Source organism: Salvelinus alpinus, chromosome 25, assembly GCF_045679555.1.
Source record: "Salvelinus alpinus chromosome 25, SLU_Salpinus.1, whole genome shotgun sequence".
In the NCBI taxonomy this organism is placed as follows: Eukaryota; Metazoa; Chordata; class Actinopteri; order Salmoniformes; family Salmonidae; genus Salvelinus; species Salvelinus alpinus.
In genome coordinates, this window is record NC_092110.1 from 38,638,783 (window position 1) to 38,710,871 (window position 72,089).

At 43.3% G+C, this 72,089-nt stretch overlaps 1 protein-coding gene across 2 annotated transcripts; it reads right to left on the minus strand.

Annotated features, from left to right (window-relative positions):
- Positions 1-989: 989 nt before the first annotated feature.
- LOC139553952 (probable phospholipid-transporting ATPase IA) lies at positions 990-33,903 on the minus strand. 2 transcript variants are annotated; one of them, XM_071366758.1, is made up of 34 exons: positions 33,551-33,903; positions 31,730-31,844; positions 31,473-31,572; positions 31,150-31,248; positions 30,862-30,907; positions 30,458-30,498; positions 28,331-28,404; positions 27,599-27,668; positions 27,251-27,378; positions 26,657-26,934; positions 25,206-25,333; positions 24,366-24,532; positions 22,460-22,532; positions 22,243-22,348; positions 21,100-21,182; positions 20,891-20,940; positions 20,711-20,780; positions 15,297-15,381; positions 14,613-14,752; positions 14,117-14,255; positions 13,931-13,995; positions 13,510-13,682; positions 11,140-11,323; positions 10,799-10,909; positions 10,468-10,542; positions 10,104-10,226; positions 9,737-9,815; positions 9,585-9,646; positions 9,306-9,362; positions 9,103-9,210; positions 8,858-8,946; positions 8,652-8,744; positions 7,436-7,530; positions 990-2,420 (listed from the first exon to the last, which is right to left on the minus strand). In XM_071366758.1, the coding sequence occupies exons 1-34, from the start codon at positions 33,594-33,596 to the stop codon at positions 2,320-2,322; spliced, it is 3,453 nt and encodes a 1,150-aa protein (XP_071222859.1). In that variant the 5' UTR covers positions 33,597-33,903; the 3' UTR covers positions 990-2,319. The 2 variants fall into 2 exon arrangements, with proteins under 2 accessions (XP_071222859.1, XP_071222861.1); XM_071366760.1 differs by lacking the exon at positions 28,331-28,404 and adding an exon at positions 28,677-28,753.
- Positions 33,904-72,089: the final 38,186 nt, after the last annotated feature.

Consider the following 72,089-nt stretch of genomic DNA (forward strand, 5'->3'; position numbering starts at 1 on the left):
ACAAGATGTTGAAAATACAAACTTTGAAAAGGTCACACCCCTCTCCCCGTTTGACATTAAGTCATGAAATTCAGTACATAGGTCCCTCTCCTCACAAAGGAATACATTTTCCTCAGGGACCCATGATGGATTTTCCGGCATTTAGAATTTTGTTTAAAACACTTAAAATGCTACTCTTCTGGCACCGTATGGCCGATCTGCACAAAACTTGATATGTGGCATCTATAGGTCTTTCAATGCAATATTTTGCAGACTATTAACCAATAAACATTCACGTGGGTGTGATCTGGCACATAAATCAGTCAGATTTTGGTATTGTAACATAATTTGTTGCAAACACGGTCAAGCCTCAACATATGCAAGAACATTCATATCGACCAAATGGTGGCGCTATAACAGGCTCATGTTTATATCTCTTGATCTATTTGACTCAGAAAAGAAAATGGCACACTTGCTCAGGGATATGAGTCTAGCTAACCCACGTGATATATCAGACACTACTGGCCTGATTTTGATTCAACTTGGGTGAATGTGTCTTGCCGTAGAGACCCGCCATTTACAAAATTACACTGATTAGCCCAAGGGGGGCGCTGCATCATTCGTGGGGGGGCGACATGTTTGCCGTTGCCTTGCTTTAAAAATGCATTCACTGTTTTGCAAAAGGCCACAGAGTTCTGTGTCTTGTGAAAACATTTTGAAAATCGACATTGTTTCGTTCAATGCTTGTACGCAATTGAGAAAAACTAACAATGAATGTTCACACTTTTAGTTTCACTTTTGTACTCTACTCTGTACAGTTTCTGGGCTAAACATGTGGTTGGGCATTGCCACATCTTGTACAAGCACAGCATACCTCCAATTCTATAAGCACACACTGCGTATACAGATATGTGAGTGAGGTACACTTGTATACTCATCGTTATTGTTATAGTGTTTAAAATATCTGTGAAAAGTATGAAGAAAGAAATCTGAGTGCACAGACTAGAAGGTTGTATTTGAGTGTTACAGTGGTTTTATTTAGTCGTCCCTTTATGCATCTGAGAAGGAAATATTAAATAAGTTATAGAAAAAGTAAACTTGTTAAATTATGAATTCTTCTTTTTGACTCAAGGAACATAAGAACACATGAATATATTTTTTTTTTTCTCTGAACAAAAACCAAGGTATATCCAGCTTTTACGGGCATGAAGTTTGAGTGGTATTTCTGGGTAAGAGTTATTTCTGTTTCCCCAGAAATACTCATCCCTCACATTCATCCCTCACACTCACTCACACAACATGGATACAATTCAAACGAATAAATTAACGCATACTTCTTTTTCCCGGTCAGTGAGAGAACATTTGCATTGCGGTGAAAAGAGCCATGGACGGATTTTAAACCATGCAAAAGACAAAGAAACACATGCACACACACACTATAGCGTTACACTACTGCATGAGAGAAACTCTCTGAAAGGCACTGTTGGGATGGATTGACTAGAGAGAAACATGGAATGCAAGGAATCTTTCAGAGATATAATCTTAAAATGAGAAGCCCATCATCAAGTCTTAACCTGTAGTGCTTGCTCGCGATATCATTCTGGAGTGCAATGATTGAATGCAAATGGCATTCAATCATCATAGACTACATTCAAACCCCCATTGGTTACACACATTACTCTTTGGCAAGCAACATCACAGGGTTTCCCATTCTCTTACAAATTTCAGGTTTAGGGATGATTCGTGGATCGTTTTGGTCCAACACTGCTCTTTATGTGGCATGTACATCTTGTTCGAGTTTGGTCTTATGCCACACCAAAAATAAAATATGAGACGTTCCCTCTTCCAAGGCCACCCGTTGCTTAGAATGGAACTCTTCCACATACAAATATAAAAACAGGTCAAGTCTTCAGGACAAAGACACATTAAAAAGTCAGTGCTTGGGACAAACCAAAAGTGAAAACACTTTCTGTAAATGTCATCTTGCAATGTTATTTTTTTTTTCTCTCTTCGGGGCATTCCAGAAACAGCCCTTAGCTCCACCTCCTACCTCCTCTGCACTTCAGTAGATCTGAAAGATAGGTCAGGTATAACCAATATGATATACATACCACCTCCCCAGTGGGGAATTTGCCCCATATTGCTGACACCTATCCAGTCTTCTCAGATCAACAGAAGTTCCTCAGGAGGTTATGGGTTTTGGGGGGTTGTTTCTGGACGGGACCAGAAGTTGACCGGCCCCACTTTGTGAGGTGACTTCCTGTCAACCTCCTCCAATGGGGATGGCTGAGTGCAGCATGTGATAGGAGGGCATCGCTGAGGGGGAGGGGAGAGGCTTCACTACTGGGGCTGAGCGGGCCTCTGCTTGGTGGTGTCGTACGACCGGATCACGTCAGACTGTGACACCGCTCCGTTTTCCTCCTGAGAGAAGGCATAGCCGTCTAAGGGAAAACAAGCACATGATACTTATATATGAAAATCTCAGACGCCATTACAAAATCTCACACTGACCACCTGGTGAGATTTTCAAAATAAGGATGTATAACACCACCCCCACCTCTCAAAGGGCTTGTTCAGCCTACAGCCTACTGACTGGTCTACAAACCACCTTGCATAATAAATAACTACTCATTATTATTTGTAGATCAGTAAGTCTGTCACAATTTACCCACAATTCACCACAGGTGCAGTCAACTCGAACACACACAAAGCCTGTACCAAAGTTTGTTCCCTTCCCCTCGACAAAAAAACACCTGTGTTTATAATCCAGGCTACACGCGAAGCACTACTGCACACAGTACATTATCACACACTACATTATCAGAAAGCCAGGACAGTTAGAACAACAACCCACAGCTAAATTAGATATAGAGCTATATAGAGCTAATAACTCAATATTAGGTGAAGGTAAATGTCTAACACAGGATGTGATGGATGAGTCGGACTGGGGAGGGATCCAGCAGCTACCTACACAGTTCCTTCAGAAAGTATTCAGACACCGAAAAATTCTAAAATTGATTAAATGAAATTGTTTTCCTCATCAATCTACACACAATAGCCCATAATGAAAAAGCAAAAACAGTTTTTTAGAAATACCTTATTTACATAAGTATTCAGACCCTTTGCTATGAGACTTGAAATTGAGCTCCGGTTCATCCTGTTTCCATTGATCATCCTTGAGATGTTTCTACAACTTGATTGCACTCCACCTGTGGTAAATGTAATTGATATGACATGATTTGGAAAGGCACACACCTGTCTATATAAGGTCCCACAGTTGACAGTGCCTGTCAGACCATAAACCAAGCCATGAGGTTGAAGGAATTGTCAGTTGAGCTCCGAGACAAGATTGTGTCGAGGAACAGATCTGGGGAAGGGTACCAAAAAACATCTGCAGCATTGAAGGTCCCCAAGAACACAGTGGCCTCCATCCTTCTTAAATGGAAGAAGTTTGATGGAAGAAGTTAGAGCTGGCCGCCCAGCCAAACTGAGCAATCGGGGGAGAAGGGCCTTGGTCAGGGACTAAGAAGCCAATGGTCACTCTGACAGAGCTCCAGAGTTCCTCTGTGTAGATGGGAGAACCTTCCAGAAGGACAACCACCTGTGCAGCACTCCACCAATCAGGCCTTTACGGTAGACGGAAGCCACTCCTCAGTAAAAGGTATTTGACAGTTTGACAAAAGGCACCTAAAGGACTCTCTGACGAAACTAAGATTTAACTCTTTGGCCTGAACGCCAAGTGTCACATCTGGAGGAAACCTGGCACCATCCCTACAGTGAAGCATGGTGAATGCTGAATAATGATGCGGGGTGGTCTTTCAGCGGCAGGGACTGGGGGACTAGTCAGTATCGAGGGAAAGATGAACGGAGCAAAGTACAGAGAGAACCTTGATGAAAACCTGCTCTAGAGTGCTCAGGACCTCAGTCGGGGTCAAAGGTTCACCTTCCAACAGGACAACGCAGGAGTGGCTTTGGGACAAGTCTCTGAATGTCCTTGAATGGCCCAGCCAGAGCCCGGACTTGAGCCCAATCTAACATCTCTGGAGAGACCTCAAAATATCTAATCAAACCTGAAAGAGCTTGAGAGGATCTGCACAAAAGAATGGGAGAAACTCCCCAAATACAGGTGTGCCAAGCTTGTAGCGTCATACCCAAGAAGACTGGAGGCTGTAATCGCTGCCAAAGGTGCTTCAACAAAGTACTGAGTAAAGGGTCTGAAAACTGAAATATCACATTTATGTAAGTTTTTATTTTTAATAGATTAGCAAACATTTCTAAAAACATGTTTTTGATTTGTCAATATGGGGTAATGTGTGTAGATTGATGAGGGGGAAAAAAACTATTTAAATAAATTTTAGAATAAGGCTGTAACGTAACAAAATGTGGATAAAGTCAAGGGGCCTGAATACTTTCCGAATGCACTGTACACTACATGACCAAAGGTATGTGGACACCTGCTCGTCGAACATTCCAAAATAATGTGCATGAATATGGAGTTGGTCCCCCCTTTGCTGTTATAACAGCATCCACTCTTCTAGACTTTGGAACATTGCTGCAGGGACTTGCTTCCATTCAGCCACAAGAGCATTAGTGAGGTCGGGCGATTAGGCCTAGCTCGCAGTTGCCGTTTCAATTCATCCCAAAAGTGTTCAGATGAGGTTGAGGTCAGGGCTTTGTGCAGGCCAGTTCTTCCACACCGAGTTCAACAAACCGTTTCTGTTTGGACCTCGCTTTGTGCACGCGGGCATTGTCATACTGAAACAGGAAAGAGCCTTGCCCAAACTGTTGCCACAAAGTTGTAAGCACATAATCGTCTAGAATGTCATTATATGCTGTAGCGTTAAGATTTCCCTTCACTGGAACTAAGGGGCCTAGCCTGAACCATGAAAAACAGCCCCAGACCATTATTCCTCCTCCACCAAACTTTACAGTTGACACTACGCATTGGGGTAGGTAGCGTTCTCTTGGCATCCACCAAACCCAGATTTGTCCGTCAGACTACCAGATGGTAAATCGTGATTTATCACTCCAGAGAACTGCCCCAGAGTCCAATGGCGGAGAGCTTTACACCATTCTAGCCGACACTTGGCATTACGCATGGTGATCTCAGGCTTGTGTGTGGCTGCTTGGCCATGGAAACCCATTTCACGAAGCTCCCGACAAACAGTTCTTGTGCTGAAATTGCTTCCAGAGGCAGTTTGGAACTCGGTAGTGAACGTTGCAACCGAGGACAGACGATTTCTACACGCTACGCGCTTCAGCACTCGGTGGTCCTGTTCCGTGAGCTTGTGTGGCCTAACACTTCACGTCTGAGCCGTTTCTACTTCACAAAGACAGCAGGGCAGAAATTTGACAAACTGACTTGTTGGAAAGGTGGTATCCTATGACGGTGCCATGTTGAAAGTCACTGACCTCTTCAGTATGTCCATTCTACTGCCAATGTTTGTCTATGGAAATTGCATGGCTGTGTGCTCGATTTTATACACCTGACAGCAACGGGTGTGGCTGAAATAACCGAATCCACTAATTTGAAGGGGTGTCCACATACTTTTGTATATACAGAGCCTTGCAAAAGTATTCACCCGCCTTGGCATTTTTCCTATTTTGTTGCATTACAACCTGCAATTTAAATGTATTTTTATTTGGATTTCATGTAATGGACATACACAAAATAGTCCAAAGTGGTGAGGTGAAGAAAAAAAAATTTGTTTCAAAGAATTAAAAAAAATAAAAACAGAAAAGTGGTGCAGAAAAAAATAAGCAAAAATGTTTGGTGTTCACCAAAAGGCATGTGGGAGACTCCCCAAACATATGGAAGAAGGTACTCTGGTCAGATGAGACTAAAATTGAGATTTTTGGCCATCAAGTTAAACATTTACATTACATTTAAGTCATTTAGCAGACGCTCTTATCCAGAGCGACTTACAAATTGGAAAGTTCATACATATTCATCCTGGTCCCCCCGTGGGGAATGAACCCACAACCCTGGCGTTGCAAGCGCCATGCTCTACCAACTGAGCCACACGGGACCACAACGCTATGTCTGGTGCAAACCCAACACCTCTCATCACCCCGAGAACTCCCTCCCCACAGTGAAGCATGGTGAAAGCATCAACCTGTGAAGCATCAACCTGTGGGGATGTTTTCACATCGGCAGGGACTGGGAAACTGGTCAGATTTGAAGGAATGATGGATGGTGCTATATACAGGGAAATTCTTGAGAGAAACCTGTTTCAGTCTTCCAGAGAAATGAGTCTGGGACGGAGGTTCACCTTCCAGCAGGACAATGACCCTAAGCATACTGCTAAAGCAACACTTAAGTGGATTAAGGGGAAACATTTAAATGTCTTGGAATGGCCTAGTCAAAGCCCAGACCTCAATCCAATTGAGAATCTGTGGTATGACTTAAAGATTGCTGTACATCAGCAGAACCCATCCAACTTGAAGGAGCTGAAGCAGTTTTGCCTTGAAGAATGGGCAAAACTCCCAGTGGCTAGATGTGCCAAGCATATAGAGACATACCACAAGAGACTTGCAGCTGTAATTGCTGCAAAAGTTGGCTCTACAAAGTATTGACTTTGGAGGGGTGTATAGTTATGCACTCTCAAGTTTTGTTTGTTTCACAATAAAACATATTTTGCAACTTCAAGGTGGTAGGTATGTTGTGTAAATCAAATGATACAAACACCCCAAAAATCTATTTGAATTCCAGGTTGAAAGGCAACAAAATAGGAAAAATGCCAAGGGGGGTGAATACTTTCACAAGCCACTGTATAGTGTATATCCTAACACAATACATATCCTACTCAATAGTTTCTATTCTTCTAGCCCACAGACTACAGTAAGGTCCGTCTATTGAAACTACAGGGACGATTCTAACCTACCCCACTGTCAAAGCTCTATGAGTCCAGGGAAGTTTACCTACTTTACACAGATCCAACCTTGTGAGGGGCTCACTAACCTTCACACCTCGAGTGACCATGACAATCTCACCCCCTCCATGCCTGCATGTGTATGGAGGCAGTGAGGGAGGGACAAATGGCATTGTGGGAAATGTAGTCAAAGAGTGTTGTCAAAGACAGTACAGTATGAAGATAGACAAACTGATTCTCCAAATCCCCGATCACACTTGTAGGCCATGTCATGGCGACGTTGGCTAGCAAAGCTCATGCGTAGAAGCACGTCATCGGGTCTAACGGTCTTCTATGTTCAAATACTTAAAGACATTGGCTCCAATCTAGGTTGTGCCTTTAGGATGAATTTTACACTTCTCTCATTGACTTCTCAAACCCCGGCCTGGTCTGTTTGGTCTGTTTGGCAAGCGTTTCCGGACATCTTGTGATGTTGTGCCTTCTGGGTTTAGACACTGTTCTAGGTGGTGATGTTCTACTGTACTATAGAAGGAAGAGAGATGGACAAGTGTGAAGCACCACATTCTGTAAGGCGTGTGACTTACGAAGCATGTTCTGAGGGACGGACTCTGTGCTGTATGCCGACGATATGCTGTTCTTCTTAAACGTGTTCTTCAGGAGCTGAGCTCTCTCTGACAAGCTGCACACACACACACACACACACACACACACACACACACACACACACACACACACACACACACACACACACACACACACACACACACACACACACACACACACACACACACACACACACACACACACACACACACACACACACACACACACACACACACACACACACACACAGACAGAGAGAGAGAGAGAGAAGAGTACATCAGACAAACAAAAAGCATGCACACATTGACTCTGTAACGGTACCCCCTGTGTATAGCCCCGCTATTGTTATTTACTGCTGCTCTTTAATTATTTGTTATTCTTATCTCTTACTTTTTTTTTCTTCTTAAAACTGCATTGTTGGTTAAGAGCTTGTAAGTAAGCATTTCACTGTAAGGTCTACACTTGTTGTATTCAGCATTTCACTGTAAGGTCTACACTTGTTGTATTCAGCATTTCACTGTAAGGTTTACACTTGTTGTATTCAGCATTTCACTGTAAGGTTTACACTTGTTGTATTCAGCATTTCACTGTAAGGTTTACACTTGTTGTATTCAGCATTTCACTGTAAGGTCTACACTTGTTGTATTCAGCATTTCACTGTAAGGTCTACACTTGTTGTATTCAGCATTTCACTGTAAGGTCTATACTTATTGTATTCAGCATTTCACTGTAAGGTCTACACTTGTTGTATTCAGCATTTCACTGTAAGGTCTACACTTGTTGTATTCAGCATTTCACTGTAAGGTCTACACTTGTTGTATTCAGCATTTCACTGTAAGGTCTACACTTGTTGTATTCAGCATTTCACTGTAAGGTCTACACTTGTTGTATTCAGCATTTCACTGTAAGGTCTACACTTGTTGTATTCAGCATTTCACTGTAAGGTCTACACTTGTTGTATTCAGCATTTCACTGTAAGGTCTACACTTGTTGTATTCAGCATTTCACTGTAAGGTCTACACTTGTTGTATTCAGCATTTCACTGTAAGGTCTACACTTGTTGTATTCAGCATTTCACTGTAAGGTCTACACTTGTTGTATTCAGCATTTCACTGTAAGGTCTACACTTGTTGTATTCGGCGCATGTGACATTTTTATTTTTTATTTTCTCAATACAATTAGACGGTATAAAAACACCTTTTCCCATGAACCACTACTCCAGGGTCCTGAGCCTTAGCCTCCAGCTCCTGCACCTCATCAACCAGGTTCTTCCAGAAAGACCTCTTTACCCTGAGCGAGAGAGCGAGAGAGAGATGTACAATTATATCATAGAATGAAAGGGCTGTTTAAAGCGTAGTTGTTCCTCGGAAGCTAGTACTGTATGTATTAAGGTCTGGACTCACACTCTGAACGCCACGTCAAACAGCAGTGAGGTGGCAGGGATGAAGAGGAGACTCATCCAGAACACTCCTGAGGTGAACAGCATCTCTGCCTGCAACACACACACACACACACACAGACACACACACACACACACACTTAAAACTTTCAAACACGTGAATAGTAAGTTTGCTTCTGTGTTGCATATTGTGCAACACATTTGTCCAACAAATGCATATTGTTGGACATAGAGTGATCCGTACTTTACCTGACCAGACATGTCTGGTGCAATAGCTATAGCTGGCCACCAGGTGGAGTAGAGCCAGAAGAACAACACCCACAGGAACACACTGCCCCAGATGGCTATGTGACTGAACTACAGAGGGAGCAACAGAGCAGGTCAGGAAAAACACACTTTGCAATGGTTTCTCATATTCTGAATGACAGAAATGGGAAGCCTACTGAACCCACCAGTGTCCACGATGAAGTCTCCAGTCCAGCTTTGAGACAAACGGTTATCACCACAAACTGGGGGACGGAGAAGAGAGAAAACACCAAGTCACTTTACCAGGCAACATTTCATGAGGATATAGAAAATCAGAGGTGTCGTGTCTCTATCGAAGTCTTGCTACTGTGTGTATACTAAATTCAGAAACAATTTACCAAAGTGTTTTCAGATATTTCATTGAGAGCTGGGAAGGCTATCCAAAAACAAACCAGACCTTTCTTTTGGGCATGCAGTCAACCTACCGTGTAAACCATATTTCCTAAGAGAAGATAGTCTGGAGTCTTCCCGTTCCAAGACACAGTATCTGGAATAAAAGAAACCAAACATGCAGGACTGCTTAATACTAAAACGGACCGAGACAGCTAGACAGACAGGACAGACACACACAGCATACCGTGCTGGAACATCAGCAGGGGTAGCCAGAAGAGGATGACAGAGTGGAGGAGGCCGTTGAGACAGTGAGCCCAGAACACCTGCAGTGGGACAGGGGGAAACATATGAACAAAGAGGGCCTAGTTCCAACTTCCAAATGGACCTTAAGACCCTAATGCTATAAACATTTGATTGTGCAGGCATTGTTCGTTTATCTGTTTATCTTTGAAAACTTGGTAAAATGCCCAAATGTTGAAATGTGGGAAAAAAATTATTATGCAAATGTTACACGCCCAAATTCGTGCTGCTCACGATTGATAAATGAGAATGGCCTCTCGTCTCCTTTTCACAAGGCGATAATGTCCGGGGTTAATGGGTGGAGGGTGTACCTTGGTGTTGAAACCCAGTGCGTTCTGGGAGGTCTTGTAGAGTTCTGGGTATTTTAGCATGTTCTCTTTCTTGCAGCAGCGCTCAAATATACCCAGGGCCAGAGGAGGCATCGCTGTGAAGATCTGTCTCACACACACACACACACACACACACACACACACACACACACACACACACACACACACACACACACACACACACACACACACACACACACACACACACACACACACACACACACACACACACACACACACACACACACACAAAAAGACTAAAAAGTGATACATTCATATTTTACTAGGGGGTAAATCAGGGAGAACTCCATGTAAGGAGTGAATTAAGGAGTGTACACACACTTACCACATTGTAAAGACCAATGCACCAACGTTCAAATAGAATCTGACCAGAGAACCCGTTCACGATCGCAAACCAGATCTGAAAAACAAGATGAATGAGTGACTGCGGATCTCTGTTACACACTGGCATCCATGTTGACCTCAAAGGGTTGCAGAATTCTGGGAACTTTCACAAAATCCCAACGAGACATTAGAAGAAAAAGAAAAAAACCTGGTTGGATGATTTCCTGCTTATTCCTTCCTAATTCTGGGAATCTTCCAACTGGGACTTCTGGAAACTCTGGACCTTTTGTGAAAGTTACCAGAATTGTGCGGCCCTACTGAAGCAGCCCTACCTCTATGATGTACAACACTATGTTCTTGTAGAAACAGTACAGGATGCATTTGGACACTCGGTTGTAGTTCCACGCCCCATGGACTAGAAGAAGATTCCTCAGGTACTTAAACTGAAAAGACAGGGAACGAAACAGAGAGAGACAGAAAGAGAGACATAGACAGACGGAGCGAGACAGAGACAGAGACCAGATGCCACGTATTAGGGTTAGGTGATATCCACATGATCAAATCGGCGATTTGCCCTTGTTAAATAATGCCATAAATGATATTATTGCCCCCTAAAAACCAGTCTTCAAATACATTCAGAAGTATTGATGTGTTAAGGTGATAGAGGGGTTACCTGGGCGATAGAGTAGTCGGAGGAGTTGGCGGCCTGCAGGCCCTCGTTGCCAGAGATGCCCACGCCAACGTGAGCCGTCTGGATCATGCCCACGTCGTTGGCACCGTCACCGACTGCCAGGGTGATCACCTTCACCTGCCTCTTGACCAGGTCCACCACCTCCGACTTCTGCAGTGGAGACACCCTGGGGACACATGTGATATTGAACCATCACTGAATATGATTGTTTCTAGCAGGGCTCTTCAACCCTGTTCCTGGAGAGATACCGTCCTGTAGGTGTTCACTCCAACCCTGTTCCTGTAGAGATACCTTCCTGTAGGTTTTCACTCCAACCCTGTTCCTGGAGAGATACCGTCCTGTAGGTTTTCACTCCAACCCTGTTCCTGGAGAACTAACCTCCTGTAGGTTTTCACTCCAACCCTGTTCCTGGAGAGATACCGTCCTGTAGGTTTTCACTCCAACCCTGTTCCTGGAGAGATACCGTCCTGTAGGTTTTCACTCCAACCCTGTTCCTGGAGAGATACCGTCCTGTAGGTTTTCACTCCAACCCTGTTCCTGGAGAGATACCGTCCTGTAGGTTTTCACTCCAACCCTGTTCCTGGAGAGATACCGTCCTGTAGGTTTTCACTCCAACCCTGTTCCTGGAGAGATACCGTCCTGTAGGTTTTCACTCCAACCCTGTTCCTGGAGAGATACCGTCCTGTAGGTTTTCACTCCAACCCTGTTCCTGGAGAGATACCGTCCTGTAGGTTTTCACTCCAACCCTGTTCCTGGAGAGATACCGTCCTGTAGGTTTTCACTCCAACCCTGTTCCTGGAGAGATACCGTCCTGTAGGTTTTCACTCCAACCCTGTTCCTGGAGAGATACCGTCCTGTAGGTTTTCAATCCAACCCTAATCTAGTGCACCCGATTGTAATAATTAGCTGAATCAGGTTAGTTACAACTGGAGTTGAAGGAACAGGAGGGTATGTCTCCAGGAACAAGGTTGGAGTGAAAACCTACAGGAGGGTGGTTCTCCAGGAACAGGGTTGGAGAGGGCTGGTTTATAGTGTCTTACTCTGTCATCTGTCTGTCAAATGTTTTTATATTGAGGAGTAACAATGACATGAACTTTGCTACTATTGACTGTCTAGTCTACACACCAGTGTTACCTATTGACTGTCTAGTCTACACACCAGTGTTACCTGTTGACTGTCTTAGTCTACACACCAGTGTTACCTGTTGACTGTCTAGTCTACACACCAGTGTTACCTGTTGACTGTCTAGTCTACACACCAGTGTTACCTGTTGACTGTCTAGTCTACACACCAGTGTTACCTGTTGACTGTCTAGTCTACACACCAGTGTTACCTATTGACTGTCTAGTCTACACACCAGTGTTACCTGTTGACTGCATCTACACAGTGTACCTATTGACTGTCTAGTTACACACCAGTGTGACCTGTTGACTGTCAGTCTACACACCAGTGTTACCTGTTGACTGTCTAGTCTACACACCAGTGTTACCTGTTGACTGTCTAGTCTACACACCAGTGTTACCTGTTGACTGTCTAGTCTACACACCAGTGTTACCTATTGACTGTCTAGTCTACACACCAGTGTTACCTGTTGAGTGTCTAGTCTACACACCAGTGTTACCTATTGACTGTCTAGTCTACACACCAGTGTTACCTATTTACTGTCTAGTCTACACACCAGTGTTACCTATTGACTGTCTAGTCTACACACCAGTGTTACCTGTTGACTGTCTAGTCTACACACCAGTGTTACCTATTGACTGTCTAGTCTACACACCAGTGTTACCTATTGACTGTCTAGTCTACACACCAGTGTTACCTGTTGACTGTCTAGTCTACACACCAGTGTTACCTATTGACTGTCTAGTCTACACACCAGTGTTACCTATTGACTGTCTAGTCTACACACCAGTGTTACCTATTGACTGTCTAGTCTACACACCAGTGTTACCTATTGACTGTCTAGTCTACACACCAGTGTTACCTGTTGACTGTCTAGTCTACACACCAGTGTTACCTATTGACTGTCTAGTCTACACACCAGTGTTACCTGTTGACTGTCTAGTCTACACACCAGGTTGTAGTGTTTTATGGAGGGTTCTCATTGGTTGAATTTGCGTGATTGTCATTTTCAATCCTTGAAACCGTGAGATGATCACACCACTTGAAGAGATTGTTTGGCTGTTTATGACAAACTATTAATAATTCCTCTTTGAACCAATGACTTAGTCTATAAACTGCTTGTCCACTTTCTATGAACCCTTTATGAAGTAACATACCATGCTACTGTAACTTCAGTTGTAATTCATAGCAACAGCCTGAATGGAGGGCTCCTATGCTGTGATTGGCTACCTGCAGCAGATGACGGCCTTGCAGGATAGGGCCAGGTCCAGGAAGTACTGGCGCACCTCTAAGCTGAGGGCGTACTTCAGCGTCTCGCCGTCCATCACCAAGGCAACGTCGTTCTCCCTGTGGAGCGCCTCTCCCAGCATGCCACAGTGATGACCCAAGGCCGCTCGCGTCCCCTAAGATATAGTAAGTTATTGAATGTATGCCATTTAGCAGATGCCTTTATACAAAGCAACTTACAGTACATAGATGTTTTCGTACATACGGTTCCTCTGGGAATGGAATTCTCGGCCGTGGTGTTGTTAGCGTCATAATAATACATTTATGAATGACATGCTCAGAACAGAAAAGGCCTCATATCCAGTTGTTGTGTTTTGTTTTCTGTTGTTGACAACAGGAGGGCGAGATTGGGATTGACACTTACTTCCAGTGTCTCCTCGTTCACGACCAACAGCCCCATGTTCTTCCTCAGCAGCCTACACGAGTGACCTTGAGAGGCAGCGGGTAAGAAGGATGTAATTTGAAGGTACTGATCTATAGTGGACCTAAGTGGGTCTGAGCACTTTTAGTGTGTACTGGCAGGTGGAGTTGTGTGTGTGTGCCTCCTCACCTATATTGATGGCAGTCTCCTGCTTGTCTCCGGTGAGGATCCAGATCTTGATGCCAGCTCTGAGCAGAGTCTCTATGGTTTCGGGGACTTTGTCTTGTAGCTTGTCCTCTATGGCCGTGGCACCAAGCAACTGCAGGTTCTGGGGAAAAAATACAAGTAAAATACTTTTCAAATACTTGAGGTGCACTTGATATAGCTTACCTGGTCCAATGGAACCAGTGGAGCAGCGGCAAAAAGTACTAATTCTTCCCACCCTGCTTTCCGTCAAGCTTAAATCAAGCACATAAAGACATGGAGGCCGACTACACCAATGCCACATTGTAGCTACATCATAAACTCTTGTAAGAATCCATTTTGTATCGTCTTACGGGACAACGCTGTCGCTTTATGATAGTATTTTCTGACAGCCAGAAGGCACAGGGTCCTTTAGAAAAAAACACGGTGTCTACGGTGTGTCTTTAGTTTATTGTAAAGACAGGGTTCTTCTATTGGTTACCCTCTCGATGAGCTCATAACTCTCCTCCATTTTCAGAGCTCGGTTGGCAAGGGAGGTGGCGGCTCTCTGGTACAACTCAGCCCACTGCTCGTATGACTCATCTGAGATGTTGGTCACAGCGTAACACAACGTCCTTAGTCCTGACAAAACACACACAGAGCGAGACACAGAGCGAGACACACAGAGCGAGACACACAGAGCGAGACACAGAGCGAGACACAGAGCGAGACACAGAGCGAGACACAGAGAGAGACACAGAGAGACACACAGAGAGAGACACAGAGAGAGACACACAGAGAGACACACAGAGAGAGACACACAGAGAGAGACACACAGAGAGAGACACACAGAGAGAGACACACAGAGAGAGACACACAGAGAGAGACACACAGAGAGAGACACAGAGAGAGACACAGAGAGAGACAGATGACACAATGCTCCTGTACAGTACAGATCTGAGAGAATTGGATAAGTATAAGAAACATAGTGAAAATTCAGCCCAGCCAATCAGAGGGCAAGGTGGAGCTATGACCATATAGGTTAAACCTATCAGATCTAACCAGATCATTACGACAACATTAAATAACAACACTATACTTGCATGTGAAGGGGTTCATTGGCTAGCTAGTCCTACTCTATAACAATGCCATTTGAATGCGTGAGAACAGTGAAACTCTGGCTCACCCTCTGTGGCAAACTGTTCCAGGTGGTTGAGAGTGATGTCTTTGTACTTGGAGCTGTCCGCCAGTCTCTCGTAGATGACAGAGTCCTGTCAGAAAACACACCCAGATTGTTGCAACAAACGTGGCTAATTCTTTGAATGTGCAAGATATCATAACTGTTTTTTTTACCACAAATGGACATTGCACTGCTGCAAACTCGTTTTATTTTTTTGTATATTTTGAAACATTTAACTTTGAGCTAATTTACAACATGCATTTAATTTACACTGAACTTTTCCAAAAGGTCCTCATTAATAGTTTGTAATAGAATAAGAAAACAAGTGTGACTATCATGGGAAAGAACAATATGGCAAAGATTTTTTTTTCTTTCTTCAAATGCATTGTATCTGAAAGCAACAAAATATATAATTTACACTCAGTGACCAGTTTATTATGTACCGGGTCAGACACCCCTTTGTCTCCAGAACAGCCTGAATTCTTCAGGGCATGGATTCTATGTTCAGATACGATGTGGAGTTCAAACGTTGCTCAATTGGTATCAAGGGACCCAAACCATTACACCACCCCCACCAGCCTGTACCGTTGACACCAGGCAGGATGGAGCCATGGACTCATGTTGCTGACGCTAAATCCCGACTCTGCCATCAGCATGACAACAGGAACCGAGATTCATCAGACCAGGCAATGTTTTTCAACTCCTCAATTGTCCAGTGAGTGTGATCGCGTGGCCACTCGAGCCCTGTTTTTAGCTGATATGAGTGGAACCCGGTGTGGTCGTCTGCTGCAATAGCCCATCCGACGAGTTGTGCGTTTCGAGATGTCGTTCTGCACACCACTGTTGTACTGTGCCGTTATTTGCCTGTTTCTGGGACGCCTGTTAGCTTGCATGACTCTTGCCATTCTCCTTCAACCTCTCATCAACAAGCTGTTTTCACCCACAGGACTGCCGCTGACTGGATATTTTTTGTTTGTCCATTCTCGGTAAACCCTAGACACTGTTGTGTGTGAAAAGCCCAGAAGGCCGGACGTTTCTGAGATACTGGAACCGGCATGCCTGACACCGACAATCATTCCACACTCAATGTGGCTTAGGTCACTCGTTTTGCCCATTCTAACGTTCAATCAAACAGTAACTGAATGTCTCAATGCCTGCTTTCTATAGCAAGCCACGGCCACGACTCACTGTCTGTAGGAGCGAATCATTTGTGAACAGGCTTGTGTACCTAATAAACTGGCCTCTGAGTGTATATCAAGAGCAATTTGTTCCAGAAGCAAAAAACATTAAAAGGCTTTTACTAATATAATCACTTTTAGCAGCTGAGAAAAGTAGGTTATAATAAAAAAATGTGGAAATAGCAAATCCCAACGTTAGAACATAAACTACTATAGACATAAATATGTAGGCTACATAATCCAATATACTGTACTCATCAACATAGATAATGAGAATTTCAAGAGAAGATCATTAAAATTCAATATTCAATAACAAATAAAATAAAACTTCCAGATAGGTCGTTACGATAGCAGGGGTAGATAAATGTTAGGACTAGCTTTGGCTTGTTGCAGTGACTCTCTGTGCCAAGGCCCTTCAGTCCTGGTCCTGTGGTGATCCTCTTCAGTCCGGGTCCTGTGGTGAGCCTCTTCAGTCCGGGTCCTGTGGTGAGCCTCTTCAGTCCGGGTCCTGTGGTGAGCCTCTTCAGTCCGGGTCCTGTGGTGAGCCTCTTCAGTCCGGGTCCTGTGGTGAGCCTCTTCAGTCCGGGTCCTGTGGTGAGCCTCTTCAGTCCGGGTCCTGTGGCGAGCCTCTTCAGTCCGGGTCCTGTGGCGATCCTCTTCAGTCCGGGTCCTGTGGCGATCCTCTTCAGTCCGGGTCCTGTGGCGATCCTCTTCAGTCCGGGTCCTGTGGTGATCCTCTTCAGTCCGGGTCCTGTGGTTATTCTCTCCTCTGCATGTTCGTATACACTGGGGGTTGAGCATCTCTCTGAGGTGATGTGTGCATGTCAATGGCGTAGTCCCTCACACTTGCCAGTGTGTCGTACTCAAGGGACCTGGACCCTTATGTTCAGAGCTGTGTACGTGTCATTGTTGGGGTTAGGGTGAACACTATGTGTGACTGTTATGGTATCACCTCCTCCTGTGGACCTTCCTCTTCAGAATCCAGCAGATGAGGACTAGAAGAGCTCCAGCATCCAGGACAGACCCCCGCCCCCACCACAGGAACCCAGGAAAACACTGGAGCCTGGAGAGATGCTACAATGATCATCTCAGCGCTTAGAGTTCATCAATCCTCTTTCATTCTTGGCCTCACAATGGTATTGTCCACTGTCCTCAGAGCTGACGTTGGTGATGCGATAACTGTGTCCGAATACACTTCGCAAAGTTGTATTATTGAAATACTACAAGTATAAAATGTCCACTGGTGGGTTGGCATCACTGCTGCAGCTCAGTCACTGAACTGCCCTCTACTATTTCACCAGAGGGACTGAAAGACACAAAAGGTGTTTTTTGGGCCGTATCTGACATTGAGTCTCTTCAGGAGAGTGGAGATCCTCACGGCCCTTTACAGCACAGGAGTAGCGGCCTGTATCCTCAACGCTTACTGGGTCTAGGTACAGGCTGATGGACTAGGCATCATTCTTTGGTACAGGCTGTTTGTTATTATACCAAATAAAGTTTGTGTTGAGATCCAGAGTACATTTCATACTGCATCTTAGGACAACTCTCTCCTCCTCGGACACAGACGTAGGATCCATCGCTAACAGGAGGTCTGTGACAGTCAGGATAACCCCAGGACTGCCAGCATATTCCTCAGAAAGTGAATGTGTCGTTCCTAATCTGAACCTGTACCTCAGCTGAGTCACTCTCTCTCAGGCCTTTAAATTGCCAGGATGGAGTCACTCCCATTGTTCCCATGATATTCCACACGACCAGCGTAGTCTGGGTCCAGCCTCAGATCTTCAGAATTCTTCTTTTAAAAACCAACATGAACCTTGTTCTGTGTAATGACTGGGATGTGTGTAAGTACTGGATTTGGCCACATATGAGCCCCTCAAGGCACAGATACTCCTCTTGGTGTAACTGACGCTCCAAAAGTCTTGATCATAAAGACACACTGCAGGAGAGTGGAGATATCCATGGCCTTTTACAGCACACGAGTAGCTGGATTTAAATTTTGTCCACAAATGGTAGCGGGAGATGAAGTAAAAGGGGAAGTGCTCTGATATAGTCATGTTGTCCATTCTTGTGCCAGATGTCGGTGGGGTTTCCAATCAGAGTGCTGGTGATGCTACAGTTCAGTATATTCCTCCTTATCACCTGCAGGTCTGTGACAGAGAGGGCGACTCCACCTGAGCCATCTTTCCAACCCGACTTGTAGGTTTTATACATGAAGTAATACGTTGTGTTTTTCACCTTTTCTCAGGTCTGATGGTCAGGGTGCAGTCCTCCTTTCTAGTCCCACGGTAACTCCACACGAGCTGCATACCGTCGATCCTGTTTCAGATCTAAAAACATAAATAACCCGTCCACCCTTCACCCATTGATTACACCAGACTTTTTCTGTGACTCAACTCCAACTGGGATTAGCTGAGAGGACAGGGCAGATCCACCGATGACCCCTTCAAGGCACAGAAACTCCTCACATCGTTTTGTCCCAGAACACCTGCCACAGACAAGAGAATGACCACGTACACAAGTCCTGCCATTGTTGCATCTCCGACGGTGCAGGAGGCTGAAGTGGTGAGGTCTTACTGACAGTGCAGGGGGAGCAGACAGTAGTTGACTAAGTGTTCAAAGAACCAGGGTAAGGGACGAAGCTGCTATAGAGCTGGCTTCCCTTTTTATAAATCTGAGTACATAACAGGTCATTCCACAAAATGAGTGCCTTTTGCGTCCCTTTGAATGAAATTATATTTTAAGTAGAAATTGTGCACAAATACATTTAAAAAAAGCCTGTTATATGAAATTAAGTGCCCTTTAACATAGACCACATGGAAAATTCAATAAATCAGATTTTAATATGAATCAAGATTCTGCATTTTGACATGTCCTTCTGTGCATCCTCTGTGTTTTCAAGGAAGATTTTAACCCACTTAAGCCCAACATTTCTTCATGTTTTCACCATCATTGTAAAGCCATAGTTATTTTGTTGCTTTGACAAAGTCATTTCTGGAGATTATTATTTATTTCCTGTTATTAGTGATTCATTTTAAAATGTAAACAACAACCTGCTACTCATTTTAAGCTCAACCCTGTTACGTGAACCGAACTCTGGTTTTAATATGCTGAAACTATCTTTTTTTTTTTTTTAAATACATTTTTCAAAAGAAACATTGAACATTAAAAGGTGTAAAATCATAGGTGTAAAACCAGGTGAGCTGGTTCTACTCATTTTGGCAATTTTCTGGTGTTTTGTGATGGGAAACTGAGCGGGTCGAACATAACACGTCAACCCTGTTACCCATAAATAAAACAGGCTAGGAATGTTTTAACAATTTAAAATGTTTTGGTGAAGCTTGCATTCAGTTGCCCCTCCCTGTTGCACACAACAAGCTTCCATTCCCCCTGTCAAAAGGGGATTAATGGATGATTTAAGATGCTATTGTCAACCTTGTTATTTGATTTGACACTTAATATAGTACTTTTTTTAATTTAACGTCTTGATATGGGAGAAAAAAATATGTATTAAGTTGACAGAATTTTAAAATTAGGTGAAATATTTTTATTTTATTTTTTTCCCCAAAAGGCACCCAATTGGTGGAACGACCGAACAACAAGCATGTCAGTTAATGCTTTAAAGAGCGACTGCCACTAAAAAGCAACTTCGCCTCTGTGTCATCAATATGAGTCAGAAAAATTTATTCTAGTGTCAAAATTGACTACAGAGTGTAAATAGGATATTTTTGGTCATAATGTCAGTCTTTTACAAAACAGATTTGCGAGCATTTGATAGCCCCAAACCAATTAGAAATTGTAGAAATTCATATACAAATATTGAAAGCATTTAATGTGAAAACTAAAAGATGAAGAACATGAAAATATTGTCCCATTTACAATGTGTCATTTATTGATGGACGCTAACTATCCCCAGAAATAGGCTATCCAAAGTGAAACCAATTTTGTCACGGTTGCACACCAGCTGGCTGATGTTATTAGGCGAAATGATTTGGCTAACTCTTCCCACCTCTGAAGACACACAAGAGACACCCACATCAAACCACACCCCGAAACCAACTAAAGTTTGAATTCAGTCATGGCAGCTAGCATTTCATAATGAACCAAATCCAAAATGAGGCCAAATCAGGAAGTACAATCGCCCTTTAGAGAATGTGTGAAAAGCAAACTCTGGAGTTGCATTATCTTCCTTTGAGGAACACATAAAACATATAAATGTGTGAGGTCTTAGTTGTCCATACTAACCGCTCCTTTGCAGTAAAGTCGGATCCGCCCGGACGGTGTGCGCATGATGACCGACATCCTTTTGCGATCACTAAAGAAAGAGTAAAGTTCAGGGTTTTCAAATGAGAACCAAGAGACAAATACAGTCCAACAATAGACAGGACACATCTACAAGACTCATCAAATGCATACAAAAACTACCTTGTAAATTCGAGGACATTCAGCAACTCAAACCTTTGCTCTGTTCCCAGCTGTAACAAAGACAAACAATGGTATGTGTTCCTATACAGTAATATGTAGCATAAATAGCAGCTAGAAATCCAAACTATTAATCTAAATATATGTGTCTGATTCAAACAACCATTGTTTAACTCTAATTCTGCGTCGCATAATAAGTTGGTTCCACTTACAGCGTGTATGATGACTGAGTCTGGGGTTCGTCCAGAGAATACAAAGCCCAGGCTGCTGGCTGCTCTCACCAGGGCCCCTTCATCTAGACAGGGGAAAGGAACATCGTAATAAGTAAACTTGAGATTGTTGGGGATATTCGTATTCAGGAGTGAAGGTGTAGAATCATTCTAGAATCAAAGATTACACTGTACAACGTCATAAAGGCAATAGTAGAAGAGCTGTAATATATTAAAAGAGCTGTAATATAGTAGAAGAGGTAGAAGAGATGTAATATAGTAGAGGAGGTAGAAGAGATGTAATATAGTAGAAGAGATGTAATATAGTAGAGGAAGTAGAAGAGATGTAATATAGTAGAAGTGGTGCAATATAGTAGAGGAGGTAGAAGAGATGTAATATAGTAGAAGAGATGTAATATAATAGAGGAGGTAGAAGAGATGTAATATAGTAGAAGAGATGTAATATAGTAGAGGAGGTAGAAGAGATGTAATATAGTAGAAGATATGTAATATAGTAGAGGAGGTAGAAGAGATGTAATATAGTAGAAGTGGTGCAATATAGTAGAGGTAGAAGAGGTGTAATATAGTAGAAGAGATGTAATATAGTAGAAGAGGTGCAATATAGTAGAAGAGGTGCAATATAGTAGAGGAGGTAGAAGAGATGTAATATAGTAGAATAGATGTAATATAGTAGAGGAGGTAGAAGAGATGTAATATAGTAGAAGTGGTGCAATATAGTAGAGGTAGAAGAGGTGTAATATAGTAGAAGAGGTGCAATATAGTAGAAGAGGTGCAATATAGTACAAGAGGTGCAATATAGTACAAGAGGTGCAATATAGTACAAGAGGTGCAATATAGTACAAGAGGTGCAATATAGTACAAGAGGTGCAATATAGTACAAGAGGTGCAATATAGTACAAGAGGTGCAATATAGTACAAGAGGTGCAATATAGTACAAGAGGTGCAATATAGTACAAGAGGTGCAATATAGTACAAGAGGTGCAATATAGTACAAGAGGTGCAATATAGTACAAGAGGTGCAATATAGTACAAGAGGTGCAATATAGTACAAGAGGTGCAATATAGTACAAGAGGTGTAATCCAATGCATTTGAGAGCTAGAGCATGGTATTGTAGACGTGTGTACCTGGGGAAGAGGCCTGATAGACGATAGTGTCCTCAGTCTTCTCAGGAACAGCCGTGTGGCACACAGCCATCATGGTCAGAAAGTCTTGGATAATAGTGGCTGTGGGCTGGGCGCACACACACAAACACAATTAATACATGACACACACACAAAAAAAAGAGATAAAAAAAAACGTTGATAATGATAGTTAGTACATAGTCTAATGTTATGTACTCACGTGATCATTGTGGAGATTCTCCGGTAAAGTCGGATCGCCAAAGCCCTCTTCCTCAGGACTGTCTGTGTTGTGCCTTTCAGACAACAACAACAACTAATATTACATACTGACATGTTTGGTTTATCAACTATTTTAAATATGTTTACAATTGAGATGAGAATAAAGATCTGTACTACACCACATAACTGTGTGGACAAGCACTACAGTAAAAGACAACGAGATACAGTTGAAGTCGGAAGTTTACATACACTTAGGTTGGAGTCATTAAAACTTGTTTTTCATCTCTTCCACAAATTTCTAGTTAACAAACAAGTTTTGGCAAGTCGGTTAGGACATCTACTTTGTGTATGACACATACTTTTTCCAACAATTGTTTACAGACAGATTATAATTCACTGTATCACAATTCCAGTGGGTCAGAAGTTTACATCCACTAAGTTGACTGTGCCTTTAAACAGCTTGGAAAATTCCAGAAAAAGATGTCATGGCTTTAGAAGCTTCTGATAGGCTAATTGACATAATTTGAGTCAATTGGAGGTGTACCTGTGGATGTATTTCAAGGCCTACCTCCAAACTCAGTGCCTCTACATCCAAACTCAATACCTCATAAAAAAATGTGTAGACCTCCACAAGTCTGGTTCATCCTTGGGAGCAATTCCAAAAGCCTGAAGGTACCACGTTCATCTGTACAAACAATAGTACGCAAGTATAAACAGCATGGGACCACGCAGCCGTCATACCGCTCAGGAAGGAGAAGCGTTCTGTCTCCTAGAGATGAACGTACTTTGGTGCGAAAAGTGCAAATCAATCCCAGAACAACAGCAAAGGACCCTGTGAAGATGCTGGAGGAAACAGGTACAAAAGTATCTTTATCCACAGTAAAAACAAGTCCTATATCGACATAACCTGAAAGGCCGCTCAGCAAGGAAGAAGCCACTGCTCCAAAACCGCCATAAAAAAGCCAGACTACGGTTTGCAACTACACATGGGGACAAAGATAGCACTTTTTGGAGAAATGTCCTCTGGTCTGATGAAACAAAAATAGAACTGTTTGGCCATAATGACCATCGTTATGTTTGGAGAAAAAGCGGGAATCTTGCAAGCCGAAGAACACCATCCCAACCGTGAAGCACAGGGGTGGCAGCATCATGTTGTGGGGATGCTTTGCTGCAGGAGGGGCTGGTGCACTTCACAAAATAGATGGCATCATGAGGGAGGAAAATTATGTGGATATATTGAAGCAACATCTCAAGACATCAGTCAGGAAGTTAAAGCTTGGTCGCAAATGGGTCTTCCAAATGGACAGTGACCCCAAGCATACTTCCAAAGTTGTGGCAAAATGGCTTAAGGACAACAAAGTCAAGGTATTGGAGTGGCCATCACAAAGCCCTGACCTCAATCCCATAGAACATTTGTGGGCAGAACTGAAAAAGCGTGTGCGAGCAAAGAGGCCTACAAACCTGACTCAGTTACACCAGATCTGTCAGGAGGAATGGGCCAAAATTCACCCAACTTATTGTGGGAAGCTTGTTGAAGGCTACCCGAAACGTTTGACCCAAGTTAAACAATCTAAAGGCAATGCTACCAAATACTAATTGAGTGTATGTAAACTTCTGACCCACTGGGAACGTGATAAAATAATTAAAAGCTGAAGTAAATCATTCTCTCTACTATTATTCTGACATTTGACATTCTTTAAATAAAGTGATGATCCTAACTGACCTAAGACAGGGACATTTTTACTAGGATTAAATGTCAGGAATTGTGAATAACCGAGTTTAAATGTATTTGGCTAAGGTCTATGTAAACTTCCCACTTCAACTGTACCTATCCAGCAAAGTACATAGTATTATTCATTCTAATTCATATCTATAAAATGGTTGGATTAACGCCAAGTCCTTCTCACCCGTAGGCAACACCGGCGATGGTGCACTTTTTAAACTGCATCACGTTGCAGGTGAGGGTGCCTGTTTTGTCAGAGAAGATGTATTTGACCTGGCCCAGTTCCTCGTTTAGGTTGGACGTCCGTGCCACGGCAGAGGTATCCGTAGGCTCATAATGCATATCCATGTCCTGAACACAAACACATTCACATCCCCAATAGGCTTTGCAGCACAAACAAGATGTGGAGAAAGTCATTGTATAAATTGAATGTCCCAAATCTACCATAGTACGGACATCAATTTGTATGCTCACTCACGTATACTAGATCAAATTCCATATTTGCCAAAACTTAAATCACCAAACTTTTTAAGTAGATACATTTACTCCTGTGGTATAATACCATTTAAACTTCTACTTAGTGTTCACTACCAGAATTAAATTGTTATTGACCGCCACTCTGAGATACCAAGTAAGAGGCTGTGTAGTGCAGTGATTTTCCCACCCAGTTGATGAAGTAAGAGGCTGTGTAGTGCAGTGATTTTCCCACCCAGTTGATGAAGTAAGAGGCTGTATAGTGCAGTGATTTTCCCACCCAGTTGATGAAGTAAGAGGCTGTATAGTGCAGTGATTTTCCCACCCAGTTGATGAAGTAAGAGGCTGTATAGTGCAGTGATTTTCCCACCCAGTTGATGAAGTAAGAGGCTGTGTAGTGCAGTGATTTTCCCACCCAGTTGTTGAAGTAAGAGGCTGTGTAGTGCAGTGATTTTCCCACCCAGTTGATGAAGTAAGAGGCTGTATAGTGCAGTGATTTTCCCACCCAGTTGATGAAGTAAGAGGCTGTGTAGTGCAGTGATTTTCCCACCCAGTTGATGAAGTACGCCTGGATGAACTTGATGACCTCCAGGGTGACCAGTAGACTGATGGGGATGAGGTTGTTGAAGAGGATGATGAAGGTGAGGAAGTTGAGGCCAAAGTTGGCAGCGCCTCCATCTGGTAGGAAGGAGTTAGAGCAAGTTACACAGAGAAATTACCTTCAATCTAATTTGAATGTCAGGTGCCACAACAAACCCTTTCTTTAGACCTGGGATATGTTCATTAGGGATAAAAAGGTGCAAAACAGAGTTTAAAAAAAATAGGGATTTATAATCTGAACACTCGTTTTTTTTTTGCTACAGTATGCCTTTAAAACATGACTAGCTAGGTAGACACGAGACACATTGTTTACCATGGACCATCGAATTCACATATCAAATCACCTACAGCTCTACTTCTAAACAAGCTCTATTTTAATGAAGAACGAGGTCTAAGTCACTAGTCTGGGGGATACAACCAAAAACATTTCTACAGGCCTCTGAGAAAGGTTGTTACCTGGAGCTGTTAAGACAACAGTGGTAAAGAAATAAAAACAAAATGTCATTACATTTACTGAAAGGGTAATGGTTAATGTAAATTATTATACATCAGACATTTACTGAAAGGGTAATGGTTAATGTAAATTATTATACATCAGACATTTACTGAGAGGGTAATGGTTAATGTAAATTATTATACATCAGACATTTACTGAAAGGGTAATGGTTAATGTAAATTATTATACATCAGACATTTACTGAGAGGGTAATGGTTAATGTAAATTATTATACATCAGACATTTACTGAAAGGGTAATGGGTAATGTAAATTATTATACATCAGACATTTACTGAGAGGGTAATGGTTAATGTAAATTATTATACATCAGACATTTACTGAGAGGGTAATGGTTAATGTAAATTATTATACATCAGACATTTACTGAAAGGGTAATGGTTAATGTAAATTATTATACATCAGACATTTACTGAGAGGGTAATGGTTAATGTAAATTATTATACATCAGACATTTACTGAGAAGGTAATGGTTAATGTAAATTATTATACATCAGACATTTACTGGGTACTAAATTGGCATCATACACAAGTTACATATAGATCAAACATAACATTGGAATTATCCAATAATATATCAGTCTGATATAAAGTGCCTCCATGATCGTATCCATCCTACATCACGTTGTACTAATAGAATAAAGTCAAATAAAGTAGAATAACGTAAAGTAGCATAACGCAAAGTAGAATTTAACGTAAAGTAATAAAACGTAACATAAAGTAACGTAACATAAAGTAACGTAACAAAGTAACTTAACATAAAGTAACTTAACATAAAGTAACTTAACATAAAGTAACTTAACATAAAGTAACTTAACATAAAGTAACTTAACATAAAGTAACTTAACATAAAGTAACTTAACATAAAGAAAAGTAAAGTACTCACAGTTGAGGTCCATGTACCAGGCGAAGTCCCCGTGCTGGTTCTTCCAGAGTGTCTGTCCGGCCGAGCAGACCAGGGAGATGACCAGCAGGCAGCCGAACAGCGCCAGGATCAGGGTGTTGGTGATGTGCTCCACGCTGGACAGCTTAAGCGGAGGACGCGTGCTGTTCTGCATCAGCTTGGTGTCGTGCCCCGTGTACACCACCACGCCGTTCACCCACTGGGTGTTCCGGAGCCGGGCTCCACGGAGAAGGATCTGCTCCGGACCTAAAGGGACGGGACTGGGGAGAACGGATCGGTGGATATCAGGGGTAAGAGTTAGTAGGGTTTCACAGGTTTTCCCAGAAACACTGGTTGGAGGATTCCTTGGGAAACACTAGGAATGAATGATTCACACCGGCTATGTCAGCTGTGTCAGAGGGTGGATACTTTCTGAAAGGACTGTATGAAAGAATACTAAGACAGAAGTGTTCCTTGGCACTGTGCTGCTGTATGCTCTATGTAGGTCTAGGCTGGGTTACTGTTGCTGTAGAAAGGGCTAGGAACTATACAGATATATATATGTAATTGATTGATAGACAGGTAGATCTCTCTCACCTACGACCCTCTAATCGGATGACACCTACAAAGTCGTAGAGGTGGCGATTGGGGCTTTCGCACTCCATGCACCCGCTCAACCGCGACAGACTATCAGCATCCTTGTCATCCGCTGTGACCTGAAGACCCTGGTTGGGGAAAGAAGAGGTGCAGGGGTGAGTTGATGAGCTGAGCTGACTCCTATCGGGGCCACAATGTAACGTAATAAGTGGTATGTTTGTTTGTGTGTGTGTGTGTGTGTGTGTGTGTGTGTGTGTGTGTGTGTGTGTGTGTGTGTGTGTGTGTGTGTGTGTGTGTGTGTGTGTGTGTGTGTGTGTGTGTGTGTGTGTGTGTATTAAGAACCTTCACCTGTCGTATCTTTAGGTTGGTCTCCCCGTCTAAATTCGAAGTCTCGATGTAGCACATAGCATGTGGCTCGCTGGTGAAGAGAAAGTGACCATCAGAACGATCTAGAATTGCTCTATAACTTCTGTGAACACCATTATCTAACAATAGGGAAAGAGATCCAGGGAGAGAACAGCAACGCTACAGTAGCCATAGCAACAGGGAGACAGTAAAGCACTAAACTCCAAGATGAGTGCTCTGTGGTCTAATAACTAGGTTTGTTATCAGTACAATAACCTAGCTAGTCCTTTGATTTTAGACAGTAACGCAGAGAGGAAGAGATGAGTGCTCTGTGGTCTAATAACTAGGTTTGTTATCAGTACAATAACCTAGCTAGTCATTTGTTTTTAGACAGTAATGTAAAGAGGAAGAGATGAGTGCGCTGTGGTCTAATAACTAGGTTTGTTATCAGTACAATAACCTAGCTAGTCCTTTGATTTTAGACAGTAACGCAGAGAGGAAGAGATGATGGCCTGGTACAAACAGAGATCGTGTCAACAACGGGAGCAGTCCCGCTCCGCAGGATTCAAGTATGACACGGGGCATTTGGCATTGAGCATGTTCAAATAATTAAAGTAGGATCCTTTCTTCCTCTTGTGTCCTTTACAACCAAGGTGGACTAGTAAAAAGGTGATAGGTGCAACACTGTACAAAGGGTTTGATTTCCCCATAGCCAGTAGACTACAAGACCCCGACCTGGACGCCAGCAGGACGAGGTCTGCCGGGAGGTGGTCCCCGTCACTGGCTCTGACTACGTCCCCGACCGTCACCTAAGTTACCCGCAAAAGAACGTATCAGGAGCAACCAGGGAACGGTAGGGGGTGGGGACAGAAACACGGGCACACAGACAGAACACAGGGAACGTCGGGAAGGGGAGAGGAAGGGAAAGAAAAGAGTGAGACTACTTCAAAACAAGACATCAGAACAACTAACACAGATAGCGTGACCTACTGAAGCTAGAAGGGGACAGAGGTTACCGAAGCCTAAAGCAGAGAAGCATAACCACAACAAACTACCAATCTACCGTCTGTGTTTCTAGCACTAACTGGAGGACAGCACGATCGAGTCTGCAGGGATGTATTCTCTCCCATTTAATGTGACTACATCTCCCACCTCTACCTGCAAAGAACACTACAGCAGTTACTAGACATTATGTAGATAAACACAAACTCAGCAAAAAAAGAAACTTCCCTTTTTCAGGACCCTGTCTTTCAAAGATAATTCGTAAAAAATCCAAATAACTTCACAGATCTGTAAAGGGTTGTAAAGGGTTTAAACACTTTCCCATGCTTGTTCAATGAATCATAAACACTTAATGAACATGCACCTGTGGAACGGTCGTTAAGACACTAACAGCTTACAGACGGTAGGGTCCCTGCTCATCTGCGTGAACGTGCCTTAGGCATGCTGCAAGGAGGCATGAGGACTGCAGATGTGGCCAAGGAAATAAATTGCAATGTCCGTACTGTGAGACAGCGCTACAGGGAGACGGGACGGGACAGCTGGGACAGATGGGACGGCTGATCGTCCTCGCAGTGGCAGACCACGTGTAACAACTCCTGCACAGGATCGGTACATCCGAACATCACACCTGCGGGACAGGTACAGGATGGCAACAATATCTGCCCGAGTTACACTAGCAACGCACAATCCCTCCATCAGTGCTCAGACTGTCCTCAATAGGCTGAGAGAGGCTGGACTGAGGGCTTGTAGGCCTGTTGTAAGGTAGGTCCTCACCAGACATCACCAGCAACAATGTCGCCTATGGGCACAAACCCACCGTCGCTGGACCAGACATGACTGGCAAAAAGTGCTCTTCACTGATGAGTCGCGGTTTTGTCTCACCAGGGGTGATGGTCAGATTCGCGTTTATCGTCAAAGGAATGAGCGTTACACCGAGGCCTGTTCTCTGGGGAGGGATCGATTTGGAGGTGGAGGGTCACAGCATCATCGGACTGAGCTTGTTGTCATTGCAGGCAATCTCACCGCTGTGCGTTACATGGAAGACATCCTCCTCCCTCATGTGGTATCCTTCCTGCAGGCTCATCCTGACATGACCCTCCAGCATGACAATGCCACCAGCCATGCTGCTAATTCCGTGCATGATTTCCTGCAAGACAGGAATGTCAGTGTTCTGCCATGGCCAGCGAAGAGCCCGGATCTCAATCCCATTGAGCACGTCTGGGACCTGTTGGATTGGAGAGTGTGGGCTAGGGTCATTCCCCCCAGAAATGTCCGGGAACTTGCAGGTGCCTCGGTGGAAGAGTGGGGTAACATCTCACAGGAAGAACAGGCAAATCTGGTGCAGTCCGTGAGGAGGAGATGCACTGCAGTACTTAATGCAGCTGGTGGCCACACCAGATACTGACTGTTTCTTTTGATTTTGACCCCCCCCTTTGTTCAGGGACACATTATTCAATTTATGTTAGACACATGTCTGTGGAACTTGTTCAGTTTATGTCTCAGTTCTTAAATCTTGTTATGTTCACACAAATATTTACACATGTTACGTTTTCTGAAAATAAACTCCGGTTGACAGTGAGAGGACGTTTCTTTTTTTGCTGAGTTTACATGTGTTTAAATCAGTAGCTAGGTCTGAATCCTAAGTCTCTCCCCCCTAATGAAAAATAAACTACGAGGCAATGTAAAATATGACAACTTAAAATATGACAACTTAAATGTACACCCTATTCAGTGACAGACCGTGGCTCAATTTAACCATTGAATCACTAGACATCAAACAACAACTAGGATTTAGCCCATCTGAAGGCAGAGAAAGTAAGCAGAAAATACCTGACTCTGGCCTGAGATTGAGGGACATACCTTCTCCCAGTGAACAATCTCCCATGCTCCATTTCTCAGAACTGACAAAGAGAGAGAAGGCAGAAATAGGGAAACAGGAAGAGGAGAGGGGGACACAGAGAGAAAACTATGTTAGCAAATGGGGCGGCAGGGTAGCCTAGTGGTTAGAGCGTTGGACTAGTACCCGAAAGGTTGCAAGTTCAAATCCCTGAGCTGACAAGGTACAAATCTGCCGTTCTGCCCCTGAACAGGCAGTTAACCCACTGTTCCTAGGCCGTCATTGAAAATAAGAATTTGTTCTTAACTGACTTGCCTAGTTAAATAAAGGTAAAAAAATCTAATAAGATCCTGATACTAAAATATGTCCAATAACCTACACCTGTTTGAAAAGCAGTAATAGATAAATCATTTCAACAGTTTCTTACCTTGGGCCTCCTTCCTGTTGACCACCCTATCTGCTTTGTGACGTTTCTGTTGGGCAGAACATTCAAAATGTGAAATTATCTCTGTCCAATGTTTTATTATATGTCAAGCATCCTTCATCCAAAGGACCTTTTTATGGAATCAGTTTCAAGAAAATCAAAAACCACACGGTCAAGAACGACTTTCAGACATGCCATGCACTTGGGCACGTTTTCAGAGAACACATAACGGATGTCCTCTCTATAGAAATATAGATATATTTAATGTCATTCTAGTTCTATGGTCCTCACCAGATCCTCAACGATCTCCTTCAGGGCTGCCACCAACAGGATGAGGATCAAAGGAACCAGGGTAGTCCACCGTCCTGTGGGAGAAACATCCGGAATTTGCTACCAGGAGAATGGAGACATAGTTAGTCTGTGTGTTAAAGCGATCGTTAACCCTTTTTTTTTTTTTACAAAACCGATTTTCGATTAAGTCGTTTAATAAGGTAAAACTTTAAAAAGTTAACTATCCATTTAACAACCACGATGTGTGTCTGATAGGTGAGAATTTCTGTCTGCTAAACAGTGCTGAAATGTGCAAAATACATTGTATAATTATTTAGACCCACCTGCAGTAGTGCAATGAACAGGAAGAATGAGTTAGCAGCCCTCCTGAACTGAGCGTATAGGAATCGAGGCAGGAAGGTAAGCACATTGTATTTGGCTGTGCTGGAAAAGGCGAGAGAGAAACCCACAACAATATTCAGCAGCACGGTACAGACATTATCAGGTGTTTACTAAGAATTGACTTGGCAAAATGGTCATTACAAACTAATAACATAGGCCTACAAATTAGTTTATTTATAAATGTAAACACTCGGGCTACCTGACATGATTGGTGCAGAACTTAGTGAGTTGAGGCTGATTGATGAATATAAGTCTGGCATCCTCAAGGTCAGCTATAGAGGTCCTCGATGTAGCTTCCTCAATCTTCTCATATCCTATGGGATAACGGTAAAAAAGACATCTTGCCCCATCAGGCTTTACAACAACTGATAGGCTTTTAACATACCAGGTTTCTGTGTGTAATTACTTTCTCCTGCACATTCAACCATGGTGCAAGACCATTGCCGCCCTGTATGGCACTGGCCTATAGGCTAAATGGATTAGAGTGTCTAAGAAAAACACTGCATCTTCCTGCACTCCTACAGACTGTAAACTCATTTAGACCCAATGAATGATGTATATAAGCCCTAGATTGCTTTTTGCTGTGTATTGGCCATTGAGAGGATTTGAACGCCCGGTCGGCCATATTGGCCCTCCCTAGTAGGAGCAGTCCTCCATAGGAATAAAATAGAATTATACCGTATTTCAATTACATTTTTGAAGGACAAAAATCACATGTACAGTATTTAAGTATTTTTGTTGTTGTGGCGGGGACAGTAACTTTATTATTATTATTGTTATTGTTATTTTTTTTATGTTTAGCTCATATAATATAATTTAAAAGTATGCATTAAGGTGTTTGTAATAGAATAAATGTGGCAAAAACGAATGTAGACATTAATGAATGCATTTTTGGGGGAGTGCCAAGATGGAGGCACGGTGGCATCAAAACAGCACCCCCATCAGTCATCTAGTGTATATATATATATATAAATCATTGGGCCTAATCCTGACTCGATCTGCACGAGCAACAGAAGCTTACACTACACACACATCTTCCATTGACATCAATGCAAACCTGAATCATAATCATTATAATTTAAATCTTTAGTTAGACCAACAACACTTTCACTACATAGGCTGTGGAATCTTCAAAACCTAGCTAGGCCTATTTAACAGTCCAACAGACACAACAAAGAGCTTAAATCAGTGGTCATGCCCACATAAACATGGTGTGATCTCACGACACACTAAGAGCGATTTTGCCCACACGGAATCCACATACAGTACAGTATAACCAAGACAAAGACAATTGATTCCACTGTTACTCATGCATAACTCTGTCACTGCACCGTCTTCAAGAGGAAATTGGGGGAGAAATCAAGGGGCTCAGTCATTAGCTGGTACAGCCCCTGCTTTCTTAGTGAATGCAAGATTTGGAGACAACAGAGTGAATTGAATAGACGATCACGGTCATCCACATGACCATATAAATGCAGCCAATAACTTCTGGGGTTTTTGTGCTTCAGTTCAGAAAATCATTAACAGGATATAATATCTTGAGAGAGTCAGTTAGCTACGGTTACTAGCTACGTTCGGTTACTAGCTACGTCTCTGACAAACACAGGGAAGAGCAGCAGGGTTTAGGGGCATGATCCTCCAGATTAATGTGTAATCAGTAGTGGAGGAGCCTTTGCCCTTCGACCCTAAAGGTGTGGGTTGGAAATGAAGGACAGAAATAGACATTAGATAGGAAGTGTAGTGCAAGTTGAAATGCTGTATATTGTTCAATTCTCTAGCAAACACCATGCATACTACTTGTTTTTCATTGTCAATGATGTGATTTAAAAAGCCATTTTCTATAAACCTAGCTAGCTAATTCACAATCATATCTAGCTAGAGAAACGGTAACTAACGTTAGCTAGTCAGTGAACATTATGTTAATTGAGATCATTTTTTAGAACATTACCTAAAACTAGCTAGCCTGTACCTAGGAGTAGTAGGACATCAATGGAGTATATGATAGACAAAGAACACCTACCCTCCAACCGTGAACGGAGGTCCGAGAGAGTTCTTTTGATAGGCATCTCACCACAGTGAAAGCACTTGACAGTGACCAAATCCAGCAGTGACAGGTCGCCAGATGGCTTGTTTACAGTAGCCAAGCTAGCAACTAACGTTAGCTATGTCAGAACACTCCTTTCTGAACTACCACTACTAACTTGGCAAGAGGCTAGTAACGTTAGGAGTTAATTCGTTACAATATCACGTCGACCTGAGCCGTTAAATCATTTTTTCCGTTCCCTTCATTTTGTAGATTTCAGGAAAATGCATTATCATATCAGCATGTTATCAACAATACTAAAAAAGTACTTCCGTGTCACGGAATTCCGCAAATGTTCAAAATAAAAGCCCCCTGTATTTATTCATGGGATACGAAAAATAATTGTCTAAACATTTCACAATTATTCATATTTGTTGATATTTAAGTGACATTTGCAATGTTCCAAAGCCAAATAAATGTCCCAAATGCAAATCACTGTACATGGAAAACATATTGGCGTATAGAGCAAAAATTATTCTTGGTGCCATATTAAAGGTATTGTAGGGAATACTCAGTAGGGTCTGTGGAATGTATATATAGTGTCATTTCATGGGGCACTGAATAATACGGAGTGAATCATTTACTCCACCCATTCGATTTGACACAATGCGATTCCCTTTATATGGAATGCTTATGTCTTTCAGATGGGACGTTAAACGGGTGTTCTGACTCTCTGTGGTCACTAAAGAGCCCATGGCAGTTATTATAAGAGTAGGGGTGCTAACCCCGGTGTCCTGGCTAAATTCCCAATATGACTAATACCGTCATGACCTACTAATCATCCCCAGCTTTCAATTGGCTCATTCATCCCCCTCCTCTCCCCTGTAACTATTCCCGAGGTCGTTGATGTAAATGAGAATGTGTTCTCAGTCAACTTACCTGGTAAAATAAAGCTACAATGAAAAAAATGATAGAGCAAAAACTATTCTATGTGCCAAAGTAAATGTGGGGTTGGAATTACTCAGTAGGTTCTATAGAATATATATATGTTGTTATTTCATGGAGGACTGAGTTCTATATGCCCATCAACACTTGTTACTCCACCCACTCCTTTGGTCACAATGCAATACACTACACAGAGTGTACAGAACATTAGGAAAAACATTCCTGAAATTGAGATGCATCCACTTTTGCCCTCAGAACAGTCTCAATTCGTCCGGGCATAGATTCTACAAGGTGTCGAAAATGTTCCATAGGGATGCTGACCCATGTTGACGCCAATGCTTTCCAAAGTTGTGTTAAGTTGGCTGGATGGGTGGTGGACCATTCTTGATACAAACGGGGAAACAGCTGAGCGTGAAATACTCAGCAGCGTTGCAGTTCTTGACACACTCAAACTGTTGATCCTGGCACCTACTACCATACCCTGTTCAAAGGCACTTACATATTTTGCCTTGCCCAATCACCCTCTGAATGGCATACACAATCAATGTCTCAATTGAAAATCCTTATTTTCACCTGTCTCCTCCCCTTCATCTACACTTGAGCCTTGGTTTCTCAAATGACTGCCTCGCCTGGTTCACCAACTACTTCTCAGACAGAGTTCAGTGTGTCAAATCGGAGGGCCTGTTGTCTGGACCTCTGGCAGTCTCTATGGAGGTACCACAGGGTTCAATTCTCGGGCTGACTCTTTTCTCTGTATATATCAAAGATGTCGATCTTGCTGCGGGTGATTCTCTGATCCACCTCTACGCAGACGACACCATTCTGTATACATCTGGCCCTTCTTTGGACACTGTGTTAACTAACCTCCAAACGAGCTTCAATGCCATACAACACTCCTTCTGTGGCCTCCAACTGCTCTTAAACGCTAGTAAAACCAAATGCATGCTTTTCAACCGTTCGCTAACCGCACCCACCCGCCCGACTAGCATCACTACTCTGGACGGTTCTGACTTAGAATATGTGGATGGTAAACTCTCCTTCCAGACTCATATTAAACATCTCCAATCCAAAATTAAATCTAGAATCGGCTTCCTATTTCCGTTTTGTCGGATGGCTGCAGTTGCTGCAGGGGGTGCAGAGCTGTTGGCCGGAGTAGGGGTAGCCAGGTGGAAAGCATGGCGAGTCGTAGAAAAATGCTGATTGAAATGATCGATTATTGTAGATATATCGGTGGTGACAGTGTTTCCTAGCCTCAGTGCAGTGGGCAGCTTGGGATGAGGTGCTCTTATTCTCCATGGACTTTACACTGTCCCAAAACTTTTGGGAATTAGTACTACAGGATGCAAATTTCTGTATTAAAAAGCTAGCCTTTGCTTTCCTAACTGACTGTGTATATTGGTTCATATATAAAGTTGCATATCGTGGGGGCTATTTGATGCTAATGCAGAACGCCACAGGATGTGTTTGTGCTGGTCAAGGGCCGTCAAGTCTGGCGTGAACCAAGGGCTATATCTGTTCTTAGTTCTACATTTTTTGAATGGGGCATGCTTATTTAAGATGGCGAGGAAAGCCCTTTTAATCTCTAAGAGGTTTTAAAGAGCAACCAGGCATCCTCTACTGATGGGATGAGGTCAATATCCTTCCAGGAGACCCGGGCCAGGTCGATTAGAAAGGCCTGCCTGCTGAAGTGTTTTAGAGAGTGTTTGACAGTGATGAGGGGTGGTCCGCGGACCGCGGACCCATTACGGACACAGGCAATGAGGCAGTGATGGCTGTGATCCTGGTTGAAGACGGAAGAGGTGTATTTAGAGGGCAAGTTGGTCAGAATGATATCTAAGAGGGTGCCCATGGTTACGGATTTAGGGTTGTACCTGGTAGGTTCCTTGAGAATTTGTGTGAGATTGAGGGCATCTAGGATGGCCGGGATGTTAAGCATATCCTAGTTTAGGTCACCTAACAGCACAAACTCTGAAGATAGATGGGGGAAAATCAATTCACATATGGTGTCCAGGGCACAGCTGGGGGATGAGGGGGGTCTTTAACAAGTGGCAACGGTGAGAGACTTGCTTCTGGAAAGGTGGATTTTTTAAAATTAGAAGCTTGAATTGTTTGGGCATAAACCTGGATAGTATGACAGAACTCTCTGCAGTAGATTGCAACTCCACCCCCTTTGGCAGTTATATCTTGTCGGAACATGTTGTAGTTAGAGATGGACATTTCAGGATTTTTGGTGGCCTTCCTAAGCCAGGACTCAGACACGGCTAGGACATCAGAGTTGGCGGAGTGTGCTAAAGCAGGGAATTAAACAAACTTAGGGAGGAGGCTTTTTCGATTACCGAAGTCAACAAATGAGAGCGCCTGGGGAATGGGAGTGGTGCTGGGGGCTGCAGGGCCTGGGTTAACCTCTACATCACCGAAGGAACAGAGGAGGAGTAGGATAAGGATATGGCTAAAGGCTATAAGAACTGGTCGTCTAGTGCGTTCAGAACAGAGAGTTAAGGAGCAGATTTTTGGGCGTGGAAGAATAGATTCAATGCATAATGTACAGACAAGGGTATGGTAGGATGTGAGTACAGTGGAGGTAAACCTAGGCATTGAGTGATGATGAGAGAGGTTTTGTCTCTAGAGGCACCAGTTAAGCCAGGTGAGGTCACCGCATGTGTGGGGGGTGGGACAAAAGGGCTATCTAAGGCATATTGGGCAGGGCTGGGGGCTCTACAGTGAAACATAGACAATATCCACCAACCAAAACAGCAATAGACAAGGTATATTGACATTAGGGAGAGGCATGTGTAGCCGAGTGATCATAGGGTCCAATGAGTAGCAATAGGTGGGTCAGGGAGCCGATTCAGTAGTCGCTACTACGCTAGGCGAGCTGGAGACACGGCGATTCAGACAGCTAGCGGGCAGGGGCTAGCAGATGGGCTTCGGCGATGTTGAAACCGGAAGAGCCTGTTGAAACTACCACGGGTGATTACGTCGGCAGACCAGTCATAATGGATCGGCGGGGCTCCGTGTCGGCAGTAAAGGGTCCAGGCCAATTGGCAAAATAGGTATTGTAGCCCAAGATTTAGCTGGTGGACCTCTTCGGCAAGCCGGGAGACGGGCCTAGCTCGAGGCTAGCTCAAGGCTAACTGGTGCTTGCTTCGGGACAGAGACGTTAGCCAGGATTAGCCACTTGGATTACAGCTAGCTTGCTGCGATGATCCGGTGTAGAGATTCAGAACTTGCGGTAGGAATCCGGAGATGTGGTGGAGAAAAAGCAGTATGCTCTGGGTTGATATCGCGCTGTGCAGACTGGCAGGTATTGACCGAGCTGAGGCTGGCTGTTGTCTGAGTTAACGGTGAAGACCGCTAGCAGTAGCTAACATGACTAATAGCTAGTAGCTAGTTAACTGGTTCCGATGGGGATTCCGGTTCCAAAGTTCAAAAATAGCAGATCCGTACCACATTGGCTGAGGCGGGTCGCAGGAAAGTATATTCAGTTAGTAGATGGAAAGTGAGATTAAAATATATACGAAATATATCCCCCCCCCAAAAAACGAGGAAAACGATATATAAAGGACAGGACGGGACAATACAAAACACACGTCCGACTGCTACGCCATCTTGGAACAGAGGATGGTTGGAACATCTTGATGGTTGTACAGTCATCTCAAATAAAACTGTGAAGAACATCTGCGTTACTCTGGATCCAGATCTCTCATTTGACGAAGATATACAAAATATTTCAAGAGCATCTTTTTTCCATTTTCGTAACATTTCAAAAAATCTGAAACGTTTTGTCCAAAAAGCTAATTGACGCTTTTGTCACTTGAAGAGCAAGGCTCTACTCTCCGGCTACCCAGATAATCTATAGATAATCTACCCGGCTATCTCTCTGATTTAAACCTGCTGTAAATACTTACACGTACGCTACGGTGACAAGACGCAGGCCTCCTTATTGTTCCTAGAATTTCTAAGCAAACAGCTGGAGGCAGGGCTTTCTCCTATAGAGCTCCATTTTTATGGAATGGTCTGCTGATCCATGTGAGAGATGTAGACTCGGTCTCAACATTTAAGTCTTTATTGAAGACTCATCTCTTCAATAGGTCCTATGATTGAGTGTAGTCTGGCCCAGTGGTGCGAAGGTGAACAACAAGGCACTGGACTGACGAACCACCCTTCCTGTCTCTGCCTGGCTCCCCTCTCTCCACCTGGATTATCTTCCACAGTCACTGGCTTGTGCTCTTCCATGCTGTCCTTAGGAGGGGTGCATCACATCATGCCACGCTTTTTTCGCTATACTCGACTTGAGTAGGTTGAGTTACTGACGTGATATTTCTGTTTGTTTTTGCGCTCCCTCGGGCTCGTGCGGTGGGGGAGATCTTCATGGGCTTTACTCAGCCTTGTCTCAGGGTAGTAAGTTGGTGGTCTGTTGATATCCCTCTAGTGGTGTGGGGGCATGCTTTGGCAAAGTGGGTGGGGTTATATCCTGCTTGGTTGTCCCTGTTTGGGGGTAACTTTGGACAGGGTTACAGTGTCCCCCGACCCCCCCTGTCTCAGTCTCCAGTATTTATGCTGCAATAGTCTATGTGCAAGGGTGCCAGGGGCACTCTGTCCTGTCTGGTGTAATTCTCCTGTCTTATCTGGTTCCTGTGTGATCTTAGGTATGCTCCCTCTAATTATTCCATGTCTCTCTACCCTCCCGGAGGACCTGAGCCCTAGGACCATGCCCCAGGACTACCTGGCCTGACAACTCCTGGCTGTCCCTTTCTTCAATCCACCTGGTCGTGCTGCTGATCCCGTTTCTGCTGTTCTGCCTGCGGCTATGGAACCCTGACTTGTTCACCAGTTGTGCTACCTTGTTCCGGACCTGCTGTTTCGAGCCTCTCTCTCCCCCTCTCTCACGCTTTCTCGCACTTTCTCTCTCTCCACCATACTTGCTGTGTCGACCTCTAACTGCTTGGCTATGAAAAGCCAACTGACATTTACTCCTGAGGTGCTGACCTGTTGCACCCTCTAGAACCAATGTGATTATTATTTGACCCTGCTGGTCATCTATGAATGTTTGAACATGTTAAAGAACAATCTGGCCTTAATGGCCATGTACTCTTATAATCTCCACCTGCCACAGCCAGAAAAGGACTGGCCACCTGTCACGTTCGTTGAAATGAGCAGACCAAGATGCAGCGTGGTATGTTTCCATCCTTTATTTTTGAGTAGAAAGCTTAAAGAATAAAACAAACAAAACGTGAAGCTCAGCATAGTGCTCACAGGCAACTATACCTAGACAAGATCCCACAAAGCACAATGGGGAAATAGCTACCTAAATATGATCCCCAATCAGAGACAACGATAAACAGCTGCCTCTGATTGGGAACTATACCAGGCCAACACAGATATACAATTCCCCTAGATAACCCAACCTTAATCACACCCCGACCTAACCAACATAGCGAATAAACAGCTCTCTATAGTCAGGGCGTGACACCACCCCTCAGAGCCTGGTTCCTCTCTAGGTTTCTTCCTAGGTTCCTGCCTTTCTAGGGAGTTTTTCCTTTCCACCATGCTTCTACATCTGCATTGCTTGCTCTTTGGTGTTTTAGGGCTGGGTTTCTGTATAAGCACTTTGTGACAAATGCTGATGTAAAAAGGGCTTTATAAATACATCTGATTGATAATATTATTTATCTTATATAAAGTAGTAATTATTTTTAGTTTAGTTTTTTCCCTGATGCAGTTATAATTTTGTAATATAATTTTAACATAATGAACTATGTAAAGTGTCAGGACCCGGTGCGAGAAACAGTCACTAATAATCGTCAGAACCCAGAAGATGAGGCAGACACAGCAGTACTAGAGATGGTGGTTTAATTAAAGAACAAAATCTTCAGGCAAAGAAACTAAAACCACAATGACCAAAAATAAAGCCAAGAGGCACAAAATGGAAATCCTCCAAAATACAAAAGAAACTCCACAAAGTGGGAAAAAACAGCAGGGAAAAAACAAACCTCAAAAGACTACTCAAATAATACACAAGAACTAAACCAGAGAACCTCTGGAAAATCCAACAAGAGAACTATCTGTATAAAACAAGGCTTGGGCTGGGGCTGGGTGCTAACTTACAAACACTGAGCAAGGAACTGAGGAACACACAGGGTTTAAATACTAACAAGGGAATGACCTACAGGTGCAAACAATAATTAGAGCAAGAAAAACAAAAGGTACAAAAAAGGTGCAATGGGGACATCTAGTGACCAAAACCCGAACAGTCTTGGCCAAAACCTGACATAAAGGTGCAAAAATGATTTATTTTGTACCGCACGCGTAGCTTTTTAATGCAGATTTTTATTTCTGAAGGCAAAACCGGAAAACCAAAAGTCTTAATGCTGCTACATGGATGAATGTTGCTGTCATGATGCTAATATCACAGATATATGAGATATTTCACTGGATGTATAAATTTGAGACATCAAGTTGATGTTTTCTTTCCTTACCAAATATGGTAGTGAGAGGAAGCCCAGTGGCCGGCAGTGGGAGAAGACTGAGCTAGATGGATTTTGGCCGACATTCTGCTAATTTTCTCATAAATGAAACATTTGATCTCCATACAGTTTCTGTTTCCAAAACTAGAATCTATAACAAACAGAGTGCACTAAGTTTGGTAGACTTGCCTTACGTAATTGCTTATAGAGATGACTTTGTTTAGGACGAGTGCACTAGATAGTGGGCGTTTTCCTAATGAATTGATTTCCAGCTGGCTAGCTAATTCACAACTAAAAAAACTAAAACAAAACGTGCAAAACGCGCTCAACAACTACATCATACCAGTCATCCAACAGATTCCCATTCAGAGCGACACACAGAAGCATCCAGGGTCAATGCCCTGCTCAAGGGCACTTTGACAAATCTACCACCTGGCCAAAAAACGTGAACCCGAACCCTCCAAGATCCTCCCCACAGTTCCCCAATAGCTGTAACTCAACCATTTGAGACCCTTCCCACAGTCCCCCCCAAAAAAGAAAAATGAAAAATACAATTAATTCCATTCCCCACCCCCAAGAACCCCCCCAACGCATCAACAACCAAGAGAATGAACAAAAGAGACAAAAGGAAAAGACAGAAGAAAACAGCAAACAACAATGCACATTTAAAAAAAAATAATAGTAAATTTAAAACAAAGGACATCAAGGACAACTAAAATCATAACAGCAATGGCAACTGTATATGTTTGTGTGCATGTCTGGCACTATTACATGTATGTGTGTGTTCTTTTATGTGTTTATTTGAATGAGAGTATGTTTATATGCATGTGTACAAACACCTGCACGGCATCAGCCTCAGGGACACCAGGATTAGTTGTGAAAACACTGCCCTTCAGTGTCATTCAAACAGACTTTGTATGATGTTTTATTTATTTATTTTAATTTTATTTTTTTAAACTTTTATCTTTGACCATCATTCTATCTCCCACACAGCAACTCCACTCCCACTTGTCTCCAATTCTACATCCCAACCCTCAGCTTCCCTCAGCCCATCCCATCTATCTCTGCTGACCACCCGCTTCGGGTTTCTATGCAACACATATCTTTCTACTATGCTGTGATGTTTAACGTACAATTTCAATCTAATCGAATAGAATCCACAGATTGCGAGTTGAAGATAAATACTTTTACTAAGAGTATTTAGTATATTAGTAATTGACTGACCCGGTCTCTCCAGATCTCCTAACAGTACTATTTCTAGGGTCAATTTTAGATCAATGCTATGCATTTTCAGCCATTCCTGAACCTGTACCTGAGACCAGGAACAGGCTACCTGAGGACAATACCAAAATAAAATGGTCTATTGATTCTGTATTCTCACAACAACATCTGCAGAGCTTCGATTACTTTATGCCCCAAATATTCAACATTTTGTTGGTGGCAAGAATTCTATATAATAATTTTAGCTGAAAAGCATGAAGTCTTGAATCTTGCATTGTTTTATATATCAACTCATACCCCCTGTACCATGGAATCGGTGTCACGCCCTGACCGTAGAGATCCTTTTTATGTCTCTATTTTGGTTGGTCAGGGCGTGAGTTTGGGTGGGCATTCTATGTCTGGTGTTCTATGTTGTCTATTTCTTTGTGTTTGGCCATGTGTGGTTCTCAATCAGAGGCAGCTGTCTATCGTTGTCTCTGATTGAGAACCATATTTAGATAGCCTGTTTTCCCACTTTGAGTTGTGGATGATCATTTTCTGGTTAGTGTTTGTTGCACCTGTTAGAACTGTTCGTTGGTCGTTTTTGTTTGTGTATTTGTTCTTGATTAAAAGTTATTATGGATACGTACCACGCTGCACTTTGGTCCTTCTCTCTTTCTCCAGACGACAATCATTACAATCGGTACATCAAAAATCTCTTCCCAACTATTTTGCAATCTGTATGGCACAGTTGTCAACATCCTGGTCCTCAAATGAAACTGGTATAATTTCCTTTTTATGCATAACTAGGCATAACTCTACCATTCCAATTTACAATATAATTTAAGAACAAAATACCCTTTTCAAACATCTTTCCCATAAATACAGGTATTTTATCAACCAGCACATTTGAGTTCAGCCATAATATTTGTTATATCTTTTCAGGGGGATGAAATTGAAATTGTAGCCAGCTCTGCAATGCAATGCTTGTTTGAAAAAGAGAGAATTTGAAAAAAGTATCATTTTCAATTAATCGAAAATGAGACATGGCAAACTGCACAAAGGCAAAAAGGACATTTTTAAACAATGGATGAGCTTTTCTTAGTAATCTGCTTGAGAACCATTTAGGGTTCAAATACAACTTTTGAATGAGTGAAGCTTTTAGAGAGAGGTTTAGTGATTATATTTAATAATCTCAACCCACCCAATTCATATTCATTATATAGATAGGCACATTTCATTTCGTCTGGTTTAGCGTCCCAGATAAAGCGAAATATTTTTTGCTCATATGATTTGAAAAACGAATCATCAGGAGTAGGCAGCGCCATAAGTAAGTGAGTAAACTGAGATATGACTAAGGAGTTAATCAGGGCAATTTTCCATAAATAGACAGGTATTTACCTCTCCATGGTTGCAGGATCTTGTCTATTTTTACAAGTTTTCTATTGAAATTCATTGTGGAGAGCTTCCTGCTGAGTACCTGACAGACTACCATTTCTATAGGAGTAGTTAAAACAATCTAACAATGAAGCTTTTAGTATATCAAAAAATAATTGATATACCTCTACCGGTATGCCATCAAGCCCTGAGGTTTTTCCAGATTCAAAGGATTTAATAGCCTCAAAAAGATCTTTGTCTGTAATTTGGCCTTCGCACTGATCTTTCTGTACATTTTTTAATTTTCTATTTTTTCTATTATTTGGAAAGAATTCCTTACCATAATCTTCATCCAGTGGGAGAGGATGAGATCGAAAGAGAACATCTGCCTAAAATAATTAGCTTCCTCTTTTAAAATATAATTCAGAGAATCATAGATGACTCCGTCTTCAGTAACGAGTTTCTGCAAATTATTTTTGTTAGTGTTCCTGTATTGGAGATTTAGGAAGAATTTTGTGCATTTTTCTCCATATTCCATCCAGTTTGCTTTATTTTTGTAATAGATTACATTAGATCGTTCTTCAGTAAGTGTCACGACTTCTGCCGAAGTCGTTGCCTCTCCTTGTCCGGGCGGTGTTCGGCGGTCGACGTCACCGGCCTTCTAGCCATCATCGATCCATTTTTCATTTTCCATTGGTTTTGTCTTGTCTTCCCACACACCTGTTGTCAATCCCATTCATTACCTGTTGTGTATTTAACCCTCTGTTTCCCCTCATGTGTTTGTCAGAGATTGTTTTATGTCAAGTGTTGATTCTTGGTGTATAGGTGCGCGACGGGTCCTCGTATCCATGTTTATTTTATGTATGTATATTTTCGTGTTTGGAGCATGTTATGTGGACATTTATTCAAAGTCTCCATTTACACTTCGTTTAACTCTCCTGCGCCTGACTTCCCTGCCACCTATACACACGACGTTGACAGAATCTCTGACCTAAAAAATGAAGTCAGCAGGAGGAGGCATTTCGCTAATGGAGGTAGAGGAACGCATCATGGAACAAGCGGAGGAGATTGACAGTCTGAGCGCTGCCATGGATCGCATTGTCCAGAATATGGACCGCTGGGAGAGACAGGGAGCTTTTCCAGCACCTCCACCACCACCACCTGGAATTCCTTTGAACGCTTTTCCTCCTCCTGAACAGAACAGGATCCATTTATCCCTACCCACGGGATACAATGGAGATACTGCCAGCTGCCAGGGTTTTCTCCTAAAACTGAACTTGTATCTGGCCACGGTCTCTCCAGTACCATCAGACCGTGAGAAAAGTTCCGCCCTCGTCTCATGCCTCACCGGGAAAGCCCTGGAGTGGGCCAACGCTGTGTGTGGAGAGGATACGGCGTTGGACCATTTTGAGGAGTTCATCTGCCATTTCCGGAAGGTATTCGACCACCCATCCGAAGGCAGAGCAGCGGGTGAGCTCCTCTATCATCTGAGGCAGGGGACGAGGAGTGCACAGGAGTTGTTCCATCCTCCCGCACTCTCTCTCCCGAACATATGGAATTGGGAGGGATGGTGCGCAGGGAGACCGGAGGGGGTACCCGCTCGAGCACCATCTATGGTCGCAGAGATCACACTGCTGATCGGTGCCGGGTTGGTTCCTCTGGGAATAGAGAAGGCAGGCAGGGCACTCTGGCATCACCCCAGGTGAGTAGGCACCATACTCATCCAGAGCCCTCTGCTGCACTTATGTTTGTCTCTGTCACTTTTCCGGATTTTTCCCTGCATTCCCAGTATAAGGCGCTAGTAGATTCAGGCGCGGCTGGGAATTTCATTAATAAAAATTTAGCTCATAGTTTAGGGATTCCTATTGTTTCTGTGGATATGCCTTTCCCTATTCATGCCTTAGATAGTCGACCAATAGGGTCAGGGTTTATCAGGGAGGTCACCGCACCTTTGTCTATGATAACGCAGGAGGGTCACAAGGAGAAGATTAGTCTTTTCCTTATTGATTCCCCTGCGTATTCTGTGGTGCTAGGCCTACTCTGGTTAACTTATCATAACCCCACTGTTTCTTGGCCACAGAGGGCTCTCACGGGGTGGTCGCGAGAGTGCTCAGGTAGGTGTGTAGGGGTTTCCGTTGGTGCTACTACGGTGGAAAGTCCAGACCAGGTCTCCACCGTGCGCATTCCCCCAGAATATGCCGATTTGGCACTCGCCTTCTGTAAAAAGAAGGCGACGCAATTACCACCCCATCGACAGGGGGATTGTGCGATAGATCTCCTGGTAGACGCTGCATATCCCAGGAGTCACGTGTATCCCCTGTCGCAAGCGGAGACAGTGGCTATGGATACATATATCTCTGAATCCCTGCGTCAGGGGTTCATTCAGCCATCCATTTCACCCGCCTCTTCGAGTTTCTTTTTTGTGAAGAAGAAGGATGGCGGTTTACGCCCGTGCATTGATTATCGAGATCTCAATAAAATCACGGTAAAATATAGTTACCCGCTACCTTTGATCAATACAGTAATGGAGTCAATGCGCGGGGCCCGCTTCTTCACAAAATTGGATCTCAGGAGTGCGTACAATCTGGTGCGTATTAGGAAGGGTGATGAGTGGAAGACGGCATTTAGCACCACCTCAGATCATTATGAGTACCTGGTCATGCCATATGGGTTGCTGAATGCTCCATCAGTCTTCCAATCATTTGTAGATGAGATCTTCAGGGACCTGCACGGGCAGGGTGTAGTGGTGTATATCGATGATATTTTGATATACTCCGCTACACGCGCCGAGCATGTGTCCCTGGTGCGCAGGGTGCTTGGTCGCCTGTTGGAGCATGATCTATATGTCAAGGCTGAGAGATGCTTGTTCTTCCAACAATCCATCTCCTTCCTAGGGCATCAGATTTCCACTTCAGGAGTGGAAATGGAGGCAGACCGGATTACAGCCGTGCGTAATTGGCCGACTCCAACCACGGTAAAGGAGGTGCAGCGTTTTTTAGGGTTTGCCAATTACTACCGGAGATTTATCCGGGGTTTTGGTCAGGTTGCAGCTCCCATTACCTCACTGCTAAAGGGGGGACCGGTGCGCTTGCAGTGGTCGGCCGAGGCGAATAGGGCTTTTGGACAACTGAAGGCTCTGTTTACCTCGGCGCCTGTGTTGGCTCATCCGGATCCCTCTTTGCCATTCATAGTAGAGGTGGACGCATCCGAAGCTGGGATAGGAGCAGTGCTCTCTCTCAGCGTTCGGGTGTGCCACTGAAGCTTCGCCCCTGTGCTTTCTTTTCGAAGAAGCTCAGCCCGGCGGAGCGAAACTATGATGTGGGGGACCGAGAGCTGTTAGCTGTCGTAAAAGCCTTGAAGGTGTGGAGGCATTGGCTTGAGGGGGCTAATCACCCCTTTCTCATCTGGACTGACCACCGCAATCTGGAGTACATCCGGCAGGCGAAGAGACTAAATCCTCGCCAGGCAAGGTGGGCCATGTTTTTCACTCGTTTTGTGTTTACGCTTACTTACAGACCAGGCTCCCAGAACGTCAAGGCAGACGCATTGTCTCGGCTGTATGACACAGAGGAGCGGCCCATGGATCCCACTCCCATACTCCCAGAGTCGTGTTTGGTGGCGCCAGTAGTGTGGGAGCTGGACGCGGACAATGAGCGGGCGTCACGTGCAGAGCCCTCTCCTCCTGAGTGTCCAGCTGGTCGTCTGTACGTTCCGTCTGCTGTCCGCGACCGATTGATTTATTGGGCTCACACATCACCCTCCTCTGGTCATCCTGGGATAGGTCGGACGATGCGCTGTCTTGATGGGAGGTACTGGTGGCCCACTTTAGCTAAGGACGTGAGGATTTATGTTTCCTCCTGTTTGGTGTGCACCCAGTGCAAGGCTCCTAGACACCTGCCTAGAGGTAAGCTTCTACCTTTACCCGTTCCTCAACGGCCGTGGTCGCACCTGTCAGTGGATTTTTTGACTGATCTTCCACCTTCACAGGGTTACACCACGATCCTGGTCGTTGTGGATTGGTTCTCTAAGTCCTGTCGTCTCCTCCCTTTGCCCGGTCTCCCTACGGCCTTACAAACTGCAGAGGCCCTGTTTACACATGTTTTCCGGCACTATGGGGTGCCTGAGGATATAGTGTCTGATCGGGGTCCCCAGTTCACGTCAAGGGTCTGGAAGGCGTTCATGGAACGTCTGGGGATCTCGGTTAGTCTTACCTCAGGTTTTCACCCCGAGAGTAATGGGCAGGTGGAGAGAGTTAACCAGGATGTGGGCAGGTTTCTGCGGTCCTATTGCCAGGACCGGCCGGGGGAGTGGGCGAAGTTCGTGCCCTGGGCAGAGATGGCCCAGAACTCGCTACGTCACTCCTCCACTAACCTTACCCCTTTTCAATGTGTATTAGGGTATCAGCCGGTTCTGGCTCCTTGGCATCAGTCAGACCGAAGCTCCTGCGGTGGACAATTGGTTTCGGCACGCTGAGGAAACCTGGGAGGCAGCCCACGTCCACCTTCAGCGTGCCATAAGGCGCCAGAAAATTGGCGCAGACCGTCGCCGCAGTGAGGCCCCGGTGTTCGCACCAGGGGACAGGGTCTGGCTCTCGACCCGAAACCTGCCCCTCCGCCTGCTCTGCCGGAAGCTGGGTCCGCGGTTTGTGGGGCCGTTTAAAGTCCTGAGGAGAGTGAACGAGGTATGTTATAGGTTACAACTGCCCACTAATTACCGTATTAACCCCTCGTTCCATGTGTCTCTCCTCAGGCCGGTGGTGGCTGGCCCGCTCCAGGAGGCTGAAGTGCGTGAAGTTCCTCCTCCTCCTCTAGACATCGAGGGGGTCCCGGCGTACTCTGTTCGATCCATTTTGGATTCGAGACGTCGGGCGAGGGGCCTTCAGTACCTCGTGGACTGGGAGGGGTACGGGCCGGAGGAGAGATGCTGGGTTCCGGTGGAGGACGTTTTAGATCCTTCCATGTTAAAAGAATTCCACCGCCTCCATCCGGATCGCCCTGCACCTCGCCCTCCGGGTCGTCCCGGCCTCGCGCTGCTGGAGCCGCGCGTCAGGGGGGGGGGGGTAATGTCACGACTTCTGCCGAAGTCGTTGCCTCTCCTTGTCCGGGCGGTGTTCGGCGGTCGACGTCACCGGCCTTCTAGCCATCATCGATCCATTTTTCATTTTCCATTGGTTTTGTCTTGTCTTCCCACACACCTGTTGTCAATCCCATTCATTACCTGTTGTGTATTTAACCCTCTGTTTCCCCTCATGTGTTTGTCAGAGATTGTTTTATGTCAAGTGTTGATTCTTGGTGTATAGGTGCGCGACGGGTCCTCGTATCCATGTTTATTTTATGTATGTATATTTTCGTGTTTGGAGCATGTTATGTGGACATTTATTCAAAGTCTCCATTTACACTTCGTTTAACTCTCCTGCGCCTGACTTCCCTGCCACCTATACACACGACGTTGACAGTAAGTTCCTCAAGTTCTTTTTGTTTTTCCTCTAACTTATTTTGTATCTCTGTAGTATCGTTTTTATTGCCATCTACATGTACTATATTAGTTCATGGATTTCCCTTGTTAGTCTTGTCTCTTTAGCCAGAAGCTGCTTTTTTATTATTGATGAATATTGAATTGAATGACCCCTCAAGGTACATTTAAAGGTATCCCAAACAATAAGTGGATTTGCTGAACCTATATTACACTGGAAAAATTCAGTTATAAATGATTTTGTCTTAGTTAAAAATAAGTTGTCCTCCAGTAAACTTTAATTAAATTTCCAATATCCCCGTCCACGTGAAATCTATAAGAGTTATGTGAATGCCAATTAGATGATGATCTGATCGCATTCTGTCTCCTATTAACTTTTTTAACCTTTGATTTTATTTTTTATTTAACCAGGAAGGGCTCATTGAGATATAAAATCTCCTTTCAAGAGCGTCCTGGCCAAGAAAGGCAGCCCCAAGTTATTACAAACATTACAGACAAACATGAAAAACTACAAGTAATCTCGTAAAAAACATAGAATTCACAAGAATATAACAAAAATCTAAATTTTGCAAGAGAGAAAGAGACAAGAAACTAGTCAAGACGACAAGCTTGATTAAGTCTCCTCTATGTATATCTCACTAGGTCAGGGTTTTTTAGTCTCCAAATATCCACTATTTCTAATGTGTCCATAATATTTGTGATTTCCTTCAGGGCACGGTGATGATAGTTTGTAGAGTAATTACCTTTACGGTCCATTGAGGTACTTAACACTGTGTTATAGTCTCCTACCATAATGACAAGATCATTTGTTGCTTGTAAGTTCAATAAATTGGTATAAATGTTTTCGAAGAAGATTTGAACCATATAGATTAATGAGCCAAATCTCTTTTTCGTCCACTTTCATATTCAAAAGGATTCACCTTCCTTGTGAATCATTCCTGACTATTTGCACATTCAGATCGAATTTTTTGTTAATTAATATCATCACACCCTTTGAGTTCCTTTGTCCATGACAGAAAATTATTTCACCACTCCATTCCTTTTTCCACGCAACTTCATCTAAGGATGTAGAGTGAGTTTCCTGGTAACAGTATATGTTATATTCCTTTTCTTTTTTGTAATGTTTCATAGGACAGGATAAAGTGTGGGTCTTTATTGTGATGTTTCATAGGACAGGATAAAGTGTGGGTCTTTATTGTGATGTTTCATAGGACAGGACAAAGTGTGGGTCTTAATTCTGATGTTTCATAGGACAGGATAAAGTGTGGGTCTTTATTCTGATGTTTCATAGGACAGGATAAAGTGTGGGTCTTTATTGTGATGTTTCATAGGTCAGGATAAAGTGTGGGTCTTTATTCTGATGTTTCATAGGTCAGGACAAAGTGTGGGTCTTTATTCTGATGTTTCATAGGTCAGGATAAAGTGTGGGTCTTTATTCTGATGTTTCATAGGACAGGATAAAGTGTGGGTCTTTATTCTGATGTTTCATAGGTCAGGATAAAGTGTGGGTCTTTATTCTGATGTTTCATAGGTCAGGATAAAGTGTGGGTCTTTATTCTGATGTTTCATAGGACAGGATAAAGTGTGGGTCTTTATTCTGATGTTTCATAGGATAAAGTGTGGGTCTTTATTGTGATGTTTCATAGGATAAAGTGTGGGTCTTTATTGTGATGTTTCATAGGACAGGATAAAGTGTGGGTCTTTATTGTGATGTTTCATAGGACAGGATAAAGTGTGGGTCTTTATTGTGATGTTTCATAGGACAGGATAAAGTGTGGGTCTTTATTGTGATGTTTCATAGGACAGGATAAAGTGTGGGTCTTTATTGTGATGTTTCATAGGACAGGATAAAGTGTGGGTCTTTATTCTGATGTTTCATAGGATAAAGTGTGGGTCTTTATTGTGATGTTTCATAGGTCAGGATAAAGTGTGGGTCTTTATTGTGATGTTTCATAGGTCAGGATAAAGTGTGGGTCTTTATTGTGATGTTTCATAGGTCAGGATAAAGTGTGGGTCTTTATTGTGATGTTTCACAGGATAAAGTGTGGGTCTTTATTGTGATGTTTCATAGGTCAGGATAAAGTGTGGGTCTTTATTCTGATGTTTCATAGGTCAGGATAAAGTGTGGGTCTTTATTGTGATGTTTCATAGGTCAGGATAAAGTGTGGGTCTTTATTGTGATGTTTCATAGGACAGGATAAAGTGTGGGTCTTTATTGTGATGTTTCATAGGACAGGATAAAGTGTGGGTCTTTATTGTGATGTTTCATAGGACAGGATAAAGTGTGGGTCTTTATTGTGATGTTTCATAGGACAGGATAAAGTGTGGGTCTTTATTGTGATGTTTCATAGGTCAGGATAAAGTGTGGGTCTTTATTCTGATGTTTCATAGGTCAGGATAAAGTGTGGGTCTTTATTCTGATGTTTCATAGGTCAGGATAAAGTGTGGGTCTTTATTCTGATGTTTCATAGGTCAGGATAAAGTGTGGGTCTTTATTCTGATGTTTCATAGGATAAAGTGTGGGTCTTTATTGTGATGTTTCATAGGTCAGGATAAAGTGTGGGTCTTTATTGTGATGTTTCATAGGACAGGATAAAGTGTGGGTCTTTATTGTGATGTTTCATAGGACAGGATAAAGTGTGGGTCTTTATTGTGATGTTTCATAGGACAGGATAAAGTGTGGGTCTTTATTCTATAAGATGTTCTCTGTTATTGGGGGTGTTGCTAATCAGACTTGAGTCGATGTCCGAGCCACCGTGGAAATAGAATTAGCATAATAAAAAAAATCGCCATCAAACCCGTCAGTTTAAGCTAGAGATATCACTGCGTCCGCCGATGTCGCCCTTCCACATCTGCGGTGAAAGGTGGCAGAGCTTGCGCAGTGTTTGTCAGACTATGAGACATCCCGAAAATTGATCTTCTCTCGCCTACAAACTATTATGACCCCTTCGATGGAAAGATGACACACTCACGATGGTGTTCTCTGTTTTGCACTACGACCCCCACAAGCGTCACAGGACTCGTCTGAAGTTGATACAGCCCATCTGCAAACATCTGCAAACGTCTGTAGCGACAGTTTGGGCTACACACTAATATGACCCCTCTATGGAAATGTGTTTTGCTCTAGGACGCCCACTAGCATCACAAGACTAGTCTGAAGGAACTCGCAGTAGTTTGCTCCGTTCATCTTTCCCTCGATCCTGACTGGTCTCCCAGTCCCTGCTGCTGAAAAACATCCCAGCAGCATGATACTGCCACCACCACGCTTCCCCGTAGGGATGGTGCCAGGTTTCCTCCAGAAGTGATGCTTGGCATTCAGGCCAAAGAGTTCAATCTTGGTTTCATCAGACCAGAGAATCTTGTTTCTCATGGTCTGAGAATCTTTAGGTGCCTTTTGGCAAACTCCAAGCTGGCTGTCATGTGCCTTTTACTGAGGAGTGGCTTCTGTCTGGCCACTTTACCATAAAGGCCTGATTGGTGGAGTGCTGCAGAGATGGTTGTCCTTCTGGAAGGTTCTCCACAGATCTCCACAGAGGAACTCTAGAGCTCTTTCAGAGTGACCATCGGGTTCTTGGTCACCTCCCTGACCAAGGCCCTTCTCCCCCGATTGTTCAGTTTGGCCAGGCGGCCAGCTCTAGGAAGAGTCTTGGTGGTTCCAAACTTCTTCCATTTAAGAATGATGGAAGCCACTGTGTTCTTGGGGACATTCAATGCTGCAGAAATGTTTCCCAGATCTGTGCCTCGACACAATCTTGTCTCTGAGCTCTACGGACAATTCCTTTGACCTCATGGCTTGGTTTTTGTTCTGACATGCACTGTCAACTATGGGACCTTATATAGACAGGTATGTGCCTTTCAAAATCATGTCCAATCAGTTGAATTTACCACAGGTGGACAACAATCAAGTTGTAGAAACATCTCAAGGATGATCAGTGGAAACATGATGCACCTGAGCTCAATATCGAGTCTCATAGCAAAGGGTCTGAATACTTATGTAAACAAGGTTTTTCTGTTTTTATTTTTAGTATATTTTTCAAAATTTGCATTATGGGGTATTGTGTGTTGATTGCTGAGGATTTTAGTTTATTTAATCCATTTTACAATAAGGCTGTAACCTAACAAAATGTGGAAAAAGTCAAGGTGTCTGAATACTTTCCGAAGGCACTGTAGATAGACATAGCATTGTCAGATAAAGCTATACTCGGCAGCTGAAGACAACGTTTCACACACAGAATTCCTAATCACATTTGGATGACTTTCATAAACCATTTAGTTTCTTTGAAAATGTACAATGTTTGTGATTGTGTGAATTTGTGTTCCGGGGTTGTGGTTGATTATGAGGGTGTTTGATTGTGACCCAGGACGGTGTTCATAGTGTCATCTATAGAGAGACACTGTCTAGACTATTTTTATGCTAGTTAATGAGGGCTGCTTTTCACAAGGAACATCTTGGGCTCTTATTTAATCAGTTTTGAGTTTAATTTCTCTGATTCCAGCCAAAGAAGAAAGGGAAGGAAAATAAAGGGAAGAGGGAGACATTAGTAGACCAACCAACCTGGAAAAAGTGCTTGCTTTTGTTTTGCTTGTTTTATTCATGCTAGATCAAACAATGATGTCCGGCCTAACATTTTACGGATATCACGTAAAATGTAGATTTTTAAGGCCATTTTCAAGTGGCCAAAGGTCAAATCTGGTGAAAATGGGCATAATGGAAACAGTAGTAGATTTAGGACAAATATCATGAATTCAAGCCGTTTGAAACGGATCAGGCCCATGCCACCCAACAGACAGGAGATATTAGAATGGGTAATTCTTGATATTAGAATTGTCACGTTCTGACCATAGTTCTTGTGTGTTTTGCTTGTTTTAGTGTTGGTCAGGACGTGAGCTGGGTGGGCATTCTATGTTGTGTGTCTTGTTTGTCCATTTCTATGTTTGGCCTAATATGGTTCTCAATCAGAGGCAGATGTTTTGTGTTGTCTCTGATTGGGAATCATATATAGGTGGCTTGTTTTGTGTTGGGGATTGTGGGTGGTTGTTTCCTGTCTTTGTGTTTTCGCTGCACCAGCTAGGACTGTATCGGTTTGCCACATTTTGTTATTTTGTAATTGTTGTAAGTGTTCACAGTTTCGTTTCATTAAACATGTTGAGCACTGGCTACGCTGCGTGTTGCTCCGATCCCTGCTACACCTTCTCTTGAAGAGGAGGAAGGCTGCCGTTACAAGAATGGGTAATTCTTGATATTAGAATAGTAATTCTAGATATTAGAATGGGTAATTCTAGATATTAGAATGGGTAATTCTAGATATTAGAATGGGTCATTCTTGATATTAGAATGGGTCATTCTAGATATTAGAATGGGTCATTCTTGATATTAGAATGGGTCATTCTTGATATTAGAATGGGTCATTCTTGATATTAGAATGGGTCATTCTTGATATTAGAATGGGTCATTCTTGATATTAGAATGGGTCATTCTAGATATTAGAATGGGTCATTCTAGATATTAGAATGGGTCATTCTTGATATTAGAATGGGTCATTCTTGATATTAGAATGGGTCATTCTAGATATTAGAATGGGTCATTCTAGATATTAGAATGGGTCATTCTTGATATTAGAATGGGTCATTCTTGATATTAGAATGGGTCATTCTTGATATTAGAATGGGTCATTCTTGATATTAGAATGGGTCATTCTAGATATTAGAATGGGTCATTCTAGATATTAGAATGGGTCATTCTAGATATTAGAATGGGTCATTCTAGATATTAGAATGGGTCATTCTTGATATTAGAATGGGTCATTCTTGATATTAGAATGGGTCATGCTTGATATTAGAATGGGTCATTCTTGATATTAGAATGGGTCATTCTAGATATTAGAAAGGGTCATTCTAAGAATGGAACATTCGAGGACTACAGCAGACAGTGTGACCCAGACTCTGACGAGTGTTCCAATTTCCATCATCTTTTGCACCAAGCGTCACTACCCTGGTGTTTGCCAAAGGTTAAATTCTAAATTATTCTTGATATGCATAAAGCTGACTGCTCCTCTAGTTTTTGGACTTCGCTTGGACCGGAAACCATGAAATTGATTTGATCTTTGAAAATCATTCCATTATATTAAATGAAAACATATGCAAAGCGAAGTTAGGGCACTTTCCCCAGCTGAATCCGTACCCCCCCCCTACCATAAATACGCTGTTAGTAATATGTTGGCTTGATCAAATGTCTGAGTTTTGAAAAGCAATGCCATGCTTGTGATTAAAATGGCTATTAATATCTCTAGGGCAGCAATCCAGGGATAATAAAGAGCTGGAAGACATAAACCACACACTGTACTGCTTATAGGTGATTCATAAACACTCCAAAGGTTAAAACAATAGTATTTAGTGCCAACATCTGTCGTGTATAGGTCACGGACACCGTCGGAAAATGGAACGCAACATGTTTTCTCTCGAACACAACCATAGCAAGAGGGGTGAATGTAATGTCAACTTATTCTCCCCCCACACCTACCATGTTGCATGATGTTGACGCTTTAGACCACCATCTGCAGTCCACCTTCCTGTATCAGTCCACCTTCCTGTATCAGTCCACCTTCCTGTATCAGTCCACTTTCCTGTATCAGTCCACTTTCCTGTATCAGTCCACCTTCCTGTATCAGTCCACTTTCCTGTATCAGTCCACCTTCCTGTATCAGTCCACTTTCCTGTATCAGTCCACTTTCCTGTATCAGTCCACTTTCCTGTATCAGTCCACCTTCCTGTATCAGTCCACCTTCCTGTATCAGTCCACTTTCCTGTATCAGTCCACTTTCCTGTATCAGTCCTCTTTACTGTATCAGTCCACTTTCCTGTATCAGTCCTCTTTCTTGTATCAGTCCACCTTCCTGTATCAATCCACCTTCCTGTATCAGTCCACCTTCCTGTATCAGTCCTCTTTCCTGTATCAGTCCACCTTCCTGTATCAATCCACCTTCCTGTATCAGTCCACCTTCCTGTATCAATCCACCTTCCTGTATCAGTCCACCTTCCTGTATCAGTCCTCTTTCCTGTATCAATCCACCTTCCTGTATCAGTCCACCTTCCTGTATCAGTCCTCTTTCCTGTATCAGTCCACCTTCCTGTATCAATCCACCTTCCTGTATCAGTGCACCTTCCATTATCAGTCCTCCTTCCTGTGTCAGTCCACCTTCCTCTATCAGTCCATCTTCCTGTATAAGCAACTATGTTCATTTCAAAGCATACACAGAAGATGTTGAAGATGTAGACCATACACAGAAGATGTTGAAGATGTAGACCATACACAGAAGATGTTGAAGATGTAGACCATACACAGAAGATGTTGAAGATGTAGACCATACACAGAAGATGTTGAAGATGTAGACCATACACAGAAGATGTTGAAGATGTAGACCATACACAGAAGATGTTGAAGATGTAGACCATACACAGAAGATGTTGAAGATGTAGACCATACACAGAAGATGTTGAAGATGTAGACCATACACAGACGATGTTGAAGATGTAGACCATACACAGACGATGTTGAAGATGTAGACCATACACAGAAGATGTTGAAGATGTAGACCATACACAGACGATGTTGAAGATGTAGACCATACACAGAAGATGTTGAAGATGTAGACCATACACAGAAGATGTTGAAGATGTAGACCATACACAGAAGATGTTGAAGATGTAGACCATACACAGAAGATGTTGAAGATGTAGACCATACACAGAAGATGTTGAAGATGTAGACCATACACAGACGATGTTGAAGATGTAGACCATACACAGAAGATGTTGAAGATGTAGACCATACACAGAAGATGTTGAAGATGTAGACCATACACAGAAGATGTTGAAGATGTAGACCATACACAGAAGATGTTGAAGATGTAGACCATACACAGAAGATGTTGAAGATGTAGACCATACACAGAAGATGTTGAAGATGTAGACCATACACAGAAGATGTTGAAGATGTAGACCATACACAGAAGATGTTGAAGATGTAGACCATACACAGACGATGTTGAAGATGTAGACCATACACAGAAGATGTTGAAGATGTAGACCATACACAGAAGATGTTGAAGATGTAGACCATACACAGAAGATGTTGAAGATGTAGACCATACACAGAAGATGTTGAAGATGTAGACCATACACAGAAGATGTTGAAGATGTAGACCATACACAGAAGATGTTGAAGATGTAGACCATACACAGAAGATGTTGAAGATGTAGACCATACACAGAAGATGTTGAAGATGTAGACCATACACAGAAGATGTTGAAGATGTAGACCATACACAGACGATGTTGAAGATGTAGACCATACACAGACGATGTTGAAGATGTAGACCATACACAGAAGATGTTGAAGATGTAGACCATACACAGAAGATGTTGAAGATGTAGACCATACACAGAAGATGTTGAAGATGTAGACCATACACAGAAGATGTTGAAGATGTAGACCATACACAGAAGATGTTGAAGATGTAGACCATACACAGAAGATGTTGAAGATGTAGACCATACACAGAAGATGTTGAAGATGTAGACCATACACAGAAGATGTTGAAGATGTAGACCATACACAGAAGATGTTGAAGATGTAGACCATACACAGAAGATGTTGAAGATGTAGACCATACACAGACGATGCGTCTTTATTTGCATTTTTTTAATGATAAAAAGGCATTATATTTAAATGTATTTAAGACAAATGTCACAGTAGGCCTACAGCTTTGGAGCTTCAGAGAATCAGGTGCATGGTCTCAGCATTGTTTGTTTGCAGTGCTTGTTTGTTCCCCACCAGGTATTTTTTTATATGGGGTATGTTTATAAACTGATGTGATGCTGAGCAGTGCACCTGTTCTACGTTCATATGAAAATCACAATGGTGGGTCTTGAGATTCTGAATCAGCCATAACAGACCAATATATCATGTTTATCATAATACCGTACTGTATTTTAATGACGTGATAAAATTTACAAGAAATGTTTTGACATCACAACATGAAACGTGCCTTTCAGCATATAGCCATGTAAAAGGTTAAAACATGTATTACAGTATAGGTTGCCAGGGGTGTATTCACTAGGATTCAGTTGCAAAATGTTTAGTCTGTTGCCAAAAAGGTTTTGCAACAGAAACCGTTTACTCCAAAACCGAAAACGTTTTGCAATGAAAACGAGAGCTTCTATTGGACGAACACAGGTAGGTCACTCCCCATTTCGTTCCGTTTGCTCTGTTTGCTTCTGTTTGGTTCTTAAAGAGTAAATGGTCTCCATTGCAAGACGTAATGAATACACCCCAGGTTAGCAGAATCTTATGTAATAATGAATGCTGATCTGTTGCAGCTGGGTAGCATGTGTTAGTAACCATTACCGTCCAAGTAATTAAAACATGGATTAAGAAACAACCTGGCAAGAAAATAACATGTTTATGGGGCACTTGTTAAATTGCCCACATCCAAATCAAAGGAGTTATAAGTCTTAATTTGGAAGCAGTGTGTGTTTTTCAGCAAGGTTGTCCCTTTGAGAATCTGGGTCGGCTCTCCTGGCAGATGGTCATGTAAAATGTGTGTCTGTGTGCGTGTGTGGTGTGTTAGGAGGTGCTGCTGTAGGATCTCCATAGTCCTCTTTGCCATACGGGTAAGAAGCTGATTAGTTGGCATATCCCCATGTCCTCTAGACTGTGATGCCAATTGGCAAGTGAAGTTGTGCTTTGCCAACTCCCCCTTATTAAAGTGGTAGTTTATCTCCATAGAAGTCTCAGGGTTGAGACAATATGTTATTAATGGTTTGGGCCCAGATACTTTACCTGTATCAACAACTTGATTTGAAATCATCCAATAAACTGGTATGTACTTTCTAAGTCAATCTGGATAAGAGCTTCCGCTATATGACTAGTATTTAAATGTGAATGGATCTATACATCTTTCCTAGAATAATCACTGATTTGTACATGATTGGAATTGTAGAGGTAAAAGGTTTCAATCCATTGCTTTGACTAATTTAACAACTAATTAAATAGTGAATTTTCTCTTCTGGAAAAGAGGATTTAAAGTGCGGTTTCAAGTAAATATGTAGTGAATATGTATTGAACATGTAGTGAACATGTAGTGAATATGTAGTGAATATGTAATAAATATGTAGTGAATATGTAGTGAATATGTGATACATATGTAGTGAATATGTAGTGAATATGTCATAAATATGTAGTGAATATATGGTGAATGTAGTGAATATGTGGTGAATATGTAGTGAACATTTAATAAATATGTAGTGAATATGTAGTGAATATGTAGTGAATATGTAGTGAATATTTAATAAGACTGTAGTGAATATGTAGTGAACATTTCATAAATATGTAGTGAATATGTTGTGAATATGTAGTGAATATGTAGTGAACATGTCATAAATATGTAGTGAACATGTCAAAATATGTAGTGAATATGTGGTGAAATTTCATAAATATTTAGTGAATATGTAAAAAAATATGTAGTGAACATGTCATAAATATGTAGTGAATATGTTGTGAATATGTAATGAATATGTAGTGAACATGTCATAAATATGTAGTGAACATGTCAAAATATGTAGTGAATATGTAGTGAATATGTGGTGAAATTTCATAAATATTTAGTGAATATGTAAAAAAATATGTAGTGAACATGTCATAAATATGTAGTGAATATGTGGAAAATATATAGTGAATATGTAGTGAATATGTAATAAATATGTAGTGAATATGTAGTGAACATGTCATAAATGTTTTGTGAAAATGTAGTGAACATGTCATAAATATGTAGTAAGAATGTAGTGAATATGTAGTGAACGTGTAGTAAATATGTAGTGAATATGTAATAAATGTGTAGCTAAAATGTAGTGAATGTGTAGTGAACATGTCATACATTCTTTGTGAAAATGTAGTAATATGTGGTGAATATGTCATAAATATGTAGTGAATATGTGGTGAATATGTCATAAATATGTAGTGAATATGTAATAAATATGTAGTGAACATGTCATAAATATGTAGTGAATATGTAGTGAATATGTGGTGAATATGTAGTGAATATGTAGTGAACGTGTAGTAAATATGTAATTAATATGTAGTGAATATGTAGTGAACATGTCATAAATATGTAGTAAATATGTAGTGAATATGTAGTGAATATGTGGTGAATATGTAGTGAATATGAGGTGAACATGTAGTAAATATGTAATAAATATGTAGTGAATATGTCATAAATATGTAGTGAATATGTAGTAAATATGTAGTGAATATGTGGTGAATATGTCATAAATATGTAGTAAATATGTAGTAAGAATGTAGTAAATATGAGGTGAACATGTAGTAAATATGTAATAAATATGTAGTGAATATGTAGTGAACATGTCATAAATATGTAGTGAATATGTAGTAAATATGTAGTGAATATGTGGTAAATATGTCATAAATATGTAGTGAATATGTAGTAAATATGTAGTGAATATGTCGTAAATATGTCATAAATATGTAGTAAATATGTAGTAAGAATGTAGTGAATATGTGGTGAATATGTAGTGAATATGAGGTGAACATGTAGTAAATATGTAATAAATATGTAGTGAATATGTCATAAATATGTAGTAAATATGTAATAAATATGTAGTGAATATGTAGTGAACATGTCATAAATATGTAGTGAATATGTAGTAAATATGTAATAAATATGTAGTGAATATGTAGTGAACATGTAGTGAATGTCTGGTGAACATGTCATACATTTTTAGTGAATATGTTGTGAACATGTCATACATTTTTAGTGAATATGTAATAAATATGTAGTGAATATGTGGTGAATATGTAGTGAATATGTAGTGAATTTGTAATGAATATGTAGTAAATATGTAGTTAATAAGTAGTGACATGTAAGTGGAATGCTATTTTGTTCAAAACAAAAGTAGAGTTCATTTTATTTAGTTTTCTAGATCCAGTATAGAGTAACGTTACGCCTCAGAGTTTAGGTTACAATTTACAACAATTTCTAGATCCAGTATAGCCTAACGTTAAACCTCAGAGGTTAGGTTACAATTTTACAACAACAACACAAAAATAAGAAAATTAAGCAGAAATTTGAACAAGACAGCTACAGGTTTCTTTCATCAAATTAACATGGGTCTGCCTACCCATGTGAGAGACGCAGACTCGGTCTCAACCTTTAAGTCTTTACTGAAGACTCATCTCTTCAGTAGGTCATATGATTGAGTGTAGTCTGAAGGTGAACGGAAAGGCTCTGGAGCAACGAACCGCACTTGCTGTCTCTGCCTGGCCGGTTCCCCTCCACTGGGATTCTCTGCCTCTAACCCTATTACAGGGGCTGAGTCACTGGCTTACTGGTGCTCTTCCATGCAGTCCCTAGGAGGGGTACGTCACTTGAGTGGGTTGAGTCACTGACGTGATCTTCCTGTCTGGGTTGGCGCCCCCCTTGGGTTGTGCCGTGGCGGAGATCTTTGTGGACTATACTCGGCCTTGCCTCAGGATGGTAAGTTGGTGGTTGAAGATATCCCTCTAGTGGTGTGGGGGCTGTGCTTTGGCAAAGTGGGTGGGGTTATATCCTGCCTGTTTGGCCCTGTCCAGGGGTATCATCGGATGGGGCCGCAGTGTCTCCTGACCCCTCCTATCTCAGCCTCCAGTATTTATGCTGCAGTAGTTTATGTGTCGGGGGGCTAGGGTCAGTCTGTTATATCTGGAGTACTTCTCCTGTCTTATCCGGTGTCCTGTGTAAATTTAAGTATGCTCTCTCTATTTCTCTCTTTCTCTCTTTCTTTCTTTCTTTCTCTCTCTCGGAGGACCTGAGCCCTAGGACCATGCCTCAGGACTACCTGGCATGATGACTCCTTGCTGTTCTCAGTCCACCTGGCCGTGCTGCTGCTCCAGTTTCAACTGTTCTGCCTGCGGCTATGGAACCCTGATCTGTTCACCAGACGTGCTACCTGTCCCAGACCTGCTGTTTTCAACTCTCTAGAGACAGCAGGAGAGGTAGAGATACTCTTAATGATCGGCTATGAAAAACCAACTGACATTTACTCCTGAGGTGCTGACTTGTTGCACCCTCGACAACTACTGTGATTATTATTATTTGACCATGCTGGTCATTTATGAACATTTGAACATCTTGGCCATGTTCTGTTATAATCTCCACCCGGCACAGCCAGAAGAGGACTGGCCACCCCTCATAGCCTGGTTCCTCTCTAGGTTTCTTCCTAGGTTTTGGCCTTTCTAGGGAGTTTTTCCTAGCCACCGTGCTTCTACACCTGCATTGCTTGCTGTTTGGGGTTTTAGGCAGGGTTTCTGTACAGCACTTTGAGATATCAGTAAGGAGGGCTATATAAATACATTTGATTTGCCAATAGAGAATTGGCCGCTGCGTTACTAGTCTCCCACAAACAGGGTACTGTTCCAGATCTACAGGTATGCTGCAGGTATGCTACAGGTATGCTACAGGTATGCTGCAGGTATGCTACAGGTATGCTACAGGTATGCTGCAGGTATGCTACAGGTATGCTACAGGTATGCTACAGGTATGCTACAGGTATGCTTCAGTTATTAACATTTTTCATATGGTCTCTTAGACGTCTACACAGTACACACTTCTCCACATACTCTGCACAGCAGAACTGTGAGAAAGCACCAGAGTGACATGTGCTCTGCGTAACAACCCAGTCTAGATGAGCACGAACCCACACACATCCCCCAGGGCAACATAGTGAATACGCAACCGGCTGATAAACATTTACAGCTACATTTTCGAAAACATATCATCCTTTGTGTCTGAATGTTTTGTGGCATTCACATGAATGTTTGAGCCGGGGCTCATTAACGAAATGATAAGCAGATTGATGATTTGTCTACTGTCTTGATTCTCTTCGGAATATAACACTAATACATATTGGTTCAGTCAAAATACAGTCAACCTGTCGGTGTCAATCAATAGTCCCACAGTGACTTCAAGGAAATGTTGAGGTATCAGTTACTTTTCGGAAACGAGCCAACAGTTTACCTGAGGGATGTCTTCTTTGGAATATTTTTTTTTTTTTACTTTGCAGGAACAGCCCACGTTTGATCAGTTCCCCCTTCATTGCAAAACAGTGTTTTAATCAATTATTTTGTTTCATGTGAATATATTTAGTATACTTTTATCTAAAAAGGATTTAGATTAAAATCAGTCTTTTTTTAAATGAAATTCACTGAGGAGGATTGGTCCTTCACTTCCTCCTCTGAGGAGTCCCGACTGGGCTTCTTCTTTGGAATCATTTTTATCATGGAGGAACAGCCTACGCTTTCTCAGTTCCTCCTGTGTCAATAAACAATCACCTGAAGAGAGATGTGTAAAGAGCTTCTGGCTGGGCCTCGGCCTTGGCCTGGTTAGAAGCCCTAGACTCACCTGTAACAACACACACAGGGGAGTGCCATAGTTGAGGATGAATGAAGCATTGTCTGTTCTCCTGAATGGCAGTGTTGTCTCCGTGCACGTGTTTTTCCGCTGACATTGGAATGTCTCTTCTCGATTTCAGGGAGGGTGCTTACCGTTGGACATCCTGTGTTTTTTGGTTGTAAAGATGTTCAGTGTCTGGTTCATGGCCAACCAAAAGTGTCTGGCTTTGTTCATTGCCCTGGTAAAGAACTGCTATCCATTTAGTAATGCTGGTCTTAATAAAGCTAGGTGTGCAATAGTCAGTCGATACAGTCCTAACCATTAAGTAAGTACTTTTTTTTTTATTGCATGGTCAGGCAAGAACAATGATATTTGGCATTTTATTCGGATCCTCATTAGCTGATGCGAAAGCAGCAGCTGCTCTTCCTGGGGTCCACACAACACATCACATAATACAGCACATTAATAGACAAGAACAGCTCAAGGATAGAACTACATGAATAAAAACACGTAGCCTACATATCAATGCATACACACAAACTATCTAGGTCAAATAGGGGAGAGGCGTTGTGCCGTGAGGTGCTGCTTTATCTGTTTTTTGAAACCAGGTTTGCTGTTTATTTGAGCAATATGAGATGGGAGTTCCATGCAATACTGGCTCTATATAATACTGTACGCTTTCTTGAATTTGTTCTGGATTTGGGGGGCTGTGAAAAGACCCCTGGTGGCATGTCTGGTGGAGTAAGTGTGTGTGTCAGAGCTGTGTGTAAGTTGACTATGCAGAACATTTGGAATTTTCAACACATTAATGTTTCTTATATAAAAAAAGGAAGTGATGCAGTCAGATATGCACATCAGAAGTGACTCTCCATAAACACTTGGAGCCAACAGAACACACCATTCAGCATATTGCACATTGCCGTATGTTACTCAATCCTCACACATAAACCCCATGGGACATTATAAGTGGTGTTATAACAGTAATAATGTGAGTTTTATATTACAGTAAATACTCACATTACCCACAATACCCACAAAAGTCAAACATTCTAAGCGATGCGCTTCCCAACCCCCACGGTTTTAGGAGAGGGTCTATCACTCGTCCTCTCTCTCATCACTCCATCCCTTTCGGTAAATTTTCAAGAAATGAAAACACACGGCAGCACTGCTATAAAGTAGATGTTGTTCATTACTCCCCTCGGTGGGGAAGGCGGTCATTCGATCTCCGCTCTGCTTGCTGTTAGCTACGAATCCAACTCTCTGTCCTCATCAGGGATTTCAGTTTACGCTCGGGCTATTCTCATGTAGCCTGGTTAAAACAGAATGAACACTGTGCTCACCAGTGAAACAATGGTGAGTGAAATATTCAGTCAGGTTTAACCAGGCTAGCTCTGATGCTGCCCCCCGTCTCAATGCTGATGTTCTGTTGCTTACGGCCAAGAAGTGGAGATGAAAAGTGAGATGTTAAAATAGCAGCAGTCCCCAGTAGAACAGTGGGCAGAACTGGGGCTTTGCTTGTGTAGCCCTCACAGATCAACTTTGGTATTTCTTTACCTGAACTGAACTGCTGAGAGTTTTCAGTTGGAGGAAGAAGGAGGGTATACAGGGAGGGAAGGAGTTTTAACATGGGTGTTGTGGGTGTTACATGAACATGACAGCATTCACAGACAGACAGACAGACAGACAGACAGACAGACAGACAGACAGACAGACAGACAGACAGACAGACAGACAGACAGACAGACAGACAGACAGACAGACAGACAGACAGACAGACAGACAGACAGACAGACAGACAGACAGACAGACAGACAGACAGACAGACAGACAGACAGACAGACAGACAGACAGACAGACAGACAGACAGACAGACAGACAGACAGACAGACAGACAGACAGACAGACAGACAGACAGACAGACAGACAGACAGACAGACAGACAGACAGACAGACAGACAGACAGACAGACAGACAGACAGACAGACAGACAGACAGACAGACAGACAGACAGACAGACAGACAGACAGACAGACAGACAGACAGAAAATAGGTCTACTGAAAAACACCAACAACATACTGGTTACCTGTTTAAAATGTTAAAGTCAGTTGGCATGAAAGGTTACGCCCTGCATAAATGCCACTGCAACTCAGAGTATGGCAATATATTCAAGATGGGGCTGATCCCGATTTAGGAATGTATGCCTTTCGTACGAACGTCATTCAAACGCACTTCTCAGTATTTGGTATTCAGACTTATCCTATTCAGTTGCATAACGCGCTCTGTAGGTGTACAAGGTACCTTGTGAACTCGGAATAAATTTCACTCAACAGCTGAAAACCTCCCACTTGCTGGCCAACAGATTTTCTCATGGAGTTTTCATTCAATTCGGTTTTCAGAACATTTATCTTAAGTCATCCCTTTAAATACGGTGCACCTTTAATTAGAATTTTGTCGACAGACTCAATAGAATATATAGAGAGAACGGCACCAACTGTCAGATTTCAAAATATCCTTATAGATTATTTAGGCACATTTTAGATTTAGGAAAATATGTATTTTATTTTACTAGGGAAGTCAGTTAAGAACAAATTCTTATTTACAATGACAGCCTACCCCGGCCAAACCCTAATGACACTGGGCCAGTTGTGCGCCGCCCTATGGGACTCCCAATTACAGCAGGTTGTGATACAGCCTGGAATTGAACCAGGGTCTGTAGTGACACCTCTATTACTGAGATGCAGTGCCAATCGGGATGTATGAATCATAAAGGAGAGCCTTTATGCACGAAATACTGTATATTGCTGAATATGTACGGTACTGGTTTCTTCACGGGTCGCGCCGACAGAAACAAACATCTCTCTGGTAAGAAGAAGGGCGGAGGTGCATGCCTTATGATTAACGAGCTGTGGTGTGATCATAACAACATACAGGAACTCAAGTCCTTTTGTTCACCTGACCTAGAATTCCTTACAATCAAATGCCGACCGCATTATCTACCAAGCGAATTCTCTTCGATTATAATCACAGTCGTGACTTCCGTCATCATGAAGTGCTTTGAGAGACTAGTCAAGGATCATATCACCTCCACCCTTCCTGACACCCTAGACCCACTCCAATTTGCTTACCGCCCCAATAGGTCCACAGACGACGCAATCGCAATCACACTGCACAGTGCCCTAACCCATCTGGACAAGAGGAATACCTATGTAAGAATTCTGTTCATCGACTACAGCTCAGCATTTAACACCATAGTACCCTCCAAACTCGTCATTAAGCTCGAGACCCTGGGTCTCGACCCCGCCCTGTGCAACTGGGTCCTGGACTTTCTGACGGGACGCCCCCAGGTGGTGAGGGTAGGAAACAACATCTCCACCCCGCTGATCCTCAACACTGGGGCCCCACAAGGGTGCGTTCTCAGCCCTCTCCTGTACTCCCTGTTCACCCATGACTGAGTGGCCATGCACGCCTCCAACTCAATCATCAAGTTTGCAGACTACACTACAGCGGTAGGCTTTATTATCAACAACGAGGAGACGGCCTATAGGGAGGAGGTGAGGGCCCTCGGAGTGTGATGTCAGGAAAATAACCTCACACTCAACGTCAACAAAACAAAGGAGATGATCGTGGACTTCAGGAAACAGCAGAGAGAGCACACCCCTATCCACATCGATGGGACAGTAGTGGAGAAGATGGAAAGTTTTAAGTTCCTTGGCGTACACATCACGGACAAACTGAAATGGTCCACCCACACAGACAGCGTGGTGACGAAGGCGCAACAGCGCCTCTTCAACCTCAGGAGGCTGAAGAAATTTGGCTTGTCATCAAAAACACTCACAAACTTTTACAGATGCATAATCGAGAGCATCCTGTCGGGCTGTATCACCGCCTGGTACGGCAACTGCTCCGCCCACAACCGGAATGCTCTCCAGAGGGTAGTGAGGTCTGCACAACGCATCACCGTGGGCAAACTACCTGCCCTCCAGAACACCTACACCAAAAAGATCATCAAGAACAACAACCACCCGAGCCACTGCCTGTTCACCCCGCTATCATCCAGAAGGCGAGGTCAGTACAGGGGCATCAAAGCTGTGACCGAGAGACTGAGAACAGCTTCTATCTCAAGGCCATCAGATTGTTAAACAGCCGTTACTAACATTGAGTGGCTGCTGCCAACATACTGACTCAAATCTCTAGCCACTTAATACATAAAAATTGGATGTACTAAATGTATCACTAGTCACTTTAAACAATGCCACTTTATATAATGTTTACATACCCTACATTACTCAGCTCAAATGTATATACTGTACTCTATACCATCTACTGCATCTTGCCTATGCCGTTCGTCCATCGCTCATCCATATATTTATATGTACATATTCTTATTAATTCCTTTACACTTGTGTGTATAAGGTAGTTGTTGTGAAATTGTTAGATTACTTGTTAGATATTACTGCATGGTCGGAACTAGAAGCACAAGCATTTCGTTAGACTCGCATTAACATCTGCTAACCATGTGTATGTGACCAATAAAATGTGATTTGAATAAAAAAATACAGTGGTTTGATTCATCTAGAAAGTTGTCATATTCAAGTTCAAGCCATGAAAAATTGGAAGGTGTAAAAAAGTGTACAACAGGGGTTGAACAATAATCCTGTAAATCTGCCTTAATTCTCACTAATCATGGAACTGTATGACAGCAGTCCAGTCGTGGTGAACCGTGCGCCAGGCTCCAGGTTTAACCTGCTACGTGTGGTCTGAGTTCTATAATGATTCAAATAGGCCACGTGATCCACTATTGCTAGCGACCCTCAGGAACAATTTACAAGGACGTGACAGAGGAAAGAAAGGTAAACGTAATGGAATGATGCAAAAATAAATGTATGTGGATATTACTGACGGTGGCTCCCCGGTAGTGGCTAATATTTAACATGATACAAATTGTAAAATAAAACAGAGATCGGCCCAGGCATATAATGAAAACATTATAAAGCGCATGCATCACCTCGACAGGTTCAGCCCTACAGAAACCTATAGCTTGGATCTCCACATTTCATCCACGCAAATTAGCTCTTACCAATAGAGATGGTAAATTACAGTGCACGGAGAACACAGGAGGTTAGTGCCACGTTAATTGGGGAGGATTTGCTCGTGTTAATGGCTGGAGTGGAACGGTATCAAATACACGAGTTCCATTTGTTTGATGCCGTTCCATTAGCTCTTTTCCAGAAATTATTATGCGCCTTCCTCCCCTCAGCAGCCTCCACTGATGCAGAATGGTGTCATTTACAGTGTATCGGGAAAAATAAAGTAGATGCCTTTTTCCACTTGGAACCAGTAAGTTCGCTACAGCTTTTTCATGGTTTCCTCTCACGTAAAGGTAAAGAATTAAGTCAAAGTCAGAAGAGTGTGTAGCTGTTCCTCCGCCACTCCTTTGTTTATTCAAGCTCCACCTCAAACGAATAGTGGGTGAATAGCATTCTTTCTAATGTTTATTAAGTTCAAGGTCAGAACACGCATAGAGAGAATGGCGCATAAAAAAGGGAATTTACGTTCCATTTACGTGCACTTAACTGGGGTAGGAATCTGGACCGATGTGAATAGAAACCAACTCTGAGTGAAAGGGTTTGACATAGGAATTAGCCAATAGATTTCCATACCACAATAGTCCCATACCACATGGTTTCCCAAACTCGGTCCTGTCCCGCCACTACACAGCTGATTCAAATAATCAAACCTTGATGATGAGTTGGTTATTTTAATCAGCTGTGTAGTATTAGGGCAAAAAACTAAATGTGCACCCAAGGGGGGAACCGAGTTTGGGAAACCCTGCCCTACCAAGCTGAGGCCTATTCATGTGTTTTCAATAGTGTATATACATAATTAAGGGCTTGACATAATGCTGCCCATTCTGAATCCAATTCCCACCTATTTACCGAATATCAGGACCTAACCCGTTATCCATGACGAAGCGCTGCTAAGCGACGTTAAGATCCGCATCTGTCAAACTGTTTGCTAAGCGTGTCACGATCGACCATGGGAGAGAGAGAGGACCAAGGCGCAGCGTGTAAAAAATACATCTTCTCTTTATTTAGGAGATGAACGAACGAAGCAAAACAACAAATAGACGACCGTGAAGCTATAACCGAACAAAATGCAAACATGCAACCTAGACACAGACCTAGACAATGACCCAACAAAAACATGATGCCTATGGCTGCCTAAAATATGGCTCCCAATCAGAGACAAATGAACGACATCTGTCTCTGATTGAGAACCACTCAGGCAACCATAGACATACCTAGAAACATTCACTTAACCATAGACATACATAGAAACATTCACACAACACAAACCCATACACTAAACCCAACACCCCCTTTTCCATATAACCACCCGAAACGAGACAAAACACAAACATTCCCCATGTCACACCCTGACCTAACTAAAATAATAAAGAAAACAAAGATAACTAAGGCCAGGGTGTGACATAACCCCCCCCTTAAGGTGCGAACTCCGGGCGCACCAGCATAAAGTCTAGGGGAGGTCTGGGTGGGCGTCCGTCCGTCCACGGCGGCGGCTCCGGCACAGGTCGTGGTCCCCACCCCACCATAGTCACTACCCGCTTACGTAGCCTCCTCCAAATGACCACCCTCCAACTTAACCCCACTGGATTAAGGGGCAGCACCGGACTAAAGGGCAGCACCGGACTAAGGGGCAGCACCGGACTAAGGGGCAGCACCGGACTAAGGGGCAGCACCGGACTAAGGGGCAGCACCGGACTAAGGGGCAGCACCGGACTAAGGGGCAGCACCGGACTAAGGGGCAGCACCGGACTAAGGGGCAGCCCCGGGACAAGGTAGCTCAGGACAAAGAGGTAGCTCAGGACAGAGGGATAGCTCAGGATAGAGAGGTAGCTCAGGATAGAGAGTAGCTCAGGATAGAGGGGCAACTCCGGACTGAAGGGCAGCTCCGGACAGAGAGACCGCTCTGGACTGAGGGGCAGTTCTGGATAAATGGCAGCTCTAAGCTAAGGGACAGCTCCGGGACAAGGTAGCTCAGGACAGAGAGGTAGCTCAGGATAGAGAGGTAGCTCAGGATAGAGAGGTAGCTCAGGATAGAGGGGCAACTCCGGACTGAAGGGCAGTTCTGGATGGCGAACGGCTCTGGACGCTCATGGCTGGCTGACGGCTCTGGACGCTCATGGCTGGCTGACGGCTCTGGACGCTCATGGCTGGCTGACGGCTCTGGACGCTCATGGCTGGCTGACGGCTCTGGACGCTCATGGCTGGCTGACGGCTCTGGACGCTCATGGCTGGCTGACGGCTCTGGACGCTCATGGCTGGCGGACGGCTCTGGACGCTCATGGCTGGCTGACGGCTCTGGACGCTCATGGCTGGCTGACGGCTCTGGACGCTCATGGCTGGCTGACGGCTCTGGACGCTCATGGCTCACTGGCGGTTCTGGCAGATCCTGTCTGGTTGGCGGCTCTGGCGGATCCGGTCTGGCGGAAGGCTCTGGCGGATCCGGTCTGGCGGAAGGCTCTGGCGGATCCGGTCTGGCGGAAGGCTCTGGCGGATCCGGTCTGGCGGAAGGCTCTGGCGGATCCGGTCTGGCGGAAGGCTCTGGCGGCTCCTGTCTGGCGGAAGGCTCTAGCGGCTCCTGTCTGGCGGAAGGCTCTAGCGGCTCCTGTCTGGCGGAAGGCTCTAGCGGCTCCTGTCTGGCGGAAGGCTCTAGCGGCTCCTGTCTGGCGGAAGGCTCTAGCGGCTCATGGCAGACGGGCGGCTTTGCAGGCTCATGGCAGACGGGCGGATTTGCAGGCTCATGGCAGACGGGCGGCTTTGCAGGCTCATGGCAGACGGGCGGCTTTGCAGGCTCATGGCAGACGGGCGGCTTTGCAGGCTCATGGCAGACGGGCGGCTTTGCAGGCTCATGGCAGACGGGCGGCTTTGCAGGCTCATGGCAGACGGACAGTTCAGACGCCGTTGGGCAGACGGGCAGTTCAGACGGCACTGGGCAGACGGATGACTCAGACGGCACTGGGCAGACGGATGACTCAGACGGCACTGGGCAGACGGATGACTCAGACGGCACTGGGCAGACGGATGACTCAGACGGCACTGGGCAGACGGATGACTCAGACGGCACTGGGCAGACGGATGACTCAGACGGCACTGGGCAGACGGATGACTCAGACGGCCCTGGGTAGACGGATGACTCAGACGGCACTGGGTAGACGGGCAGCTCTGGCCGGCTGAGGCGCACTATAGGCCTGGTGCGTGGTGCCGGAACTGGTGGTACCGGGCTGGGGACACGCACCTGAAGGCTATTGCGGGGAGAAGGAACAGGGCATACTGGACCCTGGATACGCACATCAGGCCTAGTGCGTGGTGCCGGAACTGGTGGTACCGGGCTGGGGACACGCATCTCAGGGCTAGTACGTGGAGGAAGAACAGGGCTCTGGAGACACACTGGAAGCCTGGTGTGTGGTGCCGGAAATGGTGGTACCGGGCTGGAGCGGGAAGGTGCTACAGGAGGAGCAGGACTAGGGAGGCACACAGGAGACCTAGTTCGTGGAACTGTCATTCCCAGACGGTTAGCACGCAACTCAGGACGAGCATGGAGAACTG

Coding starts and splice junctions, on each gene's coding strand:
- LOC139553952 (XM_071366760.1), bottom strand. CDS start 33,596: ATGCCTATCAAAAGAACTCTCTCGGACCTCCGTTCACGGTTGGAGG. Junction 22,349..22,459: donor AGAATCTCCACAATGATCAC/GTGAGTACATAA, acceptor GTGTGCGCCCAG/CCCACAGCCACTATTATCCA. Junction 15,382..20,710: donor GACTTTACTGCAAAGGAGCG/GTTAGTATGGAC, acceptor GTTTTCTGACAG/GACTCTGTCATCTACGAGAG.